Source organism: Anopheles moucheti, chromosome 2, assembly GCF_943734755.1.
Source record: "Anopheles moucheti chromosome 2, idAnoMoucSN_F20_07, whole genome shotgun sequence".
Lineage (NCBI taxonomy): Eukaryota > Metazoa > Arthropoda > Insecta > Diptera > Culicidae > Anopheles > Anopheles moucheti.
The window spans coordinates 45,909,912-45,968,765 of record NC_069140.1 but is presented as its reverse complement, the minus strand read 5'-3'; the positions used below and the strand labels follow the sequence as shown (position 1 = coordinate 45,968,765).

The window sequence follows — 58,854 nt, the reverse complement described above, 5'->3', positions numbered from 1 at the left end:
AAGGATATATCGAAGATACAAGCTACCCTAAACCGCTTGAAACTGTGTGCTTGCTTGCTGGTTTCGTGCCGACCTCATTGCATGGAATTTCAGTTGTGTACATGATATATAATAGAGTGTTGTTGTGAGATGCTTTTGCTTACTGTTGTGATTACTTTTATATCTCAGGTTTTGGCACATCGTACACCGTGACCCAGCAAACCAATGCCAGTTTTTGTCCCGTCCTCGGTCGTGGGGTTTTTTTTTTTGGGTTTTCATTTAGTAAAACAACCAGCTACTTCTATAAGGCTTTCTCTTACGATTGACACCACCCGGCACAAGTGCACCGGTATGCAGCGATTAAAACATTACGACAAATTAAGGCGCTATAGGGAGATGTTGTGTTGGTTTCTTTTCTCGCATTTCCTTGTTTTTTTTTGTTTGTTTGTTGTAAGTGAAACAATGGTTTTACTACATTCGCAAAATTGATAGCAGACAACATACACTGTACAGATTTTTTACGCACACTGCAGGAAGCGTTACAAATCATGATTATCGGTGCGTTCCTCCCCATTTATTTCCCGCCCCCTCCCCTCCCACATTCTACTACGGCATCCTTCGCCTCATTTGCGCGCTAAAATAATGCCTCAATTCATCTAAATATGCGCCATATGTAAAGTAATTGTTTGTTTACCTTTAGAATAAACAGTGCTTGCATGCGTTTCATCGACATGAATATGATTGTACAGCGCCGTTAAGTGTATGCTGGGCCCATCTCTATGTGTGTGTGTGTGTGATCGTTTCTTAAAAATAAATAAATCATAAATATAGAACATACTTGCAAAAAGAAAAAAACCTTAAACTCGAAGAGTACTGCGGAAAACAAAAAAGGAAACAGAAAAAGAATGTATAAACATAAAAAAAAGGATAAAATCAAAGCAGAAAGTGAAAGTGCTAAATCGGAAGCAAACAGAAACGGAAACGAAACAAAAAAGAAATAAAACAACGAAAAATATTCTTATTATGAAATCAATCTTTGCTATTAAATATCATTCAGCGCACATAACGCATTTACAGCTTAACTTGTGTAGTATTCTAAACTTAATAACAGTATTACTATTACTTCTAGTACTACTACTACTACTACCACCCTCAATAGCCTCACAAGCCAACCAAACAAAGGGCGAACCAAATCAACTAAAACTAGCCACGAATCAAACAACTTTTCTCTCCGCTGCCTCTGTATGTGTGTTTTCTTGTTGTCTCTTTGTCGCTTTGCTACGTTTTGCTCTATTCGCCCATTGGTTTTCGCAAGGTGATCGTAGTGTTTTATTGTTTGCTTGTTGTATTGTGTGCTAATTGTAGCTAAGTAATCACTAGAAAATAGGCAATCAACAGTGATGATCAACCAGGGGATGCTAAGATACTAGGAAAAGGGTGTTTAATAAACGTTCGATAATGGTACGCAAACTGTATTAAGTTCCGCTGCGCTCCACTCAAGAGAGGGTTGGTGGTTGATGATGCTTAGTTTTTGTCTGCTTTGCTAGCTTTCTTCACTAATAGTAGCATAGTAGTAGTTTGCTTACTGGTTAGATGCTTTCTTGTTTGTTTGTATGCGCCATTTCACCCTGTGCCACCGTTGGGCCGGGGTGATCAAGTGTGTAGCAACAGCTTTAACGAGTTTAATTTGATTGCTTATGCTTATTCATCATATGACTTTCATGCTCCTGCAAACACCATTTCCATTTACTTGCTATTCGCTGATTGGCATAGAAAATACGTGACATTACGAACTAGAGAAAGAACAACTAACTATCAAACTTAAACAGGGGGGAAAATGTGATAAAGCACTAAGAACGCGTAAAAAACCACAGCGTCCACCACAAAGCGGGACCATCTTTCCACATAAGTAACAACTCAATCGTACTGAAATCCGTTTTCGTAACCAAATCAGCACTAACTGACGCGACTGACGGTGTGTGTATGTGTGTGTGTGTGTGTGTGTGTGGGTTGTCCTATTATACCGCAACAACAAAAACCCGAACCCTCGGACCGGGTGCGAGGCCCATTCCATGGCAACCGTACGCACACGGGCAGGTGCGCTGTCAAATAGACTTAAATGTTAAACAATCTTTTGATAGAGGCTTCCCCGGATTGCGGGAAAATGGCTTTAGCATCACGTTTGGTTTCTTTTGTTTCCTTGTCAACCGAAGCTTCCGTCAGTCCCAGGTGCGGTTGCGTAGGACAGGTGAAATGTTTCATATAACGTAACGTAACTAAACGTAGCTTCCGTCCTTCGTCACCCCAATCCGGGTGACACATAACCCTTAATCCCTTTCTATTTACTGCCTAAACACCCACTCTTAATCTGAACCGTACGTTGCGCTTGCGGTTATTCTACCTACACAAAACCACCGGTCACCGGTCCCAACGCGCGATCTCTACAAATCGAACTATAAATCTTAAACCATAGTAGGACAGTATTATTATGATAAGTGCATAACTATATTAGAAGGCGCGAGTAGATAAGTTCAGTGTTTCTCTTTTTCTCTTTGCTTTGTTGCTGGATGTGTCTCTCCACTACATTGTGATTTACTTGGAGATGATTTGCTTGCTTAATTCCTTTAGAAAAAAAATACATTATGCCGTGCGTTCAATACACCCATACAGATCGGTGTCCGAAACCGTCTCTCGGCCGAGGAGGTTTTTCTATCATAAACCATCCATTTTTATCTGTACACATTAGATATACGTGTATACGCATTAAAACAAAACAAAAAAAACACTATTTAGTCTCGTTAAGGTTATCTCCCCCAACTAAATATACTTGCTTACAGCTAGTTGATAGTAAAAATAAAAAAAAAAGAAAAACGTAAACACGGAGCACTAAAATCAAAACGAAGCAACTTGTTAAACAATCATAAAAACAAAAAAAATGCAATTTTGGTGACAATTTGACTACGATTTTTACGTTTCCTCCTTCCTTCCTTACCGCTCTCTTTGTCTTCTGCTACTCTTACAGGTTGTAGTTGCTTATGTTAAAACTTTATGATTGACTTGCGTTACATGCTACACGATCAAACGAGTTGTATTTTGAATGGGACGTGAAGGACGCGCAAAGCAAAGATCGTCGAACATGAACCGAATCCGTTGCTGTTGCTGTCCGTCGACATCCCATGCGGCAAAAAATCACACTAAACCATCTAAACACCCCCTATCTGCCTAGTGTACTCTACGCTAAGCTAATCGCATAACAATTAGCCAATGGTTGATTGTAGATGGAACATCGAGAAACAGAACAGGTTGCATCGAACACGATCGATGAACGATCGTGCCGGTGCGAAACAAAAATCGTCAAACCGATTAAAGCTCGACAAGCTATGCTTGTGCTTTGAGAAGAAAATACAGAACAATCGTAACAAGAAACATTTAACTACCACCCGGGGGGGAGGGAGGGTGGTGAGAAAATCCCACCATAATCGAGTCGATCATTTTAACCAGCAAAGCTGCATTCTCCGTTTCTCACTCTCTAAACGATCAAACGAACCTAACACTCCTGAGCGTTCGAAACAAACATCAATGATGCGTGTTCACGTGATAAAAACAACACACTAACCCTAACCTTCTGCCTAGTCTCCTGATTTGGATGGCCAAATTGCGATTTGAGGCATCGGAAAGCAGAAAAACAGAAACGTTTCCCTTCAAACAGAAACTAGACGCTAGGATATGGAATAGCTATAACAGGGGAAACAGATAGTGATGCTAGTTTTGGCTGTTATGCAATTTCGGGCACGATCGAATAGTGGCGTCCCTTTTTCTTGGTAATTTATGTTCGCGAAGCTGGCGAAACCGTTCGAACTGGAAACTGGATGCACACCCGGATAACGGTTCCGTGCATTATCCGTTCTAGCATATCACACGTTTTTTTTACATTCCTACTCCTTACATTATCCGCATGTGTTAATTGCGCGTTGGAAAGCCTCAGCCTCCTCCACAGTGCACTTTTTTAACCCACTTCCTACCACCCCTCCCTGACGCATACATCGATAAGGCAATAGTGTTAGATTCGACAAGAACATCTAAACGAGGAAACGGACGTCAAAAACGCTTTCGCAGTTTACGCATGTCCTCGCTCTCGGTGAATCGTTTAAAATATTAAAGGGAATTTAACAGTGCTTAGAGGCATCAATAGTAACGATAGAGTGTCGGCTACCATCACACCCCACATGGGTCAGCAGCGGGGTATAGCAGTCGCGCGTCATAAACGACCGGTAGTCGTCGTCGTGTGGTGTGTAGATACAAATGTTAGTATGCCTGTATGCGTCCTTTATAAAACGCAACCAGATCAACCTAAGGACGGTACTGCACCGATGGAGAGTTCACCCTTTGACCTAGCGGTGTAATATTACCGGCCGAGCGATTTCTTCTTCAGCTTCTTGAGCGATGAGCGTGGTTTGGTTTTCTTTGCCGGCGGTGGCGATGCATATTGACGGGTAAGATCGCCACTACTGCTGCTACTGCTACCACCACCACCACCACCACCACCAGTGTAGTATGAAACATTGGGGATCGTTTGCAAGATGTTGCCGCCGGTGTTAACACCCGATTCGGCATGCAAAAGTCCATTCGCTTGTAGATGGTGCAGGTGATGATGGTGAGCTATTTGCGGCGAGGCTGTCCGTGCTCGATCAGGTGAGCCGGCGTGTTGGCGATAGTTTCCATGTACAGGTGCGTATGACGTATCATTCGGAGCAGCCCGTTTCAGCGAACCCGTAGAGGATGCGGGCGATGATAGGGTAGACGTCGAGGATGACATAGACGAGGAAGGCGAAGGTGAGTAGGTCATTTGGGCGAGGTTGAGCAGTGCAAACACACCTTCCTGACGGCGACGTTCCTCCACATCTTCGGCGGACGCAACGTGCGGCGGATGGCTACAAGCAAAAGGGGAATTAAATTACACAGTATTAAGAGCATTTTCTGTTTGCAACAGCATTGTCACCTACCTTTCCTCACTGCTCTCGTACGTAGCATCGGATGACGTGCCATTGCTGACCGTATCACTTGGCCGAATCGAATGGTGTTGCTGCTGTGGCTGGTGATGATGAGGGTGGCTGCCCACCGTGTGATGCTGAGGGTGCCGACTGTTGTGCTGTGGTTCGTATCGCTCATCGGACGACGAGCAGCAGCTGTACCCATTCCCTATCGCTGTGGTCGACCCGTTCGTAGTCAATCCATTGCTCGTCAGCTCTTGCACACCGACGCCACCGGCAGAGTATGTATGGTCTTCGCTCGGTGAGGTTGTAATGACAGGAGGTTGGCTAAACAAAAAAGAATAAAACGGGACAAATTATTCACACTGCTATATGCGGGAGAATCTTCCTCACTCTATGCCTTACCCATTGCGGAACGAACTTTCCGTGAATATCTTAGGCCCGTGCTTGAGGGCGAGCATTGCCGTAGCGGCATTCACATCCTCTATTGTATCGGCACTCCATTCTCGCCCGGTAACGATATCCTTCGATATAGCCGCACCGACTGTACCACCGTTCATGTACACAACGCCGCTCGGACCCGTCACGATCGTGGTACCGTCAACGCTCGATAGATACGTAGCATTTACCGATCCATTTGCGGGCGGTTCGGGTGAACCATGCCGATTGTGATGGTAACCACCGCCGGCCACAGCAATCAACTGCTGGTGAGCGTGATGGGCGGAAGGCAATTGGTGCTGCTCGTGCTGTATGTGATGATGCTGGGGCTGATACTGGGTGCTGTGGTGTGAACCGGATGCCAAATCGCCACTTCCACCATCGTAATCGATCGGCGTGGAGGAGCGACTAATATCGTCCAGATCATCATGATGCAGCAGACCATTTTGTGCATCCGTCGGTGCTAGACGACTTGTGAGCTGTGGAAAATTATCCTGCTGGAAAGGAAAACGGCCCCGATTAGCGCTTTTGTACACATTGAACCAGGCAAAATTTCTTGGACGTACCTTGGAATAGTGTGACCCATTGCCAGTTGGGCTGGCATTGGTGGAACGTTGCTGCTGCATGCTCTTATACGTTGCCTTATCCATGCCGGAACCGGCGTGGAACGGTGAGCGCGAAAGAGCCTGCACGAGGTTTGGCCTGAACTGAGGCTCCACCATCCACAGGGAGCCCTTACCGAGATTCTGTTACCCAACGAGACAAAAAGGCAGGAGAACGTGTGATAGAACCAGCGTTTGCAATTGGCGTACAAGCTAAATCGTAAACCTACCGCAGCCTTTTCCACCTTCTGGAAACACTTGTTCAGCGATAGATTGTGGCGCACACTGTTCTTCCACCCGGTCGGGGCGGTTTTAAAGTACGGGAACTGATGCACGATCCAGGCGTAAATCTCTTTCACCGGTAACGCCTTCTGTTGGGAGTTTTCAATGGCCATGAAGATGAGCGAGCTACGATGAGGAAAGAACAATAAGTATGCTGAATATATTTCCTCTTTTCATTAGTGCATTCGAACTCACCTGAAGCTGAACGGAGGCTTACTGTTCACGTGTACCAGCGGATCGTATGGCACGTTGGTCGGATGCTTCGCTTTCGGCGGAGCTAACTTCGACGGACTGACGGAACTACCGGAGGAACCTTGGGGCGATGCGGGCATAGAAAGCGACGCAGTCGAGCTGGTGGATGGCGGCGGTGGCAACGGTTGTTGCTGTGGAGGCGGTGTTGCAATCGGTTGCTGCTGTGGCTGGTAATGATTCGAATGGTGCTGAATGATCAACCCGTTGCTGGAGCTACCGTTGTGGGTTGGGGACAGCATCGTCGGCGACGGCACAGGTGATTGCTTGATCATGTTGAGGCCACCGTACACGGTCACGGTGTTGCCGACGTGGTTGCTGTACTCCTCGCCACTCACATTCGGGGAACTCATGGTGCTACTTCCACCATAACTGCTGCTACTACCGTTCTTGATCGGTGCTGCCGGTGGAGGATAATGACGATCCTCGACGCTGTCGGTACCATCATCGTACTTCACAGCACTGTAATGGGGGGAAGAATTCAAAGTGTAAGATTAGTCAAACATCGCGTTCGAACGCTCGCCACACTTCATACACACCTGTTTGTTTGTTGTTTCATGGGTGTAACGAAGATGTTGCTTGTTCCACTAGCGGACATCAGTGTCACTGTTCCACCGATCATGGTTTTAGCGTTTGGTTGATGCTGCGATGGCTGATGTTGCTGTTGTTGCTGCTGTTGCTGCTGCTGTTGCTGTTGCTGCTTCACAAGCTCCTCCCGAAGATACTTTTTGTGGAAGTGTTGATGCGGAGTGCTTGTAGCAGTGCTGCTGTTGGAATTTGAGTGTGTGCTCACCGGTGTCGAAGCTGCCACCGGAGCCGCCACTGTCGAGCTGACGGGTGATGACACAATCCCGTACGATGTAGAAATCGGTACGCCCGTACTGCTGCCCCCCGTTACAATGAACGGTGTAGCCGTTGTGGCCGGACCCGGGCTCGTCATCACGGACACCTTCATCGTTTTACCACCGTCCAGCACTACCTGTTGCTGGATCGTGCCATTGGTGCCGGCGAGCGTGTGATGCGGATGGTGATGCTGATTAACCGCAATCACCGGTATACCAATGATCGTATCTCCGTTAAGCGTGGTGATTGCCTTCGAGCTGGAACCGTGCTGCTGGTACAGATGCTGCGATGGCGTCCGTCGATCGATCGTCACGGCTGGATCGATTGAATATGCACAGCCGGTGCTACTCTGCTCCGATGACGAATTGGCTGAAGAGTTGTTATCCTCGGAAATGCTGGATGAATCTTCCACAAAGTCGCTGGTCGGTGAGATACGACCAGCCACACCACCACCGGTCACTACCGTGCTTATCTGTCTGGGACTATCCGGGGATGAAACTGGCACTTTAGGCAGATGGATACCTGGTAGGAAATAAAGTATTCGTTAGTGCTGAATAATTGATTGATCGTTATAATGCACTAAACAAAAAGGCTACTATTAAAAAAACTCTCTTAAAATTAAATTAAATTAAAACTCTTCGAACATAATCTGACCATCCGATTCATCAATAACCCTAACACACAGAATGATAACGCTACATTGTCGCTTATTCTTGAGCGACATCCATTGTTTGTAACAGCGCAGCATCCTGTAATTTCACTTACTAGCCGGTCCTACGCATTACGCAAATCTAATCCACACTGAGAAGGAATAGCCGCCCTATGCTGACGCAACTTTACGCGTGAAGCAACGCAGAAAATCGTACTCCTAAGCTAATCAATCTCACGTACACCTTGTCTATCCGCTGAGCAGCTTCTGCATGCAGGTTTGATTTACCGATACGACCTGACCACAGTACCAACAGTTGTGACCGATAGGAATCCTGTGTGACACTATCGTACTGTTGAACCATCAGAATAAGGAAAAGAAGGCAAATTCCCGAGATTGTAAATAAATGTCATACCATACCGACATATCGACTGGTATGATGCGTCCTCCCAAACCGCAGCAATAGCCACACTCTAACCTCGTAAGACAACAATACTCTTGTGTCATTGAGGTTATAGCTTCGCGGTAAGTAAGCGCGGTTGGGTGCCAAAAAAAACCCTCTCGATACAAACAAATAAAAGGCTGGTCGAACGTACACAACCGATCGTTGGCCTGATCTAAATACCGACATACTTGTACCCTAACGCCTTTTCCTTCGCGCACGCCTTCCTATGCTTCCTACCTTTGAGTAAATTCTTATCCTGCAACCAAGACAACGATGTCAGCTCCTCGTCACCGTTCGTCGTCGGTGGTTGCCCGTTGGTGGCTGCTGTGACGGGTGTACCACCGTGCAGTAGATGCGACTGATGCGCTGGGAGTGTGACCGTTCGTGCCGTACCACCGGTACCGGTGGCAGTGGTGCTTATGATAACATTATTGTTGATAATGTCGTGTTCGGCCATATCCATCTGTTCCGTTGCCAGCAGTACGATGTTGCCCCCATTGATCGTTTCGCCTGTCGTTGCTGTTGGAACATTGAATGGGAAGTTATTAGAACATTTATCTTCACTACTCATACATTGTTCATAAATTAAACTGTGATAATAATCATGTAATCCGCCCAGAAAAGGGTAGGAGTGAAGTACAAGTACATCCCCAGTAGAGCACAAACGCACTCGTACTTACTTATATAATCTTCACCTGCGCGGCCCTGGTGCAGCAGTACGAGCTTGCCCGTGGTCGTGGTAGTGGCCGTTCCATTCCGATCCGCCACCACCAACATACCGGTACCGGCCGTACCAGTGCTGGCAGCACCTAACGATGACACTACCGGAGACGGCGACGATGGCACGGTATTGACGACGGTGGCGGAACCTCCCGTTACTAGTGCGAGTGCACCCGTACCGACGGGTGCCATATTGCTGCTGGTGTTGTTGCCGTTACTGCTTCCGGTTGTGATTGGTGCAACAATGCTACCACCAGCACCATTGTTGGGTGTTGCCGTGGCAACCGTTTGGTAGTGGGTACCGTTACCAGCCGCACTATGATTGCCAAGACTGATGGTGTACGTATGGGGATGATGTTGATGCACGATTTGATGCGTAATCGTGTTGCTGCTGCTGCTGCTGCTGCTGCTGCTGCTGCTAGTACCACTGTTAGTGTTGCTGTTGCAGTTGCCCGTGTTGCTGCTGATAAGAATGTTTTTTGCTCCAGCCGAACCGCTGCCACTATTGTGGTTTTTGAAGCTCGTGTTGTTGTTGTTGATCGTATGGTTTACGGTGTGTTGCTGCTGTGGCTGCAGGTGTAGTAGCTGTTGATGCATCATTGACTGCTCGAGTGGAATCGTTGACAGCACCATGGTGGAGCCGTTCCGGACAGAATCAGTCCCTGAAGTTGTTGGTACTCTGGTGGGACCCCCCTCGGCAGCGCACCCGAGATGGGACGATATTGTCGTTTCTGCTCCCGGACTGGGCACCGGTGACGTGGTCTCAACGGTCACGTGATCTCCAACGATGGTCACTAAACCCGTACCACTGTGGCCGATCTCCGCGTCTTCCTCTTCCTCTAGCAGCTCTTCCTCGATCGATTCGTCCGCAATTAGATGATCACTGGCACCGTCACTGCTGTCTTCATCAAGTGTCCTTTCCGGGGACATTCTGCAAAAAGAAGAGACCAAGAAGAAGGAACATTGTAGTGAGGCTGTTTAGTAGAGCTTTACCCCAGTGGTCCCCCCCCCCACCCTCGATATAGGTATCTTACAAAGAAGGTATCTCAACCCAGCGTATGGCCACCGCACAACCAAATGAAACGTTCCAGCTAAAGAACCCATTTTGCAATGGAACGTTCGCAACAGCAGCACCATCTTTCGGCTGTGCGATTCGGGTTGTCCGCGCATTGGTTTCTTCCTTTCTTTTTTTTTTATTAAACTACCGTCCCGGAACCCATAGAAACGGATGCGGACCCCCAACAACACACACACACACACAAACGCGTTTGCCACAACAGCGAGGGTTGGTTTTGCAAACACGGGATCATCGCGCTACGGATTTCTAGGGCGGGTAAATCCGACGCCATCGATTTAATAAACCGTGAGCTGCGCCAGTGCACGCCGTCGAGACCCATTCGAGGTTTCGCATTAAGTGTTTCTCTCGGGAACTTCAACTCGGGAACATGTCTTAGTGCATGGGAGAGAGACGGAGTGGATGGATATCGGAGACAAGGATAATCCGTTTTGTACGTGGTGCGCGCCCTCACATGATGTCCATATCCCGAAAGCCCCGAAAAGCCGTGACAACTGCACGGTAGCAACAAAACTTCCAAGATGGTTGTTGATGGTGGTCGAATCGTGGCGTGCAGGGGAGATGGTGGCTGTAACAAAAAGACGTATCCCAGGGCGACCCCATCACACCTTGTAGGAAACCTCGCCAAAGAAGCATAAACGTGTAGGGCACACCCGTTTTATTAGTTACCCACTATTTATGGCGATCGTTGTCTAAAGTTCCCAAACTTACACACATCGTCGTCGGTGCACGGTGAATGCACCCCGTCTCGCCGTACCCAAGAGGCATATCAATCACCACTGTTGCTAGCGAGTCAAATTGGGGCCCTTTAGCAAAAGGGCACACGAATCGAACCGTTTGGGGCTGTGTCCTTCGACAGTCCCTTGTACACGGAAGCCGCAGCCATGGGGATGCGTCCTTTAGCTTCGTGTTGACCCAATTGTTGCAGTCTTTTTTGTTTTGTTTTGGTATCGAATGAACGGGACAAGCTTTCTTTACTTGGCTGTCTATCGGCTCTAAAGGGCAGTTCCTGAAGGATCCGTGCTGACGACTGGTGGCCACCACCGTTGGGTCGAAAGCAAGGGCATAATAATGGGCATCATGGGAGTAAGGGTTCATCAAAATTTGACCAGCACGTGGGGAATAATGCGGCCCCCACTTCCGTGTACCATCATATCCCGGTGGGAATAGAAGGAAAAATTAATATTAACTTTCTTCGTTCTATTGTCTCCCTCTCGCCGGGAGGAGACATTCTTTCCCACCATGTCCAATTTATGGTCCATTCCTTACGGTCTCCTCATGGCTTCTTAAGGGTAAGATTAAAGTGGAGCTAAAAATAAGCATCCTCCTGCGGAGTACTCATTGCACCACGGAACTTCGCAGGTTTCCTTTGCGGAACTTTTACTCGCATTCTCTCTCTTTCTCACTCGCTCTTTCCTTTTCTCGCTCTCTTTCTTTTTCGCTATCTCTCTCTCTCTCTCTCAATCCAAAGGCAAAATAGGTCCTATTCCTTAGCCAATGGGGCAACAATGTAATGGAAATCAATACAAAATTATCATATCTCAAGCAACGGATCAAACGCAATTACAGCAGTAACGAGATTATCTTCCATGTTGACGACGCGTTTTGTAAACTTTTTTTACGATCCTCCGCTTCGTTGGCTGTAAAATGTTCAAATAGTTTTCTAACAAAATTTACATTACAATATCGTCCAGCGCTATGGACAAAGTGGACATAATTGCGCCCCGGGTTGCTTCCCTTTAAAAAGTTTACATCCTTGCCATAGTCGGTTTTTATTTTCTCCACGACCTATGGCGAACTCGCGACAACGACGCCACGTTGTCGGGCCCATGGTCACCGGGCCATCCACTGAGGTGGATAATTTGGACTGTGAAATTTTTACACGCCAGCGCCCTTTCCCAGGCAACAACAGCAAACAAAAACACACAATAAAACTACACACAAAATTGGATCAATTTTGTCGAGCAAATAGTCGGGCGGCGGTGTCCGGTCCGGTGAGGAAAAAGTTGCCGGACAACTTGTAACTCGCCCGAACGGGACCAGGAACTCAACGCGTCCAAGGCGACGCGATATGTGCTGCTGCTGATTGGTTGTTCCGCTGCTCCGTTAAACATCCTGCTGGTTAAAACATTCCACGCAGCAAAAAAGTGCAACCAAAACCAAACGGAGGACCATGTGGCCTAAAGGTTAGGAGCGGGTGGCAATTCTTTGGGGGCTTTAAATTGCCTGCAAGCCAAAGGATACGACTGTACGCGCCAGGCAAACACAGCGCGTTAATTGACAGATTGCATTATGTCACAGCGGTTATGTGTTCTAATCGGTTGGTAAACGCGACCCAAGAAGGACTTCCTGCTCGTTCTTTGAAGGACACAACTCAACACACTGAGGGAGAGGAAAGCTTCCTTGCGGGAAGTGAAGTACAGGTGAAGTGATTATTCAGTTACCAAAGAAACCACACTTCGACAACTAGTCACAAACAAACTGACTGATCGTGGAGTGGCTCTAGCACCCTCCCCCCCCCCCCCCCCTTTCTCTTTCCTCGATGCTGAGGTCAACAGCAGGGTATGTTAGTAGCACCCATGTATAGAGCCGTGCCTTGAGGCAGTAGCAAGCCGAGAAACAGGTCACACTGGAGAAGTACTGGCGGAGTACTAGTACGGGCCTTGGAATGGTGCCGTGTTTTCGGGGGGTGGTAATGCCCCACACACACACACCTTAGTGTAGCAAGGTGTAATGAAGTGGTTGCTGGGTGTTGCTAACGCAGCACTTCGTAGTGCCGGGTACCGTTGTGCCCTTCCACCACTAACAGCAATTTCACTACCCAAATACAATCCCACGGTACAGCAGCAAAAATCTTCACGCTACCAAAGGTTGCTACTCGGGCGCAGTTGGAGCAGTGCGCCTGCAAGGTATGCAAATGTTTACACACATCATTTAGACGAGCGCACGCGGGAATTAGGACGAATAAATTTAACAATATGAAACGCGTTTTGTATAAATTGTATGACATTAATAGAATTGTTTTCTTTGCTTCTTTCAATTCATCACATACTAAACTATACTAAAGTGTAGATAAATAATGTAAAAAAAAAACAAAGCGAAGCGAACCCCGTATATTATCTTTATGTTCATATCAGTTTGAGACAGGTTTTTGTTTCGGAGGTGGAATTAAAAAACAACATTCGGTAGAGAAACAAATGAAACGTTCCGAAAAGAAAGCAATCACGCTAAATGTTGTTCAGATTATCGCATGTGTTTTGGTGCAGTAAGACCAACACCCAAACCCGGTTCACTCGACTTCTACAAAAAACAATCTCATGCTGTCCAAAAAGTCCCCCCACAAAAAAAAACGGACGACAAAGAGAAAGGCACACACCTCCCCAATGCTTTCGGGGAGGGGATCGATGATGATCGCGAACCTTCTTTTACATACCCATCATCATCATCATCATCATCAAACGCAACCCCACACACACACACAAACACGCGCCGGCGCGCGTACGAATATCGGACGATCGTAACCGGCCGTGCTGGTTTTTGATTGTCCATTCCAAAAAAAAACGCGCACCGAAAGGGCACGCATGGGGCGGCGCATATGCTAACCAAGAAGTGCAAGAAGTGTCGTGATCCAGAAAATTAAACCAAAAACAAAAACCCCACGTTTCGCTCATTCACCTTTGGGGCTTTTCGGTGGGGAGTGGAAAGTTCTACCCAGTTTGATCGAACGGAGAGTTTTTGTGCTGGTGTGATAGTAAGCCCTGCCAAGACAGCAGTTTGGGGATGCATGGTGGCTTATATAAAGTGCCACAGAAAAGCTAACGTTGGGCTGACAAGATTAAGGAATCTGGTTTGGGAAAGGCTAGTCTTCTGCCAGTTAAACATCCTTTCGAATTGCAGCACACATTCACCTCTTGGAATTGCCTTCTTTCCCCCTAGGAATATCCCTTACCTTACCCACCGGAAAAGGTCACGTCACACACCCATTTTCCTTCTTACGGTAGCATTTTTTTTTCTTTCGGATAAGGAAAAGTGTGTTCTGCACGGATAAGCGAAAAAAAGGACGAGCCACGAGACGAGGGGATTGATTTGTTGTTTGGTTGCCAACGTAAACAAAATTTCAAACCACTTGGTTACTGCGATTGGAAGCAGGTACACCTCTTCTGGGCTGGCTGGGGGTGGCATGGTGCGCTACTACTTACACCCCACAGCACCCTTGGAACGTCCGACGAACAAATAGTGTATTTTTATCCCACACCAATACCACCAATCAGATACTAACCATCATCGGGCTAACCTCATTCTATGTCCCTGTCTCGCATTCTTGCCTTTCTGCTTGGGCCGGTCGTGATGACAACCGCGTGTTGAGTCGAGTCCTTGCAATGTCAAACAACGTAAAGCACCACTCACGCACACACACACGGACCAACTTTTACCGCAGTATCACATCGCACCTCACTCACACACCGTTGAAAGCAACGCGGCGACTCGCGCTTCAACAACTGGATGGATAAAACACACACCCGCACACGCCATAGCGAACGTCCGGTACGTGTATGGGTGTGGACCAATCAGACGCCAAACGCGTCCCGCACACATTCGCAAGCGTGCACAACAAAACCCAACTCGTCCTAGGCGCGCCTGGCACAGGATTGTTTGGGGCGCCAGTGTACACACAGAACGGAAGAACGCCAAAAAAAAAGGTCAAGGTCACACAGTGTGCCAGCTGGAAAACGGAGAGGGAAAGCGCGCCTATGTTACACTCCGAGTGGCGCAAGAGCGCACCAATACCACTGCTCGCAAGGTGTGAATGTTCCCGAAAGGACACTGCGATGGAATGTGTGTAGTGATGCACAGCTGAACATTGAACGAGGGGAAAAGTGAGATTGGAAGTTTTGCGTTCAGTTTCCATAGTTTCCATACTCGCTTATCGTATACTAACAGTAGGCGTTTTTTTTTCTATTTTCGTTGCATCAACGTCCACCACCGTTCTCCTTCAGCAATGGGGGCCATTTTTTTTTCATTGTACGGCAAAGTGCGATGTAAACGCCATCTTCTGGACCCCTTTCTTTTGTTTGACGACGCACGGATGATGATGGTGATGGCCTGATTATAGCCGTTTTGTGTATGGCCTGGTTTTGCTTTGTGTGTTTGACATTGTTTTTGCTGTACGGTCGTCGCTGGCAACGCCACTTTTGCAGGTGACAGCTGAAATTATTGCTCTATTGCGGGTGCACAACAACGCATACACACACACACTGTGAAAAGGTTGAATGTGCGTGCGAAAAAGTTTAAACCCAACAAAAAGGCGCTGAGCGGATCAGATTAGCCGTAGAACACGTATACCAGTTATTCTTATTTGTTTTGTTGCTAACGATGAAAGATAATTTGCCACATTTTGCAACTTGTGCATGGATGGAATATTTGTTATTTAAATAATAAAAACATTAGTGTATATATCGTCATAAGTCTATAAATGTAAAAATGCTTTACCTAGTGAATTATAGTGAATATAACAGAAGAACGTCACATCCACCCACGTGTTCGTTGAGAGGAGACTCGACCTCGACTGAATAAGCTGATAACACGAATAATAGGTACTTCTAACCTTCCTCTAATAATTATTTAGCGTATTTGCAAGTAATGTTGTATGCTGTTTTTTGATTAATTATTACTTGATCAATCTGTTTAGTTTTGTTTGAATTTCTGTTTATTATTATGTCACATGGCTTTAGAACTGTCATTTCCTATCAACCAGGATAATCCAAACCCCCCTCGTTAATTGCAGAATGGCCATTTCGCTGTTCCCTGTTTAAATTATAAAAGTTCACGAGCTTCAGCAATAATTTCAAATTGAAGTGGAATATTCGAATATTCCCATTCCACTACGCCTTCTTCTTGGCGTAACGACCTACTAGATCATGCCTACCATTTCTGACTTACTAGACTAATTTTATCACGTAGCCGGATAGTCAGTTCTTGCCACCGGGGAACGGTCCGGAAGGATTTTTGACCCGGTTCCTATCGTGTGAACACCGCTCTTCTTCTCTTCTACATTAAAAAATATTTAAAAAAAAACAGCAATTGATTTTCGTATGTGTTTTTCATCGATCGGAAATGTTACCCAGTACTTGTTCCCATAACTATTAACCTGAACTACCGATCTGTTGTCCGATCTTGTCACTGACCGGAGAAACATAACGATCATTCGAGTAAAACACTGTTGTTCAGTTGCAAAACCAAACATCCAAGAGATGCCCTTTTTCAAGGTTTCTTCGGTAAGTGACAGTCGTCGCATCAGACTATGACCCTTTGCCATGTACCTGTGTGCTGTTTGGAATCATTCGCCAGCAAACGGCAAACCGTCGATCTTCCCTTCGCTTGTGCGCGCGTGACACCCCAAACACGTGTCCTTCGCTACTGCGCGTGACAGCTCGGCTTGATGACTCGACGCCTTTTTGGCGTCTGGGTTGTGGCAACCAAAAAAAAAAAGAGGAAGAACCATCCACACAGAAGTAGATTCAAGCTTAGCCAGGACAGATAAGACGCATGATTGTCCGTAGCATAAATGCTTCCTCGTTATCCAGTAAAAGTGTTTGTGAACGAACGGGTGTAGAGAGTTGTTGCTTCCAACACTATCCCGCACACGACAACACAGCCTTATCGTCGGGCTCAACTTACGGCCGAACTGGAGATGTAGTGTGGGGTGTCCAGGTTCGCGATTCTCTTCATACGCGTCATTATGAATGGGTGGTAGGCTATAAAATATGCACACACCCATCCGAGACTGTGTGGCATGGAAACCAAAAAAAAAACAAGACTTCAAAGTAACACACACACACCCCATATAGCTATCGACCTGCCGGACTTGAACCTTCCGAAACCTTCCCAAAACCGGCGGTGGAACTTGCTTGCGTGTAATTTGCAATCGAACAAAATAAAACCCCTTTGCGTATCCTTGGGTTTGGTGAGCCAGAAACAAAAAACCAAAACGGCCACAATCCATTTGACGGTACCGCCATGATGGAACGCATAAAAAATGCATTTCATTTTCAGTTGTTTCCATTCGGTTCCTTACCATGAGGAAGCGGTCCGGAATGATGTCTTGCAGTCATGAAAGCGTGTTACAACCGCCCAACATCGGTTTATGATATTGCGAATGAAACAAAAGCAGCAGCATTTGACAGAATAAGTTCTGCAAACGTTTATAACTCCCCCCTTCTTTCACCGAACAAATGCAAGTGCCTTTTAGCAGGCTAACGTTGTTGCTGGCCTCTGCTGGCAAGCACACCACTGCACAATACACACACGCAAACAACAATTGCTGATAAAACTGCATTAAAAAAGTGCACTATGCACGCTACTACACTCCGATTATTAAATGAAAAAACGCGAAGAAAAAAAACCACCGACGAGCACCATACATATTGATAAGTGTCTGGAAGGAGGAAGGAGAACTCGCCTAACGGTGGCGCCCAATAATGAAGAGTCGCACGCATTTAAAAGGCCGCCGGGTTTTGTTTGGTGTTTGCTGGACATCGTGGTTATGGGGTCGAATTTTCTGCATAAAACACTAAACAGACCAAAAGTTTCATTTGAACGAGATTTGCGCAACAATGACGGTGTGACTAAGGGCACAGAAACAGCATCTGCCCGTAGTTGTCGTATGATCTACCGACAGCATATTCCCGATGACACACACGATGACTCAGCAGCAGTCATTGGGACGAATGCCTTCGAATACAACAAAAATTTCCAATATCTTGTGTAGATTTGCTAGAGGCGAAAAAAACCAACCAACTTTTATGACCCCCAGACGAAACCTTTGCCACCACAGGTATGATCAAGTTATTGGTTTCACGTCTCCAATGGGAGACCGAATAAATAATTTAAATTTCGACAAATCATACCAAAAAAAAACCACGAACCCTATCTTTGGGCAAGCTAGAAACACCTTTAAAACGACATCCCGGACTGGGGATTTCTCATTTTTTTTGTGATTTGCGTAGCGTTTAATGTATAAGAGTTTGATAAATTGCCACGGTGTACTCTAAAGCGTTATTTTTTACTTGTTTTTACTTTTTTTCATACACCTTATTAATGAATCGGGTAAAAGGTTAAGAAACCCATCCAAAGGCACACGCAACGCAAGGCCAATGTAAAATAGTCTAAGTAGTATTATAAGTATGGTGTATTTTATTAACGAAAGTTTAGATTGCAGGGCAGCTACATCTTCTTTTGCTTTTCTGTTAGTAAATGATCTTATAAACACAAAGTTTTTTGAGGAATAGAGGTGGGAAAAATATTGCTCGCTCTCAATAAGTAAGGGAGATTTGAACGCACAACGGGCATGGCATCAGATCATGAACTCATTCATTACGCTATTCATCCAGTCATGCGATGAACCGATTAAAATCCAATATCAATGAATGCAGCTCGTCCCCATAACCGAAGATCAAACAATGTGAAACGAATTAATACACTCTTGTACAAAATTGATATAATTCTCCACATTACTGGGAACAACAGCATATACTATTATATTCTCACCCAAATAACAAAACACTGTTTCGTTCCCATTCGCTTCCCACTTCGTCCCCCGTACAAACCGCAAAACTTCTTTCCAGCTGTTCACGCGTGATTGACGCGACATTTTTGTGAAATTAGTAGCAATCTTCTAGCGTACCATTCTTTACAAACGCCCGCTTGTGCTCCAGTTGTATTCTTGAGCGGTCGCTAACGATCGCGCGTACTACATCACTACTTATTGTACGTTTTGCGTAGGTGCAGCACAACAGACGAAACCGGGAAACATGATCTTCGCTGAAGCGGCACGACAGATGCACGTTTCGTCGGAATTCGGCCAACGAAACGCGACAACGGCCAATTTCCTCCCTGCGCGCGCACATGCGTACCGGGTGGAGGTGTGGCCCAGTTTGATTTGTGTCGTTTTTTGTGTGTGTGTGTTGTTTTCTTTGGGGATGTTATGATTTTTGTTGTTGTAAATTCATGCTTAATGCTGTGGAATAGGTTCGAGTGGGTGTGGAAGGGTGGCCTGCACGCACAACGCAGCATATTTATGGCAAACAGGTGTGCGCTAATGCGGACGCTTTTGGGGCGGGCGTAAGTCTTTAGAAGGATTACATGATCTCGATTCTTTCATCTAGTTCGCCTGATGCACGATCGTTTTGGTGGCATGTGTTGGGAGCACACACTTTGCGACTAGCTTCAAACGCCCACCATGCCCCGTGTGCATATGTCACGCCATGTAAAGGATACATTCAGTCACGTAGGATTGCATTAAAATAATAATAATAATAATAATAATAATAATAATATAGGTTTCCCCCACAAAGTGTGCACCAATATTATTGCTGCTTTGTGGGGTCCAGATCGCAGGAAAACTGTTCGCCCACTACCGGTCGTGATTGACACAACAGTATAAAGCCACCTCCTATGGAACAACTGACGTATATCATCTTCACCAGAAGTCACTACCCTTGGCAAAACTTCATGTTGCTCTGGTTCAGGAAGACACACACGCAAAAGTGTACATCTTGCCCGATGATCTAACTCTCTTACCCGGCACACGATCTAGCCCACCATCCAACCGATTCCGACGCAGAGCGGATCAGATCAGACACAGGCAGCGAGCCGGGCCTTCTGCGCCCGGTCACAATCTGACACAACACACTGGCGCACAACGCAAACACAGTATGTAAACGCGCAATCCCGCCGCACTGCGCTGCCATTGTGTATATGCCGTACAAACAAAATGCCTCGGCAACAAATACCCAACGATGCCTGGGAACGATGGGGTAGGTAGGAAAAACCAAAACAACCGGGCGCACCGTGAACGCAAGAATTGATTTTCTTTTCTGCCAGCAATACGGTGGAAGGTGAAATCAGCGATGGAGTAGAGAAAAAGTGCCGAAGTTTGGCCAGGAGTTTGCTGATGAATGTATCTCCATTACCCCCGCTGGACGATGATGCAAGAATTGGGATGGATCAGGGTAGTACACTGGATGAAGGGAACGGATTCCATATGGTTCCAAAGGGGGGTGAAATTTAAAGATCAAACAAGATCATGATCTATGCGCAGAAAAATATTTGTCTAAATATGTTTTTCTGCTGAAGGGAATTTGGCGGTGATCAGGTCCATCAGGCAACGCTAGTGTCACACTACACAACACAGGCAAGATAAGCATTGTTCTTTTTGGCAAAGCAACATAAAAAAGCAATCAACTGCTAACAAACATGTCATGGAGAAAACATATCATACCGTCGTTGGTTCTGAACGGTGGGAACCAAAACCGAAACTGCCCAACGTTCATCGTCCAAGTGACCAAAAACAACTCAATCTGTACTGTGATAAGCAGAACTCGCCAAGAGTACTCCATGCGAGGGAACGAAAACCACAAGACTCGTGTGAAAATCATAGTTCGTTTACTTTTCACAAGCGTTACGATACAAGCGTGATACAAAACTGACCAAGAATAAGTCAAGCAGACGTCTTGTCAAGCGTGCTCTATTTTCCTACCATCGTTATCTCATTCTGCAATAGTAGAAGGCATCACAAACGAAAAAAAGGCAGAAGACTAAACAGAGGATACCAAAAAAAGAAAACAGTACAGCGTCCATCATTTGTCACGCGTGAACGTCAAGGCGAATGGTCTGGTCGGTACCTAGATTTTAGCACGAATTGATGGTTCCTTCTTCGTGACCTACTTGCTATAAACAACTGCAATTATTGACACGAGCAGATCGAGGCACGGTGCACGAGAACGGAACGGGCAAGATCCTGATCCAAACGGCATAACACAGCTAAGTATGTTACGAATTCCCGTTCGAGCCGCATTACAAACGTCTCACGGGAAATAGGGAGTAACGCTGTACACGCTGTATGTCGTAGAAGATTTTATAACATTACTTCTTATTCATCATTTCCTTCTGATTGATGACGCCATGGCGAGAAACGACAGACACCCAAAGAGTGTACTCGCGTACATTATGTGCACGTCAAACGTAACGCCAACGTAACGCTTAAACGTCACCTTAGAAGCGTAACTAAAATGTCTAATCTAGTAGGTGTCATTCGCTTGGGAAATCCTGTCAGTGACTATCCGTCAGTTTGACAGGACGATAATTTGAAATTTGAAGAGTAGAGCATATTAAATGAGAAGATTTATTTAAACCAACTTTCATTATTAAACTGGTGGGACTGATAACACATGGCAAAAGAAAAAAAAACACAAACCAGATATGCCCTTGTAGCGTACATCATTTGCGCACCGTATTAACACGCATTTAATTAGTTGAATGATTTTTGCTGAAGCTTGAAATGATACCGCTCTCGTACTTATCAACCGTACCGCAACTGCCATATCTCGCACGACGCGATCGAAAATTATCACCTCGCCCATTTTCAGCCGATGAAGACGCACATTTTGGTCAAGCCGACACCCATCGGACATTGGACAGCCGTGAAACATGAAATGTAGCATCATAACAACATCGAAACAACAACGAAAAGAAAAACATAACGCCACACGCAACGGCGGCACCAGTTAGAAGAGGGAGAGAAAAAATAGGTAAAACCCTATCGTTACCCCTCCATCTAACCTTGAAAATTAACACCCCCTTACGGCGCTCCCTTCCCCTGCAGCGCGTTTGAAGACCTCCCTGGAAGAGGCGGAAAAAAAGATGGCGTCTCGGCAGTGTAGCGCGTGTTGTTGTGATCGTACCCTCGCGTCTCTCTATCTGTACAAGCCGACGATAGGGGACCATGCGCCCCCGGCTTAATGTACCTCGGGCGGAGCAGGATGACACGCGCAATCCACCTGAACACTGGTGGTAGTCGTACAGATGCACTACACACTGTGTACTCGAAGCATTACACTACGCTTTGCACGCCGCCAACCTTTGAAGATCAGACAGTGTTGCATTTCCAGACACTTCTTTCGTTTATTTCCAACTGGCCGCAAAACATTGTACGAATGGCGTCAATACCATGCGGCAGCACGAGTACCATCATTATTTGTGTTTGCTCCACGAAAGCTCGCTCGCACAAACACAGCAGCATCTCATCAGCGGCGAAGGAAGGCGCATTTTTGTTTGGTCCGCGCGTTCCATGCGCTTCCCGACGCGCCAATCCGTTGATTTTGCGTTGCGTTACAAGTAATTCCTTCTCTACACACACACACATCATCAATGGCACAAGCTGCGTTGTATCGCTATAAACGTGTCACGGCGTTCCGTATCTCATCCGGCTGCCGGTTTGACTCTCGCATCTAATCTTGCACACCAAAGCAAAACAAAAAAGACTCCTAACAAGGTGGCCAACTACTACTGGGGAGGTCCTCCCCCCCCCCCCCCATCCCCTCACCCTTTTGATAACACAACTCCTGGACGTTAAAGATGGATTGGCCATTGGGAACTTCTCCAGTATCAGCTCAATGTTTTACCGAATGTAGCGGAGTATGGTCTGTGAGTGGTTTTTTTTTTAATTTGCGCAATTCCCATTCCCACTTGTGTCTTAATGTTCAAGGTCAGCGGACGGTGATAAACGTGTGCAGCCCAGAAGCGAAGACATGGACACGTTTTTTTTTTGGTTTAGAAAGGTTAAGCATATGGAGCCCAGTCCAGCTCTTTGAGAGTTGGTGATGGTGGGACTGAGGTGGTCGAAGCCACACAGGAACGGGCGTGATGGCGCGTGTCGCCCTGAACCCATAGCGTACCAAGTGTACCAGAGCCAGAGTCATAAATAATTTCCCTCCCCGAAGGGGGAGGTTGGGAGGTCGCTTTCTTGGCATTTTTGGCGTCCCGTTCGTCGTCTCATTGCGAGAAGTGGTTCCGGGGTACGGGAAACCCACCGGGAAGCGTATTTATACCGACACGCACACGGGTCATCAGACACGGTTGGTGTTGGTGATCCAAGGGTGAATTAATTTGGAGAAAACTTCAAACCACACACACACACACACACACACGGGGACATGAACCGTTGTTGTGTGTGCAAAGCTTTGCCAAGCGTAAAACTCGTAATGTGGAGCTTTTTTTTTCGAGCAAAGAAAAACGGACAAGTAAGTCGGACACAAACTGGAACGTCTAAAGATGGACGGGTATGTAACGCTTGTTTCTGAAAATAGAAGGCGTAGAAGAGGAAGCCATACGCCACTGGAGCAGGAAAAATGTGTTCCACCTGCTCTTCCCTCACAGGATCCATAATACATGACATTTTCCACCATTCCGGTTTGCGTGTGGTGTGGTGTGTCGGCGAAACTTAACCCAAACGGCATTTGCTGTCCTTCAAAACCCGCCTCGAGGTGTCCGCACGCGTGGCGTTCGTTTCGACATGTTTGCTGGATACGACGCGGCATTAAACGCTTCGCCATCGTTCGTGGTAGTTGTGTGAGGGGATGTTGTGCAAATGGTTCAGTGTAGTAGTAGCCCATAGTAACAAACCAACAATGGCATTAGTAGCAGCAGTAGCAGTAGTAGTAGTAGTAGTAGTAGTAGTAGTAGCAGGTTTAATGCTGCATGAAAGCTTTGGGGTAGCCCACCCCTCGCCCTGTTATCGGCTTGACATTTGTTTACATACACGCTTCTGCTTGGCGTCCTCCCCAACAACCCAACCCCATCACCCTCACCGCGCGCTCTCATATCATCCCAAACATTTGTACGTTTTCTGCTTCGTCAACCCTGAGGAGAGCGTACACGCGGCGAACCCAGCAGTAGCAAAATAAAATAAACCAAATAAACAACGCCATCACTACCGCTGCCTTACAACAACTGGGGAGGGTGGGCTAAAAGGTGGTTCAAGCAACAAACAAAAGCAAAAAGGGCAGCATCCACACACAAAAAAAAAACGCACAGATTTTTGCCCAGCATTTTCGCTTTCGCACAAAACGTTTCTCGTCCGAATAAACACACATTTTCGGGGAACGTTTGCTGACTTCACATGTCGCTCCTGTGTGGCGCTTCTTGTTTTCTCAACGAAGTCATCTCCTTTATCCTGTTCCTCCGTTCTGCGGTTCTAGAAAGGGTGGAATTTTTAGTCGCCGATTTGTGACTTATGATAAATTTGTTACTTTTTTAACAATTGCTGCATCACATTTCTACTCTCTCGCCCTCGTGTAATTGACTTTCTACACGGGGTGGGTCAATAAAAACTGTTTCCTCATCGATCTCTCTATCTCTCGTTGGATGGATGTTCAAGAAGCGGTGCGCGTGTCCGGATGTTTATTGCACCCGGTTAGGGGTACCAACCCCCCCTGCTCGCTCGAACTGCTTTTTTTTTGTTTGGAAAATAAAAAAGGAGAAGCGGAAAGCTTACGGTGGTTGCAGGTTGATAGCTTTCCAAGTGTCTCTAAACACACAAACACACACACACACACTCTAGGTGATGATAACCATTCAAAAACAAGCGTGCAACAACAAACGGTAGAGTCGTGGAGGTGGTGGTGGAGAGAGCGCTTGCCTTTCTATCTGTATCGAGACCTAGCACATTCTAAACTTAATGGAAATGAAATAAGAATTTGCAGAGAAAACTCAACAATTTCACACACACACACACACACGCCATTTTCTAATAAAAATGTAATGGACAAACGCACCCTGCGTAACGGCCATCTTAGTAAACTCGATGCCACAGCGACTAGAAGTAGCCATAATTCAGCGCTACTTTGATCTCTTCGCTCCCATTTTTTTTTTACTCTTTTTGTGAAATTAACAAGTTTAATTTTTAATTTGGGTACTGTTATTATAGTCGAATTTATTATTATCGTGCTGCTTGAAATTGAAAGAAAATCAAATCCCATCATTAGTTTTTACTAACCCTTAAACGTCCATAAATCGCCATTTTGTGTGAAATATACGGTTGGACGAATGCTTTAAGCGTTCACTGTACCTTCTTTATCTGGTTTACGTTATCTTCCATATCGTCTCACCACTAATCGGGGACCGAAACGTGCCGCTAACCCGATGCGACAGCGGAGACAAACTTATGCAATATGGCACACGATGACAGACTGCATCAACGCAAGCTTTTGATGTTTTACGTCCATAGTCGCTGAAATTAGGACAGGAATCGCAATAGGCATTGATTTTCCATGGATCAACGTGGAAAGCACACGGGCAACTTGCCACCCAGAACACACAGAGTTACATCATCTTTGAGCCGCCGAAGTGAACGAAAACCTTCGGTTGGTATACACTGGTATACACAGGAAACAAAACAAAACAAAACGCGATTCGTCGATGAACGCCCAATTTCCTACCGAAAACCGATCGAACCCCCCACGGTTTTACATCCCACCACCTCAACTGCTCAACGAAGCAGACGAAATCCTGGTCACGTCACCATCGAACAAAACACATACGCCTGCACGCACGCACACACACATACGCAAGAGAGCGCGCGCGCACAGACGCCAAACAACATACGGTCACCCCCCCTCTCCAACCACCTTACAGATGTAGAAAAACCAGAAAACAACCACCACACAACAAAGTAGCCGGATGGAATAACAGCAAGCGTACATCATCATCATCATTCGCAAAACGCAAACAAACGAATCTCCGCAGCGCCATCGCACAACAACGCGCGGTTTGTGCGAAAGTGACAGGTCTGTGTTGTTGGCCCCTCTTTGGTTCGCGCGACGCCTTCGATGACAGGTCTCGCTATCTTTTTTTTTTCTCTCCCAGTTGAATCCGCGTGTTTCGTCGTCGATCGATCCCCCATCGGTGGCAGTTTGTCACAGGCTCGAAAAAACAAATGCAGAGGCCTATTTTGTGTTGTGTCCCTGTTTTTTTTTTCCTGCTCGGTGGTGAAAAATGGCCTCGATTTGATTTCGCCCAAAGTGGATTTACTTTCTCGCCTTGCCATCACGTTTGGGGCTTTGGTGTGCGTGTATGTGGCGGCATGTCTGGTTGCTATGCGAAAAGATGTAAAACACCGGCCTACCTTGTCAACCTGAAGCTTCAAAGTGTTGTGTTGCTAATGGACAGATTGAAGCAGCGTTGAAGCGCGAGTTCTAACAAACTCCATTTCAATATACGGTTGCTTCCCTTTTTTCCTGCATGCGTTAAACATTGCTCTGTCTGCCACTAAAGGACACAAGGAAGTCCCACTGCCCACAGACAGAGGGACACACACACATAACCTCCCATTACTCATGGACACACAAATCAGTACTGAATTTACATACCGCAAACAGTACGCAGCAACAAACCGTTCATAACGCTTCGTATCGTTCGTTCTCTGCCACGAGAATAGACTGCCCAAGGTTCGGTTCCCTTTTTCTCATACATATTTTGTCACTTCGTCTAGTCACCCTTAGGCATGACCCCAAACGTTGCTCATTGGGGGTAGCGAGAAAGATGTCGTCTTAGAAAGGCGACGTCTTGTTACAAACTGTCCCCAGGGACGTCCTCCGTCATCATCCCCACCTACCGAAGACTGAACACACACAAACATAAACCTCCTTCTACTCGTCGTGACTGCGTGCGGCGCGTCCCTTATCTAGGTCATCGGATGACACTGGGGAGGAGGATCGGTGGCGGTGTCCGGCTGCGAATGATCACGGTGTGTCCCCGGCAGGCGATAAACGATGCGATACAGTTTTGTGTGCACACGATGCAAAACAACTAATATATAGATCGGCGCAGCGCAACAACCGCGAGCCGCCGCGTGATTGCTTTGACACGCGCAAGGTATAGTTCGCCGGTGTGTGTGTGTGTGTGTGTGTGTGTGTGTGTGTGTGTGTGTGTGTGTGTGTGTGTGTGTGAAGCAGGGCAGTAAAAACCGGGTTTCGTTCCACAATATGCGCACACAAAACCTACGATCCCGAAAGGGAGCAAAAGAATTTACACCGAGAAGGTCTCCCATAGGCAAAGGTACGACGGCCACACATTTGCGCTAATTGGAGAAGAGCCACCTGACACATGCATGGCATCAGGACCTGACCGCGAAGCAAGCCCCAAAATGGTGCCTCCATCACTACCACAACTGCACGTGGTGCTTCTGTTTCTTACCATCTCGTCCCTCCGCATCGTTAGACGTCAGCCTCATGCCTCACGGGAATGGTTTCAAGTTACCGGCCGAGCCCCCTCCGAGGTTCCCGCTTTCAGCTGAAGAAGCGCTTTTAAGACTATCTCAAGTACGCACCAACGCCATGAAGTGTTTGTCCCAAGCACACAAGCTTACTTTGAAGAACAGCAGGAAGATGGAAATATGTCGCCACACGGAAACGGAACGAGTTGCAAACAATTAGCAGCCAGGCGAAGGAGTGTTCCATCCTTCTGTCCCGGATTTGTGCAGCGAACTCTGGAGCACATCTTCAGAACCACGACTTCGAATTCTTCGCTATTTCTTTAAACGTACGTTGTGGACAACAAACAATAGAAGCTTCTAATGAACGTTCTGGATAATTTGAGAAGGAAGCGCGAGTTTATGGAGCGGAAATGGCAGGAATTGTAGGGTTTTAAATAATTGTGTTCTAGCAATAATTAACCTTGGACTGTTGGCGGCTATCATTCAACACTAGCACTACCGAACCATTCAGAAAAAATCATTAGAAACTTCTGTCATTAGGCCTGCCGTTTCTGGCATACTACACTTTTTTATCACATAGTCAGATAATCAAATCTTGCATAAGAGATATTGGTCTGAATGGAATTTTGTAGCGGTCCTGTCGTGTGAGGACCGGCACCGTTCCCAATACACCACCGGGCCACCCCAGTCGTGATTCTCAAAAGATTCACGAATCTCTGAATATCCAAGAGGAGATTCCCAACAAGATCATAATAAGTCATAATCATAATCATCGGTCAATAAGTTAATTCCCGATGGAATTGTAAATATGAATTATGAATTATGGTATAATAATTAATAACTCTAAATTATTGAACATGAATTATATGAAGAATTGTATGATAATCCATAAAACCATAAAAAAAACTTTCGAGATTCGAAAGATCTTTTTACGGGGGATTTAGATTCATTTATAGGGTTAAGAATTTCATTTCGTTTCATGATATTTGTTGTCTGGGATTTGGCATTTGTTCTACAAAACAAGCTATAAGAAAATCATTAACACAAAACACAGCTTTTCCAACTTGTTTGTTAAGTAATGTTTAATAAGGTACGCTTTAGAAAAAGCTTGCTAATTCAAGTATTGAATGTTACCGGGGTTCTGCACGATGCGCTTTCTGCTGCAACTGTACAGTTCAGTGTGCTACCAGTATGACCAGAATGAGATTATGAAATATTACATAATAATTTAAAAGGATGTAAATGTTAATTAAACTTGCATTACTTATAACAGAAGTTTCTCCTATCCATTTTTGGTATTAACCGTCAACTCTACGACCGGATACCCGGGTATGATTTTCGTTTTCAAACTTAAATAACTTTTTATTGAAATATGATAGCTACCTGATTTTTTTTACTGTATCTTTAGGAAATTTAGTTCTCTTTCAGAAAATATCCAATATGTGGCATTTGGATAACTGGAAACATTATTTTTTCACAAATTTCTTTTTATACCCCTCATCTCTACGACCGGCACACCCGGGTATCCCATACATTTTGTATGGGGAAAGCAAAGTTTTCGTCTTTAAACTTAAATAACTTTTTTTGTATTGGAAATTAAAATTTCAAATTTGAAACACAAAAGCGGGCATTAGTATTCTATACAATCGTGAAAAAACCGGAATTATAATGTTTATTTAGAAATTTTTAATGGTGTTTTTGTGTATGAAAACCCAACTTTTTGACATGTAGCATTCAATAGCTTACTGTGATATATGAACTTTGCCTAGTAAAATTCTGTAGTAAATCAATTTGTCAGCATATAATATTAACAAAAAAGCATATAATTTGTATATATATTGTATATAATACATATATAGAATAGTATACATACAATAGCATATATATTGTATATAAAACAATACAAAGGATCAGGCGTTCAAAGCAAGAAAACCGTATGTGCTCAACATTCAACAAACATGCCCAAATTTAACAGTTGTTGAACTCTAAATTCCATGCATAATATCAAATAAATATCATACAAGTACAATAAACCTTCACAATCTTCAACATCAAAATTATATGCTTGAAATATGCATTTTTGTTAATATTATATGCTGACAAATTGATTTATTACAGAATTTTACTGGGCAAAGTTCATATATCACAGTAAGTTATTGAATGCTACATGTCAAAAAGTTGGGTTTTCATACACAAAAACACCATTAAAAAATTCTAAATGAATTTTAAAATTCTGTTTTTTTTTTAACGATTGTATAGAATACTAATGCCCGCTTTTGTGTTCCAAATTTGAAATTTTAATTTCCAATACAAAAAAAGTTATTTAAGTTTCAAGACGAAAAATTTTGGTTCCCCATACAAAATGTATGGGATACCCGGGTATGCCGGTCGTAGAGATTAAGGTGTAGATTTGGTTATTGACACAACGGTTAAGTGTTTCCTGCCATAGCGTTTTTTCAATTATGTAGTATAAACATCGAAATAAATTATGACCATCATCATTTCTCGTTGTGCAAAAGCTGTCAAAATAAAAGGGCGATCGCGTTAAAGCGCCTAAACGCGCGTCGTGTAGATCGTCGGTTACATGATGCAGCTAATAATGGTCGTGTCAGCAATATGATCACCCTGGAATCAAACCATGGCCTGGACTGATTCATGTTGTGCAAGACTGTATTGAAGTCTGGCTATGAATTACAAACAGTTTCTCGAGTTTTTTTCATGATCTATTTATCTGCCCTTTTTAGGTAAAAGTTGTGTATCGAGAATTGCCTATATTTTTTTTTGGTTTAAATTTGATAATTTTGATTGCGTTTTCTCCTTATTATAATTCAAATTTATCGTTAAACGCTTATTTATATTGCCCAACTTTCACCCAAGTCTTACCGCTCCTCTTCCAACAATGATGAAATGACGGTTTGTGGATTTGTGGTTTTTTACCGTGGGATTAGCCAGAATGCTTCTAGATAGAATACACCCATCCACTTGTCTGGGGGGGTAATGGATCATGAGGACCACCCTTTTAGGCCAAGAATTATAGCATCACATACACCAACACCATGTTTGTGTATGCAAGACGCCCATTCGTTGCTTACCCTACTAATCCCACCCCATCTTAGCTGGCATGATACAGCACACCCCGCGCCACGACAGGCCCAACACACCGGGGGTTGGAACAACGTCGTTTATCGCATTCGACCAACACACACGCGCTATGTGACGCATCGCCAACGAGACACCCCAACAACAAAGTTTACCCTTCGGGGCCTACTTGTGTTATCATTTTTGACAGCTATATCGTAGCCGTCACCAAGCCAGCGACTGCTGGTTCGCGTTTGTGTTCGTATGCGCTGGGCTGTTTGCATCCCCGGTCTCCTACAGAACCTCGCCTACCACGATCCTCAGTGCAAACAGTGGAAGAAGTAGTCGGATCAAACCTGGCGCTGTTTGACGTGCGTGAGGCGCGTCGAAGGGTAATAGTGCGGGAAAGGGTAGAAATTCCTCGGACAGACGAAGTGGCTCAACTACCTTCAGTAAGTTCACCCCTTTCTGCTCTATTTTTGTACCGAAAAACGCACCACATATCAGACACGCACGTCCAAAATCGCACGCATCTTCAACACTACTCGTCGGGCGACAGAACCGTCTCGATCGTTCACGACAGCAGGTTGGGCAAATAACAATGCTCTAACTCTTGTGACATCCACATCTAAATAGTGTACACAAAAAAAATACTGGAAGTAACACATCCAATCAAAGTCGCGGCACAAATGTGGAAAATTCGCGTGTTTATGCTGTCCTTCTCCCTCTCTTTCTCTCTCAATGATTTGGCTGAAAAACTATTCGCAAAATACACACAAACCCGCAATCCGAAGCACGATTAACTTCAAACGCGATGACGTATTTCGCTACCAATGGCGAATCATCGGTCACTTTACAACGTCATTCGCATTCGCGCTGCCTTCGAGCGAATTGCGAATTAATTTCCATTTCACGCCACAGCCACGCTCTGTCACAAGATCTTCTCTCGCACACATATTTTTCCATCAACCGCACCATCGCAACAAACGACTAAACGTGTTGGATGGAAATTAGGATGCAGCGACGACGCCGCATTCTTCTCATCAAATTGATCTTGTGTGCGAGGGGTCACACACACACAAGCACATTTTCATATCAATGGTTAGAGAGAGAATGAGAGAGAGCTCTCGACCACTAAATCGAAACGACACAATTTGTTTACCAACGCCCTTCCCTTCAGCCTTTCTTGTCACTTCTTCCCTTCCACAGAGAAGGGGTTGGCTTGGGGGAGGGTTTTCCTTTACCCCCCGTACTGCCACGACGCCAATGCTGACACACCGGATGGAGAGCAAATATAGCGTGCCGAATTCGGAAAATTGGTAGCACAGGTAGGAGGTTGGGTGGTATGAGGGGGGTGGGGGTTGGAAAACCCGTATCTGTTACTGTTTACACGCTCACAACATTGTGTGACGCAATGTAATGAAACAGACAGCAAATAAGTAGCAAATAATCTTCGAATTAACCACATAACTCAATGCCACCCCCGGTATTTCCAGCCCGGCAGGAATGCGCTTCTGTTACACACTTACGCACGTCGCGATATACGTCGCTCGAGAGACTGCGAATTCCGTCACATCTCCATGAACGTCTGTTTTGGTGGTGTGCACGACGCGATTAGAGACGCAACACATGCCGCTTTTCGTCGAATTTTATATTCACACGCAAGCACACATACACAGATACCAGGCAACAAAAAAAGGCCACAAACTTTTGACATATCCGTCAAAATGTCCGGTGAAAGGAAACTTTTTACAAAACGAAAAACAATCAAAGCAAGCCACGTTCGAGAGGAATTGGAAGGCACAATTGGCTCCGTGTGCCACACATCGTAAAATCATATCAGCCCGGAGCAAACTTGTTTAGACCACCGCCTAACCAAAAGCAGTAAAACAAGCTCCCACGTCATCGCCTGCTTGTGTGTGGAACTTCTGCATCCTTTCGATATGCTGTGTTTGTGGTGTGCATGAAGAGCAACGCGAAAATGACACAACCACGCACTCACACATACACAGACCCCTCTTGGGGAAGAAGGGTTGGGATTTCTGGTGCGCGACACCGGAAGAGGAACTGCCAAATATGTTCGTCCGCAACCGTCGCGTCATGCACACAACGCAACCAATCGGATGACGCAAAAGGAGCGAAACAATCGCAAAGAATCGAACCGTTTACTGCCCAGAACTGGGCGGAGAATATTGGGCAGTTTTGTTTCTGTTGTTTTCTTCGTTCCGAGCCGAGGAAAACACACAATAAATCTCTCCATCAACAAGGTTCGTTATTGTTGTCGCGCATCTATCTGCATTCCCAACGCACATTAGCCAAAGCACCACGCACACAAACACATTTCTGTACCCATCATACATCTGTCACGCGCAAAGTTTTGGAGCCAAACAAAAAAACCAATGGATGGGCAATAGAAATGTGTCAAACTTTTCAACTTTTAATTTAAATTCTTTTGCATTTTCCAACACTTTTGGCATACCATCACCAACACAACATTCCGATAAACATCTAACTCTCTCTTTCTCTCTCTCTCTCTGTCTCTCCCCGGGAGAATACATCTCAATTTTCCTTTGCGTTCATCAATGACTTTCTGTTGAGGCGTGTGTTTGGGTTGATCGTTTTATTTCATACATACAAGAGGGTAGTTGGGGATTGGGGAGGCGGTCACTTAGACGTTTGTTTCCGGTTTTTCCAACCAGCACACAGCAGACACATGCCGCACATCATCCCCTGTACAATGCCATATAGGGCAACAATACTAACTATGCTTTTCTCTCTTTTCTGTCTCACTCTCGAGCGCTCTGTTTATTCGCGCTAATGCAAAACGAGATTGTTCGAATAAAATTGCACTAAAACGTACGATGATGATGATGATGGTAATCAGCAATCAACTACAAAACGCACACACACACACACACCATTACCACCACCACCGGTTTTTAACTATTCGGATCAACCTTTCGGGGTGGCGCATTACGCATTACATTACGCACACAGAAGTAACACAGAGGATGGGGACAGAATTTTGATGAGGAACAATCGGGAAAGTTTTCGGCAATTTCACCTGGGCTGAGTTGTTGTTTGTTAGTTGAGAATTAACGCCCCAAAAGGCGACGAATCATGCAACGAGAATATCGTGTGGCACAAAAAAAAAACGTCACATCCGTAAGCCTGCTTCTGTTTTAGCGGTGCATCAGTGTATGCGTGTGCTGTGATTTGGTACGCGTTTGCGATACCAGAAAAAGCAGGATACCAAAAGCAAGGAAGGATCGTCGTTGCGGTTTTCTTTCCCGTTTCCATTTTTGTCAAATCAAAGCAATCACGCAAAACCCAACGTGCGGGAGCGGTTGTCGTCATGACGGCCGAATGAAAGAGCAAGCGCGTGTGTGATGGAATACACGGAACGAGCCATAACGACGCAACGCAATTTATCAGTTTTCAACCGTACTAGATGGGCAAAAGAGGTGTGATTTTTTCCGTGAAATTCTCGCTCTTCCTCTCATATTGGTCATTTGCTATGGCTTTTCGATTTTTATTGTTTTATTAACATATTTGTTTCATTTACCAAACCGAAACGTAGCAAATTATGAGCAACCTAGAGAACTGTCAACTGAGAGAGTGACGTCACTATCGGTGCAAATTAGAAAAGAAAAAAATCAAAATAACACGCAACGCACGCATTCTTTCCTTTCCGTGCTTTTACAATTTTACGTATGAAAGCAATTCTTTCAGAATGCGGTGGTGCTACTTTTTTTTTTGTTTAATTACACGAAAAGAAAAAGTTATGTCCCTGTGCTCTCTTAACCACTTCGCAGTAGGTACACGGCACACGCTGCTCTGCTTTCTCTGTTGCTACCCTTGCATCTCTTTCTGTTTGCCCTTTTCTTTTCTTCCTTTCTACCGCGACACCGGATCAAACTACAATTTTTATATAAATGGGGTTTTCCTTTCCTTGCCTCGCCGTGTACCGTCACCTTCATATTTCCCCGGACGTGGACTGTCCACTTAGCTGATCGAATCGCATCGATTTACGCATACACACATTTTTCGCAAAACTGGCCATCACACACGCACACATATCACACATACACACATGAGGTAAAGGATGCACCGCTAATGTGTTTGCCCTGCTGCTCCGGTGTGCAATTTTTACTTACCGATATTTTATGTAGCCCCAATAAAGTTGAAACCAATGATGCTGTTATGGGGAAACGGGTGGGGGGGAGGCTGGTGGCACTGGCTGGCGCTGACAGACTGTGACTGATACGGCCGTAATGTGCGTGCCCTTCCCTGGTGGGCTGTTGTTACTGTTGCTCGCCACGTTTTCCGTTTTTATTTCTCAACACAGCTCACACACCACATATGCACACACAAGCACGCGCCCAGGCACAGGTTCCTTTCTACAACTGCTGCCACAATCTAACCAGGTAAACCAGACACACACGGGGCGTTGCGTGTACAGTGGCGCACACGAACAACAGCCACACACACAGGCACGCTCGCGCAGCTGCTTTAACAAATTGGGACAAAATGACACAATTTCACTAACGACAAACAAAACACAGCGTACGCGTTCCTTCCAATCCGCATCGTGTGCCACACTCGCGGTCGCGCAACAGAAATCAACCCCATAAGAACGCGTCAACTGTCAATCCTCGGGGTGCGTGTGCGTCTGTGCGCGCGCGTCCGTTGCTGCAGTAACAATATATATATATTTGTGTGTGTGTGTGTATGTGCACGTAATTGGGGATGAAAGGATGGGAGGCAACGGGGGTTACAGTACCGTCACACACCACCCAGTCGGTGAAAAACGTCGCCGGAAGTCGAGAACCAGAGACTCCGGGCACCACAGGCGCGCGCGTTACGACGGTTCAAACTGAAATGAAACTGTTCGCCGTGCACGGGTGGAAAAAGTGATGCTATGCCCGAACGCACACTAGCGCGCACGCGACCGTGTTTGCCGTTGCCAATGTTGGGTAGCTGCGAGCACCAAACAAATCCGACCGAAAATCTCTTCTCTTCTCGCTCACCGGCGCATCGGTGCCGATAGCATAGTGTGAGAGAAAAAGAGCATTCTTTCCCCCGCACACACACACACAATTCCATCCGCGAAAATTCAAGCGAAACGCACTACGTCGCGATCAGCTGTTGCTATAGTTACCGTCGCAGCAGCACTGCGCACACACACCACACCAAAACGAGAAACCGGTCGATAGAGCGAGACAACACAGGCGAGCTCGGTTGATGTTGCGCGCGCGAGCGAAAGCTTGCGTACATGTATTACCTTCTCATTCGAACGCACGCGGCACAGTGTCAAGTGTAAACAAACCGCTTGTTGCGAGAACGGTGTGCAACACGAATGCAAAAAAAAACACCACACGCAACCCAAGGTGCGTAATTGCGTGCCAGTGTGAGTTAATCCGATTTACCCTTAACCGGCTATCTTTTCTCTTTCTCTCTTATTTTTCATCGCGTGAGGGAAACGGGAAATCGAACACATTCCAACAGTCCATCCCGGCACAAACAAACCACCCCGTTAGCGTGAATTGTGTGTGCGCGAACATATACCCCTCTCCGGTGCTATGGCTAGGTGTGAGTGTGTGTGTGTGAGGCGAGAGAGAACGCATTCGCATTTCACGCTCGCACACTCATATTGCTCTCACTTTCGATTTGCTCCAACGCAATCAAACCACGGCGTTCGTGCACGTGTGTACGTTTGGCTGTTGGCGCTTGTAATCAAGGAGCGATAGCACTTATCACACAGCCACACGGTGTGTACGGGACGCCCTGTGTTGCAACGTGTACCGCATCGTGTGCATTCCGCCACCAGCCACGCACACACTAACGCACCGTCTCGCATCGACCTGAATTTTAATCCGCGCCTCAAACCCACCCGCCACGAGACGCGACATCAATGTAATGTTTGGTTTGTTGGCTGTTCTTTGCACAAATTCCAAGCCCCTGCAGTGCGAGACGCGTGTTGTGCAAAGTATGTTTATTTCTTCTTCTTCAGTACTCTGTCACCATCCAGCGCTTCCAATGTGCCGCCTTCTAAAGTACACACGCTCTTTCTTACCCTAACGTTCAATGGCAATGATTTTTTTTGTAATGTTCTCGCGACGTTTTTGGTAACGTTCAAAACCAGCTACCCAACGTCAATAATAAAAAAAAAGACACAAGTAAACCTCGAATGTAATGTGAGTTGGAAGAGAAGAACGCACAACACCAACACAGCCATACCGAGACACGCATGTAATAATCGCGCGTTGGCAAAAACAAAATCCCCCGAGTTGTCTATGGAGTTTCGAATAGCTGCTGCAATGGTTGCTGCGATCGAAGAAACATCTTCTTCCTTCTTCCGCGTCCTGTGTCTGACATTACGACGCATCGCCCAATTGTTGATGCTAGACAAAACAAAACAGCACACCTAACAACCGGAGATCTCTTCATCTTTCGGAGTGCCCCTGACGTGCTTTTCCCCAATTTTCTATCCAGATGCTTTCTGGAATTACTCACCTTGGACTTTGAAAGGCATGAACAATTGGCTTCTTTTGCCCTAAAACTCCCTGAAACAATTCTGCTCCGAAAGCGGAAATCGATCCATTTTCTCTCGGGCGCGTGTATGCAACACACAGCAGACGCGCAATGTTCGGACACCCCTTTCTGACGTCCTCTCACCCAAAGCAGGCTGATGGGTAACCACCTCGATACCGGTTCATTGAATGCCACGGTACATTAATGGTACCAACCGCGACCGGATCCACCTGGAACCTCCTACATTCAACAAATACACAATCTCCCACACACACACACACACAAACTCGCGCCACATGCGATCGGTACACCCTTTTGACAGGTGAAAATGTGCGCTTTAAGTGGTTACCGAAACCGGTAAAGGGTTTAAGGCAATCGGTTCTGCATGCGCGTAGGTGTAATAATTGCTTTGCAATCGACGTACAATACGGCGTATGGATGGTGGAGAAAACCAGGGGTTTACGCACGGATAAAGAGATCTTTCCGGTCACTTTCTTCCCTTTACACTGTGCGTTTGTTTTTTTTTTGGGGGGCAGAAACAATGTAATTACCAAAGAACGGTAGCGTTCTTTGCGGAGTAACACACGAACGAACTGTCTGGACGAACTGGAAAAATCACAACATTCGCGGCACATAAAACGTCATCGCGCGCTACAGCTTATTGCAGCCGCCTTGTCAAAAACAACAAACAAACGTGTGTAAGAGCTGTCATTACGCATAACGAACACTCAGAGAGGCATTAGCAACTCTTGTTGATGCTTCGTTTATATCTGTCTAAATTTTTCACTTTCATAATGTTCAATATTTACATCATATTTATTATATTATAGCATTCTGTTGAGAAATTTGTCTAAATTCGTTTATTCTTGGCTGGTGAGTTCTTACTTTAGTGTTTATTTTTCTATTTCATTATTGAACATCTTTGCTACCAGCGACTTTATGGCGGATTGTATGGCGATTTGTATGGCGTATCTATTTTAATTTTAAACTATCCTATAGGGGAACATTCAACACATCTCTGAAACACCCAGCATTTGGAACTTTACTTAGCTCTTAGCATGCTGTCTTGACTTTCCAAACGACGAGCCTCGTGTTGCTACAATAGCTTACAACGAATAACCTCGAATAGATCCCACCAAATACAGTCAAGTTTTCCTAAACTCTAGGAGTTTCTATCTTAGAAAAATTTGCCATCTTAAGACAACCAACAACTTCAACAACAATCTCCAACCCAAACCCATTACAACGGGTAAAATTTTCGCAACAAGAACACTATGTAGACGCACTTTCGATTACGACATTAGATTTATTTCTCTTTCCTTAGCAATTAACGCAGAACACACGATCGTTCCGATCTAAATATGTATCCCGCTATATCGAGCAACCATCGTGCGGGGATGTGGGATTAATCTGCGATAAAAAAATGCTCCCCCCGCACTTCGTTTAGCGCAGCAGAACACAAACACACGTGGGACGGTGTCAAAAAGTGTGTCCTCCCCATTGCGGAGAAGTCGTACACAAATCTAGCGTGTTTCTTATGTCCCGTGCTCCACCACGACAGGGCGAAAGAATTTCAATGTCACCGAAAGCATTAGCACACGCAATCTCCCCAACCGAAACATTGACGCTCGCTTATCAAACCACCTAAAAGGGAGGAGATGACAGTAACACACAAAACAAAACCAAACCGCCCCACAGCATATCACAAACGCGTTTCACGCGTCTGTATCGTTGTTCCAACGCAGTTTTGTTTTTCCTTTCCCATTTGGCCATGCCGCTTTATCACGCAGCAGCAAAATGAAAAAAAAGATGCTGTTTATAGCGTCGCTTCTATAGGGCCGTTCGCATTGCGACTTTGCACCCGTAGCCTTTGCGTTTGCTAGTACGTGTTTCCGGTACGTGTACCACCGAGCACTAGGCCCCGCTCGGTGCAGTGCCAAACGTTGTGCGTTCCCCCGGCCGAAATCGTTCGACACTGAGGTGGATTGTTCTCGAACAACGTCCCGTGGCGTGATGCGTGCTAATCGGTCTTCCTTTTCCACGCATTGGATCACAACGATCGCACCGTGATCGTTCGCTTACGTGCGATACTAAGTGAACCGATGATGTCCGTCTGATGCTGCGTGGCTCATTTGAATTGTTCTAATTTATTTCCTGAGTGACAAATCGCAAACCGACCCGCACGTCATGCTGGGATGGTGGCGTTGCTTCGTCTAGGACGAAAGGAGGCGAACATTTTGTTTATACTTTTGCAGATGTATGAAAGCCCCAACCGCCACAGTTGGAACATCGGATCGGAGTGTTAGTATTTGGGGCGAACTCTTTTTCTTCCTCCGTTATTATGGCACGAAGGAACGCGACGGTGATAAAAATAATCGAATGCAAAAGTTGTTGATACACAGACAAACATTGATCGGGAGGGAGATACTGGGTGGCAAGGAAATAGGGGAAAAGGATCAGGATTTATTTACGCGAGATTTCAAGGTTGAACATAAATTTAAATGAGTAAGTATCATTTTTAGAAAGTGACACACACTTGCGCATTAAAAAAGAGGAATAAATGTAGGAAGAGCAATTAAAGTCGATCTGTCGAGCCGATTGAGTTAACGATCTTAAGCGTTATTGTGTAAAATGATATTCTATAAACATTGCAGCCTGATAATTCAGTCGAAACGCACTTTATATAGATAAGAAAGCCAACATTTATACCCAACCCAGCAACTATCAAATTAAAAAATAATCTTTCCACAGACATTCACACTTTCCCACTAAAAAAAATCCCCTCAGAACAAGCAGTACCTCATTTGTACTTCGTCTTAAGCTTGCCGAAGCCCGCGTCTGTGTAATGTTTAACATTGTCACTTTGGGTAAATTTCCGCATCGGTTTATCCTCTGCTGCTCCCAATCGTCACACCAACATAATACAAAGCCACCCCACCGAAAGGGACACCGGGGCCTGTGGATTCGGCGGAGGAGTTCGCCAGACGGAACAAGGGTATCGGGAGCGGGACGTGTGTCGACCAAAGCTAGGCGACGGCGATGTACGGTACAGAATTCGGACAAAAGTTGAATGCGCTCGGGCAGACCCGGTACGTTTAATTTAATTAATCCACACCCTACAACCGCGGAAGATAGCAGCCGGGTAAAAAGCAAATTTTGGGCGTCGTTAAACATCGTCACCTTTCGCGGTTCCTACCGTCCGATACCGAAACGGCTGCGAGGTGCGTTTCGGTCCTATCCACCGAACAGTGAACAGTGAAACGCATATAAAGCGATGGCGATGGGACGTGCGAAGAAAAATGATCAGCATTAGACATTGTGGCCACCGGTGCAAATGTAGCGAATGGCCCCCCTGCCGAATGGAAAGAGACGCACCAATTAACGAACGGTTTAAAGCGTTTAGGGAAATGGTGTATTTCAAACAGTTTCCTCGTCGATAGTGTTTAATACGGATATATAAAACCTTTCAAAACTTGCTTAAAGATTTGTGAAATTAGTTAAGTAAAGTAAAATACAGGAAAAAGTATAAAAAATAACACATAATTGAAAAAAATGTGAATTCTGTCGAAAAAGCCATCAAAAACTCTTTTAAACATTAAACACCAACACCACATAATAAGCAAACAAATAAAAAAGTAAATCTGCGGAAAAATTTAAATCAATATACAAATCATAGAAAAAGTATATTAAAAGAAAAACTAAATTATACTAAAAACTATTAAAATGAAACTATAAAATTCTTTGCACCAAACTCAATGCTATCAAAAGAAAAAAATGGAAAACAAACAACAAATAAAAGAACATGTCTAGACAGAAGATAGAAAAAAAACATTTAAAGCAAAGCTTACTATTTTAATTTTAAAAACTTTGATCTCTTAAATAAAAACAAAACAGATAGATAACAAATATGAAACTTGGTACAGTGACGAAACTTCTTAAAACACGAAAAAATTAGGTAAAATACTCAACTCCATCGAAAGATAAAAAAGGAATGATAAAAAAAATTGGAAAACATTAAGCAGTAAGAGAAATAAATTGAATTGAAAAGCAAAAAATTCAATGCAAAAAAAAAATCCGCAAAAGTTCTTTTTGTTTAACTTATCATCTTGCATTGTACAAAACAAAGTTACAAAAAACGAACCAAAAAACTAGCCAACTAAGAGTACAATAAAACAAGAAAGTATTCTTTCCACACGTAAAACAAAATAACTTCAAACCTTTAAATATCTTGGAAACATAGGACGAGTACGACAAAAAAAGAACAAGAAGCACACACACACACACACAAAAAGAGAATGACAAAAGAACAAACCACAACAGCAGGCAGAGCGAACAGTAAGCATCGCGCGCATATTGTAGCATCGCTTTACTTTTTCATCTTTTTCTATGCTTTTTTATCCACTGTCGTGTATTTGTTTGCAGTTAGCGATCGCGCGTTGTTGATTTTCTAGCACTAGTTTGGCGTTGACTCTTGTTGTTATGCTCCTTTTTTGTTGTTGCTGCTGCTGCTGCTGCTGCTGCTACGTTTGCTTCTTCAACTAGACCGACTAGAAGCGTTTGCTTCTTTGTTTTCGTTTCGGTTTTGTTGTTATTTATATATTTGTTCTCAATACTTATAAATAGCACGCCGCTAATTTCATCGACGCTTCGCTATCGTACCGTGGCGTTTATATATTTGTGTGTATATACCGTCGTACCATCTTAAGCCTGCGGGGTCGGATCTACTCTGCACTTCCCTCTCCACTTTCCTTTTACCTCAGATACGCGGTACAGATTTTCTTCCCAGGTCACCACCGAACGTCCCGAACTGTATCGCTCGCTCTCCCGCTCTAGCTCGTGCCTTACGTGCATACGTTGGCTAAACGACGCGCCTTGCGCCTTCGGTTTAATCGCTCATGACACAACCGTGTGTGTCCCTCACCCTTTGGCTCATCCCTCTCCCACCCCCACCACCCACTCTACCCCTAGCACCGATCGGATCGTCCTTGGCTGTGTGCCGACGCGTCGTCGCGGTTTGTATGTGACGCGCTTACCGGTGCGACCACGCGCACCCCCAACCCTCCAAAAACCGGGGGGGTTGGGTAACAACAAACACAACAAAAAAGTCATACTCGCCGAGGAAAAGCGGCTGTGTACCCGGTGGAAAAGGCAAACCACGCAAGAGAGGTCGTCGACGCGTTGGTACCACACCGTTCGACATACGTCGAGTGCGTCGTCGCTTGCTTTCGAAGAGTTCGGGGCCCGGTCAAGTAAGATGTCAAGCATTTTTCTTCCCCTTTTTTTTGGGGGGGGAAGGAATGGTGACACTCATTTGCCAACCAAAAAAAAAAGGAACGCCTTGAGCCGGGTAGGAAATACCTTGGAGGTGTGCATGAAAGTGAAACGAAACAAACATTGTTCTTCTTTTTGTATATAAAACACGCAACACACACACACACGCAGCCGTTTTTATCGCTCAATTTTAAGCTTAATAAATTACCTAATGCAATATTTTTTTTATTCTGATTGCCCTCTGTTTTGTCGCCGTTTCTCCGACATTGCCACAAGACTTCCTAACGGGTGTTAAACGGTTTATTGCTGGCGTGGACTAAATTTGTGACTTTTTTTACATCTCATTAATAATGCCAAACAGCCCAAATTGCCTTAAAGAGTGAAGAGCCCCTAGGACCGTGTTGCGATAGAATTCCGCAAGAGATTCAAGATCATTTGTTCAGAATCATTTTGTGGAGAAGGTTTCTAAAATAAAGAAGAAAAAAAACTTTTTTGTTTATTTATGTTTCCTAAGATGGAGATACACGCAGAAGATTAAACAAAAGATCGATTCTGCGATTATTTTTTTCATTCGAGAAGAGTTTATTAAAAGAAAAACAATATCATGTATTGGATGTAAAGTATTCCCATTTGGAAGATTATTCATTCAAGAGTACCGATACCAAATAAAGTGAAATTAAAACACAGAAAACATTAACGTTTTAACACGTAATGTTTAATTTTTTTTATCAAATCCATTTTTTCCAAGGTTCTATGAAAAAACTGAGTTTTTAGAAAATAAAAATTACTTAAAAATTACTTAAACTCACTGATTGTTCCAGCATATTTTAAAAAGTTTCCCCATTTTCCCACTCATAAAGCGGTAGCGACGTATAACGTAGGAAAAGTGTCTTTTCACTAACAATTTGTTGATCTTTGACTTTTAAAACAAAGACAAAAATTGTAAGATCTGTAAAATCTGGTGAAAATTTTAAATTCCAATTAGGTATCGATTTGTTGTTTAAACAATGTTTAAACAAAATTATATGTTTAACAATGGAAAGTTGGGTTTTTTATGACATTATTGTATGGTTTTTATAACACTAATACTAATTGGACTTTAACTTTAGTATTATTTTTTTATATTATGTTATTGCATCAACCCTTAACCTTAAACTTTATTGTAACCTTCAAATAATTTTTCCGATGGTTTTGAAGGTATTGACTGCCTATCTTCTTTTACAGTGAACAAAACAATGACTGGTGCTCAGTGGACTGTAGTTGTTATAGAATTATTGTTAAAATAGTTCAAAAAGAGAAGTTAATGCAAATATTATCGATTTGCAGTTTCATCAACAATCTGGGTCCGGGGCCCCCCTTTGTTTCCCCGGTGCTAATGTACCGATTATAAATGGCGATCGGCGTGATACCAGCACAACCCACAGCACTACCCCAAACGCTAAATCATGGCGTCCTCGCCGCCATGGTGGCGTACATCCATCCAACAAAGTAACCCCATCGCGATACGTACGAACACCACCGGGCAACAGCATCAGGGATTACATGTGTGTAAGTGTTTCGGGAAACAAAACAGAGAGAGAGAGAGAGAGAGAGAGAGAGAGAGAAAGAGAGAGAGATACGTACGGAACGAAATTTATTCACCACTTGTTGCTTTGGTGTTGGTAGTTTCGGCCGATAGCAAGCGCGCCTTGGGAAGCAGAAACGGACGGTCTCGACCAGACGCGCGCTCGTTCCGTTTGATAACATCACGTTGTTTACACAACCACCAACCCTCCTCAAGTTCCAAGTCCCCCCTTCCCTTTCCCCTCTCAACCGTTGATACCGTTGAAGGGTTGATGATGGTGGTGGAATCGCAACTTTTCATCAACGGAAAGTGCGCTATCGCTTCCGAATCACCGAACAAGCGATCGGACACTAACCTCACCTTGCGATGCTCCCCGCTGCCACCCCACCGCTCTGTGTACAGCAATGGGTAAACTGAACGGGTACAAATCGCTGTTGGAGGCGCAACCATTTTAAAAATAATCCCTCACTATCGCTGTAGCCGTCGAGTGACGTCGCACGGGAGAGAAATTGAATGACTAAAGGTTTGGGGTTGCAGCAGCAGCAGCAGCTGGTTGTTCATCTTAATGTAATTTATTTAGTTATATTACATTAACATTATTCAATTGCCTAGCATTAGTCACGAAAATGGCAACTTAAAATAACTCCTTTTCCTTCCTTGCTTTTGGATCCTCTTATCCCTTATTACTCACAGATTTAAAAACGTAGATCCCGTTTTTTTTTGTACGATCACCCCGGAAGGCAAATGTCAAACCCATCAAAACGGGGACTGGACATCATCGGAAAAACCAAAAAAAGAAGACAAAAAAAAATACTGCCACTGACAACTGTGACTTACGGTTAGAAAATGTGTCCTACACGGGGAGGGTTTTCCTGGCAGGGCGACCATATTTGACCGGCAGCGGCAGTGTAGCCACCATGATTGACATCTCGACGGGTAACGAGATAGACAAAACCACACGACGCGGCGATGCTACCAGGGCAAACCATCAATCGACAGTAAGATGTGCCGCTAAATACGCTCCCAGCACATTTGTCCCACAGGACACCACTCCTTCGGCCGGTGGTCATTTGTGTCTCATTTTTCTCCACACACACACACACACACGCCCGTGTGTGCTCGCTTTTCTTTTCCGCATCGTAACGCAAGCACAGGGGCGTGATGATGATTAGGCCAGGATGGCCTACATTTTTCTTAAAAAGGTACATGTTTCGTTTGGGGGCTGAGGAGGAGGGGGTTGTGATGGTTCTCGCGAGTATCTTCACCTTCACCTTCTCCCCCGCAAGGTCCGGAACGTCCATGGGTCATTTTCCGCAACGCAAACGCGAGTTTTCCCCCGTCATGATGTGGTGCGGTACGGTGAGTGCATTTCTTGAGCAATTAACTTCGTCCGCTAACGAAGTGTGACTTGCGACTTGATTGCATCGTGTCGGTTCGAACCGAATCCCGGTCGCCCGGTGAGATTGGGTGACATTTTATCGCTCACTTCGCGTGTTTGTTTGCTCCAAAGAGACCCAAAGACAAATGTAGTCAAGGTAACAGACGAGAGGGCAGCTTAAACATCTTCTTTCTCATTATTTGTGGGTTATTTCTATTCTTTACTATCATCACCATCATCATCCTCATGATCGTCAGAAAGAGTAGCAAAGTTTAATATAAACAAATTTAGAACATTGTTTAGGTCAAATTACATTAAAAAAAAACGTTAAAATATTCTAATTTAAATGTTACTGTTATAATCAATAATTTTTCAGACGGATTAAACTTATTGTAGGGTTTTTTTTTCTTTTTTCTGTAAGATAAGATATTAAATCCTAACAATTTGAAAAAAATATTAAAATAACAATTACATAATATTAATCTTTTTTTCTACATGCGATCACTGTTAGAAGCGCTATAAAATGACTAATCTCACGTTTTATTATTTTTTCCCATTGTTAGCAACGAAATACAGGTTGATTTCCTTTAGCATTCTTTAAACACAACCACAAAACAGGGAAGAAAAACCTTCCCTTCAGATCAATTTCCAAATCATTCAAACAATGACGATCAGCGTCACCGTGTGTCCGATCAGGTTTTATTCATCCAACGAATGGTTTTGTTTGCACCATTTACACCGGTTGTGTGAAGATTCGTACAGCCGAGCGCCCGAGGATGGACACGGATTGGGACGAAACAAAACAACAAAACGGAACAAGGTTAGCGACGGGGATTGGGTGGCTTAGCCCGGGGGGTCGCACCGCCCGTGTGACGGAAATAAGCAAGCGTTGTTTATCGGCCAGTTGCATAATATGTTCATCATCCCGGCATCATCCCCGGTGCTGTTGAACGCGGAACAGCGAAAACCATTGCAAGATGGGTTTCCTCTTGCCGCAGCGCTATGATGATAATTTCGAACAACCGATCGTCCACTACCAGGCGCCTCCATCGATGCGCCAAACCCAGCGCCAAGCCGAACAAAACGCGCGTGAATGTGTTTTTTATTGAACAAAAAAGCAATCATTTTATCACCTTTTAATCCCTACCCAGCTGCTGATGCAATGTGCGACAAAACTAATCGGATTACAGTACAGATCGTATTTTAAAGGATTGTCAAAATAAGTTCCCGGTCAGCCCGGTGGATGGTTTTTGTTTTTTTTCCTTTAAAACTGTACGGCAATGCAATAAATTCTTCTCCCGTGCCACCACCGTTGCTTTCGATTTCGGCGAGTTCTTGTTGCCACGTAAAGAAAGCAACCCAAACTGCCGTAAGTTTGGGGCAGACAAATGGCCACCGACAGTCTCTTTCGCCGACACCCCATATCTGCCGGCCCGTGCCGGGACCCTGTGTGTGGACGCAGACCTTGTGTCCCGCGTTCGGCGTTCGTGTGGGAGACGCCGCGTAATCCACCAACCATTTTGGTCGTAAATTATTGTCTCCGCTTCTGTCTACCTCGAGACACAAAATGCAGTTCGAGTGCAGTTTGCGATGCACGAAAAGCTTCAATTCAACCGAATTTTATAGCAAGCGAACTGACATATGTTTTCATGTAAAGTTGAACATCTTCTTAACAAATAAAAGCAAACAAAATCACACATCTTTGCGCCACTTGTACACACGGCAATACTCGCATCCGGTGAAAAAAGGGAAACCCAAAAAAAAAAACACAGGAAATGGAAGCACAGAAACACAGAACTGTACACAGATTGCGCTGCGACAATTAGGTTTGGAAATGTGTTCTTGGGCATGGGTCGTAAAGTGTGTCGTTCCGGTAGAAATGGAAATTCATCCCAATTTACCAGGGAGGACAAATGTTTGTTTCGTTTTTATTCGAATCCTGCGATTGCACTCCATCACTTGGCGCAAACAGCGGGGTTTTGGTACAGCGAAACGGCAGCGACTTGTTGCCATTCCATGCATGATCGTGCGATCGTCTGTGGCCTTCGGGAGCGCATCTTTTTGCCACCGGTGGCGATCCGTCGGTCGGTTGGTCGTTCTTTGTCGGTGCAGTTTAAATCATGCCATACCGCCGTGCGAGCGTGTTTTTACGATTGTTCTTTTGGTGGTGGTTTTAATAGTTCACGGTGTTTGCTTTTTTTCCCATGTTGGATGATTCATATGGCGAGTGGTTGCATGCGTGTGGGCAGCAGTGTGTAGATATGGGCAATATGGAAAATACTCTACCCATTGCAAAACAGAGGACTTAAGAAAGAGATAATTCACAAGTAGTGAAGGGATATATATTTAAAAACAAATTAACATTAAAATATTTTGCATTAAAAGTTTAACGCATACAACTTCAATGTACAAAATCACATATAAAAAATATGAAAGAAGAAAATAGGATCAAAACTATTAAAAATTTAAATTCAAAATGAAAACAATGATCACAACAAAACATAACAACAAAAAATAACCAAAACAAATTAAACTATTAACAAGTAATTAGAAAAACGATAAAAAAGTTGGACAGTTGGACAGTGCGGCAAAAAAGACGCAAAACATAAACATAACAAAAAACCAAAGACAAACAACTTTAATCCCAATTCAACGTGATCTCTTTCAAACAAATGGAACAAGACAACTCGCACACAACAACTCCCCACTAATATACTAAGCCAATACCTGCATAAACAATGCAATACTCAACAAAACAAACAAACGCCAAATTACGAAATGCGCACCCGTTGGGGTTATTTTTGTTTGGTGTGCGGCGAATATATGTTCGTACGCTGGTTTCATTTTCCAGCCAAACCCGGAGCCGAGATGCTCATAAAATTGCGTCCACGAAACGGCGGACGCGCGCAAACACACTAATGCGCGACGTGAAGGTTTGTAATAAAATCCCATTCGTCCCCCACACACACACATACAAACACATACACAAAACACGAAGAATTACCATAAACAACCGCGTTCCTTACGCTGGGCGATGGTTGCAATGCGTGATCATAAAGTATATTTAACCCAAATCGGCATCAGCAAAGAAGACGTTCGCGTCACCGTAATTACCACGATGAGCCGATGGCCGTCAAAAGCACCAACGGGAACGGGAACTGCACCCATAAACGGAAGCGTTCGACAGTGGGAAAACCACCAAAGGCAAAGATGATTTAGGCGCACCAAAGGTACAGCGAAGTGATCGTAAGACGGAAGAGGGAAGGAAGCAAACTAAAAATCTGTAACCACCGTGTACCGTGTCCGTGGAGTTCCATCGTTTTTATCGTGCGGTAAACAATTCGCACATCGGAACTCGCGGAAAGTGCAATGTGCCGCCATTCTTTACTGGGTTGCGGTTTGTTCTTTACTATCCGTACCAGTGGGAGAAGGATTCCTGCTGTGGACCACCCTGATTCTGATCGAACGTTGAAGGAAGTTGATCCCATCGTGTGTGCTAAATCTGTCGTTGGACGATTAAATTCACGCACAGCGTACAGCCAAGCGTGAATGCCAAACGGAAGCATTGTTTTGATCGAACCACCCACGGCGCTAATGGCTGGATCAAGCTGGATTTAATCATCTGCCAGAGCGAGTCTGAGAACAACACATTGTCTGCATTTTGAACGCCATTTTCCGAGGAAAGCAAATGATTTTAAACTTCAAACGATAAATTTTCCCTCAGGGTTATCTACACAACTAAATAACTTATCACAGGTAACGAGAACGGTTTCTCTAGGATTTTTTTCGAGGATATCAAGCAAATAGGACTCAGAATTAAAATGTTTCACCACTCCAACAGCCAGGACGTTAATGCCCGCTTGGAAGTTCGCGGTCTAGACATGAAAACGAAGAGGAGGACTTAGTGAGTTGACCACATTGAGAATGTTTGACAAGTCAAAGGACAAGAAGATTGGGTAATGACGCTCCGTCTTTCTAAGGATTCCAAGCCCCTTAAGTTGATACCTTGCACCCTATACTGGACCCTATACTGAAGATCTTGAACGGTAAAGACATTTTAAAAAGACAAATCGCGTGAAGAATTTTTAAATACGAGTTGCGATGGATTGCGAATTTAAAGATCGTCTATCAACGGTTCGAGTTTAGTATTTTGTTTGAAAAGTCTACGATCGCTTGGGATGTCCATTCTAAATGAGATGTCTTTCGGTGAGATTGCAGCTAAGGCCGACCAGTGTGCCACGGCATCCTGGTAGCTGCTTCATAACAGAGGATTTGACATCTGTCATTTGTAGGACACAGCTAATCGAACGCCAAAACATATAGACAAGCAAATAGCAATGGTATAAGGTTGCAAAATAATTTCCATCCCCATTTTCCTTGTGCACCAGTGATGATCGGTGGTAGTAACTTGTGTTATTCCTTTCTGCGGTTTGTAACGCTACATTAGAAAGGAAAGCAACCGAAGTCGTAGTTTTTAATCGCTTCTAACCGACACAGAATGCCAAACATGTCGATGTCGCCACGGTGTGTTATGTTTCGATGGAACACAAGCCACACACACACACACACACACGAAAAACAACCCACCGGTAGACATTTGGAGTGGAGTGAAAACAGGCGAAAGCGAGAGAGTAAAAATATATACCTAAAATGTCGGAAGCAATGGACGAAGAATAGAGCGACAACACAACATGGTACACATTATCGCCCACGGGACGAGCGTTGCAGCCAGGCCAGTTGCCGTATGTCAGCGGCCGTAAAATCACGTGCCGGTGTGTGCGAGTTTCGAACGATTTGTGGTTAATGATTTCGAACCACTGGGCGCATGGGTTCACGCATTCCGGATCGCATGTGTTGCAGCAAACACAAGGTGGTGGGAGGAAGGTTGTTTCTCTATCTTTTCTTACGACGGACGAGCATTTAAGCGCACCCACCAATTGTGGGAAGACATTAATCATGGGATGAAAAATGACAACTCACCGAGAGCATACCGAAGAACCTCGGACGGGGTGGTTGTTGACGATGAGGATTATATCTGGTTTTTTTTTCTTGTTTTCGGTATTAGAAATTATGCCATATATCGCTGACCGTAGACAGGGTTAATTTGAAGCAAAAATAATATTTATTTTCATTTTGTAAAAGCTAACTAAGACGAGGGAAAACCGAAAATGAAAATCTAAACCGGGAACCATGACGTCATCGGATGCCGCCAGACGGGAAAGCCAGACACTCAATAAACATCCTTTCGAATCTGCACTGGCTGCACGTGTTTTTCACCACACACCGTTCGGCTTGCTGCATTTGCTGGTTTTGATTCAAAAATGATAATAAACAATCATCACCACCCCCCACCGGTACCCAGAAGGCATCACCAAACGCGAGAATGTCCCGCGAAATGTGGTGTCCTTACCTACGCACTCACAGGAATTTCCATCGCATTTTCCCACACCTTACTGCAGTTTTCTTCCATTTTCCTACAGCGCTCCAAGCGGCACACACAGCACACCCGTGAGGTTATGTTTTATTTTTGTTCCTGCCAGCAGTAAATAAACAATCACCGGACCGGAGCCGGTTTCTCCAACAAGGGGAGAGCAACCCACGCAACGCGCGGTGAAGCGCCATGAAACAGGCGCAACATTTGCAAGTGTCGCACTGCTGCAGACGATCGCGCGCAGATGATAAATAATTAACTCAACCGAACGAACGATCGCGCCCGGTGTGGACGGGGCATGGATTGCCTAGAAGCAATCCAGCAGCTAATGAAGTGATGTCCCCCCACGGGAGTGACGATCGTGAGGACACCCGTGTGTGTGTGTGTGTGTGTGCATGTGCAGCAGACAGTTTAACCTCATCTTTCCCAACCGGCTCACCTTGCGCGATGCGCACAGGATGGGTTTTGAGAGGCTAATGGAATTATAATTCACCCGCACTGGAGCGCATCTTGGCTGGCGAAGGTAACGAAGCAAACCGCATCGAACAGGCGTCCCGTGTCAGCGTGATCGTAAATTTCTGCACACAAACGGCTCGCCGGGTAAAATGCGTCCGTCGTTCTGCAACAGTCCCAAACAAAAAAACCCAACAACAAAAATGGAACCCGGACAACAGCTTCGACCTGGACCGACGGATAGGATTTTATGTAGTTTTACTTCCCTTTTTTTATATATATAACACCACTCTACACCACTCCTCACGATGGAAATGGTTGCAATATTTTAGCGCATTTTTCACCCAACAAAGATGACGCATAGAAGAAAATGTGCCAAAAAGGAACGGGCAACAACAAGAAGCGGTTAGCTAATTTTAACTGAGAGCAAGAATGAGGCTGAATGGGCGGTGGGGTATTTTGGGGGATATGGGCTGACAAATGGTCCACATACGTTGTACGTGTGTGTGTGTGTGTGTGCATGCTTACATTGTTGTGTTTTCTAAACTAATCTTATGTGTATCTTCATGTCGATAAGTTTTGTCTTCACCGTATCTTTAAAGTCTTGGACATCAGTTGTTTTGTAAAAGACCGGTAACAACTTTCAGGGTTATTGAAAGAAATCGTTCTCACAAATTACTATTTCATAGTAATGATCATGATTCTTCTTCTTTATCATCACAACAACCTCAAGAGGTCTAGGCTTACCATTTCTGACCATCTTTGACTTTATGTGTCCATAGCTGGATAGTCAGACCTGCGTACGAGATATTTGTCCGGATTGAAATTTTGTCTCGGTCCTGTCGTGTGCAGACCAGAACCGCTACTAATACAAAATTTATCCCGACTATATAAATAGTTTATGTAAAACTAAAAAAATGACCAAAGCAAATAGTGAATAATTGAGCAAAACCAATTAAGACCCTATACTCAATCTGTTATTACTCCTGATGAACTTCCTCGCTTTACCAGATTCTTTACATTGAAAAATAACTTTATGCCATGAACAAAACACTGGAAAAAAAACAAGTAAAGATAAATATATTTAATGCCTCTTTGGTTACACTTATTATTAATAAATTATTTTAATTATTAATTAATAATTTTATTGTTAATTATTATTAATATATTACATTAATATTCTCAATAAAACCCAATCACCAATGCTATTCCTAGATATCTGTTGATTTAAAATTCCCATAGCTGAAACAACGAAGGAGAGTATGAGCTTTGAACCCAGGTTGTAAGTGTTATGAACTCTGTACATTTTCGACTTTCCTATTTGGATCGATGCTATTAGACCATGACTTAGCCCAATAAAACCATTGATAAAGAAATATGCTAGGATTCTATAGACCCATATTTGTGAAGCTCGTATCACAAATAGGTTTTTAAATAGCATTCTAAGGAGTATTCGCATGGAAATAATTGAAACTTTTACAACACCATAATTTTCTTTGCGCTGGATGTCCTTAATGTAATCGACAAACTACATTTTATCTAGAGAGACCTTGCTAGCGGCAACGGTAGCAAACCCATTCTGATATAGAATTTTGATTTTTTGCAGTTTTAACATATCTCAAAATTCAACCGTCCTTCACAGGCGAAAGAATCAAACATTGACGTAATCAATGCGCGTTCTCATTTCATCTTGCAAAGCAACAAAACAACAAACAAAGCCAACCAGTGTTGCTAATGGTGATGATATCATCCTATTTTCACCAAACCCCGTCACATCTAAGTAGGTCACGCCGAAAAATGCAATCACACACTCGGTAAAAGTAGCGTTAACGATCGCTTTAGATTTAATTATCGGGCCGGTTTGGATTGAAGCATCGGTCGAACATCTGTCGATGATTAAAAGGTGAAATTAAAATGCACTCCGTTGCGAGGATCGGCACAAACACAACGCAGACACATTCGTTGTGCGTCATTTTCAAAGTATCGACGCCCAGTTACGATTGTTCATAAAACAATTCGCCTCGTCGAAAGTGCGCTCCGGGGTGTGTGTGTTTTTATTTTCATCCCAGTTAACGATGTCATCGACTTTGAAGGAAAGATAATGATCATCTGTTCGGTGGTTGGGGCGGACAATTTTCGGCGCGGACATCGGCACGCTTCCCGGGATCATCACCTCGAAGCTCACGATCGCTAGCAGAGGTGCCGATGAGCTGCCGGTAAATCGTGTGCATCTAGCCATTTTACGCCTAAAAATCCCGGGGAAAAACCTTTTTTGTTCCTGTCGATCTTCGGCGATCCCGGGCCACAGCATGTGGATTTGGTTACGGACGATAAATTTTCCAACGCCCTGAGACCCCGGGGGTTGACGGAAACACATCGTTCGGCTGCTTTGAACGGTGAACCCAATCGACAGCAACATAAATTGGGAACTGGGCACGAAACTGGTGGGCGGTACGCGCGTCACTTATGCTGTTTCGGTTCTCGAGCTAAACTTCAAAACCGAAAACGATAGGAACATCACTCGATTCACACCTTACGAGTGAATTTTCCACCGATGATACTCGCCTGCTCTGGGACAGGCACAATTTTCTCTAATTAATACACATATGATACGGCTTGATGACCGTGGTACGATCGTTTATGGGTAAGCTGAACCAACGCCGTACACGGCCGTGATCGAGCGTTGAAAGAAGCCTCATTGGGTCATTACTATTTCGAGCAATTCCGCACATCCCAACGGACCCCAACCAGGCTGGCAAGGGCTGGCAGATGGACCAACGGATGCAGCTATGTAAATGTTGGGGGTAGCTAGACGACGAAGGAGGTGCTGTGCGGTGAGCATGTTTTATGATGTTTTATTTTTCGCCATCGTAAATCTTCGTCCTCCGCGCGCGCATTACGTCGTCGTCGGGCATTGGTGCAACGGCAGCTCGCAAGTTGTCCGTTGAGTGGGAGAATTAAGGGTAACTTCGCTCTGCTTTTCTCGGCTTGTATTATTCGCCACTTTGTACGTCTTACTCATCCCAGCAATGGACAGCTTTTAGAGGAGTTTTGCTTTAGTTTTGCAGTTTTTTCGATGCGGATTGGTATAGAGTTAATTTAAGTCGTTATTACGATGTCGAACGTGTTTCTTCTTCCAATAACACGTTGGAAAATTCTTTACATCACAATCAAAACACAATTGTTCCTTATAACAATTTATTGAGTCATATTCCTTGAAATAAATGACATCGCAATAGAGAAATTTGATTTGCAAAGGAATGAAATATTTCTCAAAATCCCTCAAAATTCGCCACATTTTATTAACTCACAAATCGGTCCGTGCGCACTCCGCTGCACGTGTGTGTAATTTGATCATGTTTACAGCCCGAAGTCAATTTCAATACCCCACCGTTGAAACATTATCCTTTGTTTTGACGATCATAAACGGTCACTTAGCGGTGACAGTTGTATTTCAATCCTGTGCGGCGTTGCGTCGTTACATTAATGACATCTTCAAACAACAAACCCGCAGCGACGCTGCACTTGCGCAGCGCACTGTGCAGCACCGAAAGGGGAAACGATGGTGGGAAAATACACATTAATCGAAAAACATCTTTCACCAAGCACTGAAGCCATTTTTTTTTTGTTTTTCGTTGTTGTTGTTGTTGGCTTGTGTATATGGCCTTTCCTCCATTTGGCAAACGGCTGCGTAGATCAACGGACGTTGGTGGTTGGAATGTTTTGACAGGCGCCTTGAGATACCGCCAGTGCCGTCGGGATGACGTTTGTTGCACTTGTAGCTGCCTTGTCGTGTAATGCCGTGTCTTGCAGTGTCAGTAGCATTATTACACCCGGTGGCCAATAAATAATACGCACGGCAGAATGATGTGTTTTAATAATGTCCATTCGGTCCAAAAGGGAAATTTGCCCGCAACCTGTAGGCATGCAGCGCAAACACGGTGGAGGCGTAGGCGTCCATCGGATAGTATGGTTTGTGCATCCACCTACCGTGTACCGAACAACCCGTCACGTAAATCATTATCCCTGATCCGTCCCGTGATAGGTTTTCGGCAACATGCTAATAGTAATCCGTGCAGCGAGCGATCGTGCTCGGAATCAAAATAATGTCCACCTACCTGCAGATTTATGGGCGAAATTTCGGTGCTCGTGGAACTGGAACCTGGCGGAAGAAAAACCAAAAACAAGAGGGTTACAAAAATAACGAAAAACTAAGCATCTGTTAGTGTTTGCTCCTAACAACCCCAACACCAGAAACATACCCCACAAAAACAAAATGACAGATAATAAAGGAATAGAAATGTATGCAATCCATCATGGTTTAAAATATTGTTCCCAGTACCGTGCCTCTTCCGCAGGGATCACCCCCACCGCAGGTGAGTCACACGCTTGCTGGGAGGTCGCCTGATGTTTGTGTAACGCAATCCTAATGCACCTGGACACAGTCCAAGAGCAACCCCATCTCGAACGTGGAGTGAATCAGCAGCGGCCATTACTACCCAATGCATCCATCAGGTAAGCGAACCTCGGAGCAGCCGTCTCTCGTCACGCGCCCGATTGCCCTTTTTGGGCCAACGTTTCCGGGATGTACGGGGGCAGCAGCAGAGCTGACGACAACGCAAAACGGAGCACACATTTTTCGGGGCACCCAAAAAAACACGGCACCGAACCGAGCAACCGAACAAAGTTGTCAAGGAACACTTGTCAAAGCGCTGGGAAGGAGGAAAATTTAAATCTTTGCTGCGTGTTGGCTGTTGTTGTGAGTAATCTCGCACGAGAAGTTGGTCGCGGGAACTGCGGGGTGATATATCTCGGGTGGTGCGCGCGGCAGGAGGGTGAAAAAGATTACCAACGCAACGCGCCCTGACAGTTGGTGGTGGCGTCTGCCTTTTTGCCCACACCAAAAACCGATCCCCGGTAATCGAGTACATCAGAGTGCTGTCGCCATGGTAACGTGGTAAACGATCTTGCGGAACATCTTCAAATTTCTTAACCACTCGCGACAAGATACTTTGTTACACTGCGGAGGTAAACCCTTCGGTGCATACCCACCTGCTGATGTGCAAGGGACAGAGCTGCTTTACGATAAACTCTATCAAAAAGAATCTTTTATTGCTGCAGAAAAATGGATGATCCATCATGCATGCAAACTCAACATAAGAAACAATTTTGACGACTGCATAAGCATCCAAGGGTTTGAGATTAGATTCCACCAAGCGGACTGTCACACGATCAGTGCTACCGAGCGGACGGGCGCGTCCCAACTCCATTTCGTCCCCGCAGAGCGTGTGGATAATTATAGCAGACAAACAAACGTGAACTCGACGCACTCGATACGTTGGCCACTTCCTAGACTTCCTAGAACGCTCCCATTTGCTGCTCGTGCAAACTCATTTTCGATCTGGTGCTACCTTAGGCCCATGTTTCGCAGCATTCCTGATGATGCGCGATCTCGTAACTGTTGGCGTCCTTTTGTTTTGTTGCTGTTGCGTTTTGCGGCCCCTTAGTACAACGCCCAAAATTTGTACAGATGCCTCACATTTCTTGTGTACAGAGCGAGGAATCTTATGGGATTTCGAGGTTCAACGTACGCTTGGTTGTACCACTCGCCATTGGGACGCAACCTTAACATGAGACTCTCTCACTGAAGCGTGAAATCAAATAATGCCTTGGGAATAGCGAGAGACGTTGTGAGTAAAGTTGAGGATCAGCTTCGAAGCCGTTGAAAACCCTCTTCAGGAAGAGAATAATCTAATCCTAGACCTAGAACACTTAAAATGGTAGCAATAGGAGAGCCAATAAAGATCAACTAGAAACATCAACCTCAATACTTGTCTGAAAAGCGTTTTACCTGAAAGAGTTCATATCTGACATCAGACGTGATCTCCATACACGAAAACTTCTCTTTCCATGCCCAGCACGCTAATGTACCCCATCTAGAAACACGTGTCACATTATTGTGGAACTTCAAATACCTCCCAAGAATTCTCGACAGGCAGCCCTCGAGTGTGCAAAATTCTGACGCGCCCTTTGATCGCCGCCTGTCGGCACATTCCAACACGGTCAGTAAAAAGAAAAACAGCCCGACTATCCGACACACAGCGATGCGGTTCTCCGGCCCATGGATTCAGCGATCCAGCCACTTGTAATGGTGTTCGAACCACCGCGAATGCCAATGAAAATATGCTCGCCAGTGTGTAAGAAGTATGTTTTTCCGCCCAAAACAAAAAAAAAGAGAGCATTTCCTACCGCGGGACTCGGGCGAGACCGGACAGGATCGTCCACCCATCACTGCAACACACACCGCTGCTGACCGCTCGCACCCTTGTCCAGCCGGCGTACCGGCTAAAGCCGGTCGTTCAAAGGCACCTTTCGTGTCGGGTAAGCCCGTCGCGGGTCTGTCGCTGGCCACGTGATGTTGGCCCGGTGCCAGCACAAACCGCACCGGTGGCTAGAAATGATTGATCGTTCACAGCGTGGTGCTGACGGTTTGGCACTTCAATCGAACGGCTTGTCTGCACGCTGCCCCGATCGTACCGTGGAAAATAGTGCCACCCCCCCCGACAACTCGATCCGATGATCCGCAGTTGCAATGTGTTTGCTTTTCCGTGCCGTAATGGATCCTGCAGTTGCGTCTGGGCTCTGCAGCGTCGTCTCCATTGCACGCAGACTGTACGCGAATGTGAACACGAAACGGATACGCCAAATGGCGGATGTGATTTGATATAATTGACTGATAAGGTGATAATATCTACTCGCTAATGAATGCAAGATTCGATGCACACAGGTACATGCCGACAAAACCTTCCAGTGCGCTGAGCAAACTTTAAAGAAACGCTACCAACTTGCTGCCATCGACTCATCAGCAGCAGCATTCGAGCAGCGTGTGCGTCTTCGTCTGCCAATTTGCATGATACCGCAGTTACGACTTTTACCTTCAATCGAGCGAATAATTGGCAGTCGAGATGCGTTAAAATCATGGTTTAGATATTACTATCGCTTTGCAGGGTGATCGTAAAGGAAAGGAGTTGAGAAGTGACGGGTAGATGCAAAGTAGGAGGAAGTTTATGTTGTTTGGCAGATTCTTAATGAACTAATTTTAAATAATTCCTATCCTTTTTTTTCAAAAGTTTGTGTCCTTTCTACAGACGTGAATAACGTACCACAAAGTATTTAGTAAAACGCTTGCAACATTTGCAAGATGTCAATGTTGTTTTGACATCTGTCAACATAAAACATCGCTACGAAGGGCGTACCAGGCTCGCTATGAAGCTTATCAAGAACAGCTTATTAAGGACAGCCCAACACATCTTACTGGCGGCCGTTGTGCCCGTGACTTATCAATCCGCACCGGTGGCAACATTCCTGATCATTAACTATGAAGTCATTTACCGCGCCAAGCTGATCCGTGCCGCCATACCTTAGAATGCCGGTTGCGTTAGACCGGCAAACTAACCGGCCGCCGCCAACAATTCCCTTTTTCTACACCTTCGGTCCACCGCCATCCCCACCCATCCCGCCCGTATGCCATCCATCGTCTGCAGTTATGCAGTGTGCCTCCCGTGTCTCTCCCCATCCCCTCTCCCCACCCTCCACGAACCACCGATGACCGAATTTGTCTCGCGGGCGATAGAAATTTGTTTAATTTTAGCCAAACATCCACCGACGCAACCGTCGCGTCGGTGTTACTCCCTGCCACTGCCGGGTTCCAACTGTTGCGTCCCCCCACGAACCGGACCCAAAAGAAAAGCCATCCATTCACCGAATGATTTTTCTTCCCATTTTCCGAGTGTTTTTTTTGTTTTTGTTTTTTCTTGGTCGC

The 58,854-nt window shown here is 45.0% G+C and overlaps 1 protein-coding gene across 2 annotated transcripts; it reads right to left on the bottom strand.

Moving 5' to 3' along the window:
* Nucleotides 1-2,866: 2,866 nt before the first annotated feature.
* LOC128304406 (AF4/FMR2 family member lilli-like) lies at nucleotides 2,867-35,019 on the bottom strand. Of its 2 annotated transcripts, none has more exons than XM_053041597.1 (10): nucleotides 34,559-35,019; nucleotides 9,159-10,129; nucleotides 8,716-8,997; nucleotides 7,081-7,906; nucleotides 6,488-7,003; nucleotides 6,241-6,418; nucleotides 5,975-6,154; nucleotides 5,376-5,905; nucleotides 4,983-5,297; nucleotides 2,867-4,910 (listed from the first exon to the last, which is right to left on the bottom strand). In XM_053041597.1, exons 2-10 carry the CDS (start codon nucleotides 10,126-10,128, stop codon nucleotides 4,385-4,387), a joined length of 4,323 nt encoding a protein of 1,440 aa, XP_052897557.1. In that variant the 5' UTR covers nucleotide 10,129; nucleotides 34,559-35,019; the 3' UTR covers nucleotides 2,867-4,384. The 2 variants fall into 2 exon arrangements, with proteins under 2 accessions (XP_052897557.1, XP_052897564.1); XM_053041604.1 differs by having other exon boundaries at nucleotides 5,376-5,902.
* Between the last annotated feature and the right edge of the window lie 23,835 nt (nucleotides 35,020-58,854).

Bases quoted from the DNA above. Each gene is read 5' to 3' on its own strand.
- LOC128304406 (XM_053041597.1), bottom strand. From the start codon at position 10,128: ATGTCCCCGGAAAGGACACTTGATGAAGACAGCAGTGACGGTGCCAGT. The intron at 8,998-9,158 runs GTAAGTACGAGT...ATGTTCCAACAG, and splicing joins CGCAGGTGAAGATTATATAA to CAACGACAGGCGAAACGATC. The intron at 6,155-6,240 runs GTAGGTTTACGA...GTTGGGTAACAG, and splicing joins AGAAGGTGGAAAAGGCTGCG to AATCTCGGTAAGGGCTCCCT.